General features: G+C 44.3%; 1 protein-coding gene across 1 annotated transcript; it reads left to right on the top strand.

The window, feature by feature from the left end:
* The first annotated feature begins 31,332 nt into the window (after positions 1–31,332).
* Positions 31,333–46,830, top strand: TBC1D24 (TBC1 domain family member 24). Its single transcript, XM_033167032.1, has 7 exons — positions 31,333–32,329; positions 36,207–36,224; positions 39,304–39,462; positions 40,724–40,787; positions 41,485–41,580; positions 43,589–43,823; positions 44,885–46,830. The coding sequence occupies exons 1-7, from the start codon at positions 31,371–31,373 to the stop codon at positions 45,037–45,039; spliced, it is 1,686 nt and encodes a 561-aa protein (XP_033022923.1). The 5' UTR covers positions 31,333–31,370; the 3' UTR covers positions 45,040–46,830.
* The last annotated feature ends 25,259 nt before the right edge of the window (positions 46,831–72,089 follow it).

Consider the following 72,089-nt stretch of genomic DNA (forward strand, 5'->3'; position numbering starts at 1 on the left):
CAACAACCTTTCAGGGCCCATTTGCACACAAGAGAAATTGTTGTGGGCACAACACACAAACAGCAACTTATTCTACTGGTTGCAGTGCAATCCTTCTTTCAAGCCTAATTTCAGTTGGGGTGGGTGGATGGAAGGGACCTTGTTGACACCAGGGAAAGTCTCCATGGGCACCACATTGGTGACCCTGTCCCAATGCCTGCAGATTGAGCTGCTGTTAGAGCCACAAACAACATGAACTGAATAAAAAGATGGAAACTTGATTGGGCCACGTACAAGTCTGCAATTCTGCCACTGCACCAGGCCAGATTATAGGACTTGAGAGCCCCCCACCCTTCCCCTTGGTTGCATGATCTGACAATGATAGACAGGCTGCTCCCTTGGCCTGTGAACTTACATAGTGAACCAGAGCAAGATGGAGCTATCTCAGAGAAGTTGGAGCAAACCTGGATTCAAATTGCAAGAAAGGAGATTCCAACTAAACATTAGGAAGAACTTTCTGCTGGTAAGAGCTGGTGGACTCTCCTTCATTGGAGGTTTTTAAACAGAGGTTGGATGGCCATCAGTCATGGATGCTTTAGCTAAGATTTCTGTGTTGCAGGGGATTGGACTACATGACCCTTGGCCTCCCTTCCAATCCCTTCCAATTATTCTTTCTAAAGATTTATACAATTCTGAAAGACTTTTGGCCCAACAGCTTCTCAAGTTTTCCTCTATCCCATCCCACCCTAAGTAAAATAAATATAAAAATTCAGCAAAGTGTTAGGATCTGATCTGCTGCTGGATCCCATGCAGCAAGGCGGGTCAGGACCACGGACAGCTCCAGGGGAGCAACTTGCTCCAACAAAGTTTCAGAGCAGACTGAGCCCTTTTAAGCACCTGCCCTCCTCCTTCCGACTGCCTCTCTGAGGCTCCACCCCCCCCCCCTTGTGGATAACCTCCTTTTCATAAAGGGCCAACCCTCTGGTCTGTACATAGGTACTGCTCCTCTGTTCCATAGCCTCTCGCCCGGTGTGCTCCCTGAACCATTTGACCAGTGAGGCATTTGGTTCCTGAGATTCAGGGAGAGGTGCAATGAGGGTCCAGGCTCTGGCCCCACAAGCCACAGTGGTACGAGATGTTCTTCTCTGTGCTCCTGTCCATCAGCCTCAAGCTCGGTCTCTCAATTTGCAGAGCCTGGGGCCTGGTCTGGCTCCATTGCCAGAGATTCCACAGCCTCTGACCCCAAAGCCAGACTCTGGGGTCATGACACAAAGTTGAGTGAGGAACCTCTTTTCATTCAGTTGCAGGGAGAAAAGATTGCTTCTTTTGTTGTGCAGATGGTAGTGGCACAAGAGCCCTACTGGGATGGATGGGGAGTGGAGTTAGCAACTCAACGGCATGCATGATCGTCAGGTTTTTTTTACATCTGGCTGAGCAGGGAAATAAGCATCAAGAGAGGTGTGGAATGGCTTCATGTGATGAACCTGATAGCCAAGAGCAAGAGGTCAAGCCAGGATTTGCGTATAAATTTAGGATGGCAAATTTCCAACTGGCCATGACTCTGAGGACCTAAACAAGTGATAACCTTTACTCCTGTGTTATGAAAAGCTTTGCCTGTTCATTTCTGCACAGCAGGCAACCTATAAGGACTCTGCCCCATTTTCATTTTGGTCGTTTGGCAAACCCTAACTCGCTTCTGCAGTACCATAAGCTGCAATGGGGAAGTTTGCCCTCTCTTTAAGAGGGTCCATCTTAAAACTCAGGCTTTTATCCTTCTAAGTTCTACTTTGACTGGACATGTTGGAATTAATAGGCCTAAATTAGTCATGTCCATTCATTTCAACGGTTTTCCTCATAGTCTGACTTATCACAACACACACCAGCTTACAGCTACTTCTGATATTCCTGTATTAGGCTTTAGGAAGAGAAAGGGCGCCCTCTGCTGTTTACTGATAAAAGGAAGCTTTTGAACAGGACAGAGTCTCCAACCTGGAACAATGGAAAATGGTATCGAAATGGAATGTTTGAATCTGCCAAAAGCTAGGCCAGATACCATTTGGAAGTCCCACCTGGAAATTCTGAGACAACAGGAGTCAGCGATCTGATTCAGTCATCATATAGAAATTACAGGCAAGAAGCACATGAGCCAAAGATTCTATATCCACCCCCCACCCCAAGGACGGAGACATTCACTGTAAAGGGACCAAGCTGTTGATATTTCCAAATTGTTGAAGCAAGCAATTGGGTGGTGCCCTGCTCCTTCTAGTCCTCCACTCTTAGCCCATTGCTTCCTTCCTCAGCCACTGCAAACGAACAACATAGAGTGCTATTGCACTCAGGTGATGCTTGTGGGCTTCCCATAGGCATCTGGTTGACCACTGGGAAAGCAGGACGCCGGACTAGATGGGCCTTCAGCCAGGCTGTTCTTATGACTTCATGATCTACTCACTCGGTTTCTGGTGGGTATTACAAGAAAGATTCAAGAAAAAGACAATAATGTAGATCAAGTCCCCTGCCTTAATTTCCCTGCTCCCACTCTGGTGCTCCCAATGGGAACCGAGTATAGTAAAGATTTTATATTGTGATTTTATGTTTTAACTGCCCTGAAACCTATGGGTATAGGGTGGCATAATAATAATAATAATAACCCAGCATCATGCAAAAACTTAGCACTGGCAACTCTGTTGTTCACGCCAATAGGCATTAAAAAGGTAAAGGTAAAGGGACCCCCTAACCATTAGGTCCAGTCGTGTCCGACTCTGGGGTTGCGGCGCTCATCTCATGTTACTGGCCAAGGGAGCCGGTGTACAGCTTCCAGGTCACATGGCCAGCATGACTAAGCCGCTTCTGGCGAACCAGAGCAGCACACGGAAACTATTTATCCCGCCTATTTATCTATTTGCACTTTGACGTGCTTTCGAGCTGCTAGGTGGACAGGAGCTGGGACCGAGCAACGGGAGCTCACCCCATCACGGGGATTCGAACCGCTGACCTTCTGATCAGCAAGCCCTAGTCTCTGTGGTTTAACCCACAGCGCCACCCACGTTACTGCTTCTCAAATAATCAATGATGGAAGAGAGGAGGGGTGTTGTTTTTTAAAAAAGAAGTTAAAGTGAGAGAATCCACTTCATGGTACAAGTGGTGTGCTCTATGGGTTTCCCTGAAATCAAGTCTCTCTGTCAAGGTCTATCCATTCAGAGTAAGTTTCCACAGATCCACCCACTGGTTTACTAGTAGCCAGGAGTGCCCCCAGTTCTCTGGCAAGCGGAACAACTGGTACCAGAAACTGCAGTGGAAATTAGACTTCTGGGCTAGCAATCTGCACGGTCCGTGCAGATTGCTAGCCCAGAAGTCTAATTTCCACTGCAGTTTCTAAGCAGGTAAAAAGCTGCAATACAGTAGTCTGTTCCAAGCAGCAGGAGAGACTCCTGCTGTTCCTTTCTACACCCCTGCATAAATGAGATAGGATTCTGTCTGTTTCCCATGCCACAGGATAAAGGGGAAAGGTCTGGTGGCAAGCACAAATAAGGACTGGCTGGTAAACCAGGCTAGTATCTGCAGACTCCTGATTAAGAAGTTAACTGACATATGCTCCATCGCTTATCCTGCATTGAGGTGAGAGAGAAATTCAATGACATAAGAAAAGGAGGGGAGAATCCTGGCTTGGCAGCAGTACATGTAAAAAAGATCTAGGTGTATTTGGCCATATCCATCCGAAACATTTAAAGTGTATATTGGTGAAAATGACCCAAAAAAATGCTTCATATCATAGAAGCATAAGAAACTGCTTGCAAAAATGTGTGTTATTTGACAAAATTTGTCCGGAAGGGAAATGTGAAGACTGACACCCTCCCATTCAGAAAGTCTCGCCTTCATTGTCATCACCTGATGGGATCAGAAATACTTATCTTCCCCGCCACCCTGGAACACAGGAGCGCTGACTTCGGCCCCAGATTATAGGTACCCAATGGCACCTGTGATGTAACATGGTGTCATGAAGTCATGCCAGGGCCACCTATAGTTGGTGCCAGTGCTGGAACAGGTTTCCGTCTCCCATCCTCTCAGTGCAGTAATATATTTCATAGCTGGGAAAACCAAAGGATATTTCTGCACAATTAGAGTCCGAACTCTAATTTCTGCACAATTAGAGTCCAAAGAACTATAAAGATCCATTCATTGCTAGGGATGGACAAAACTGTTCCTTTTTGGTTTCTCATTTTCCCAATATCCACATGTTCCAGATCAGTTTGCATATTTTTAAGCTCTCCTGAAAATTCATTTACTTTACTTTACTTTACTTTACTTTACTTTACTTTACTTTACTTTACTTTACTTTACTTTACTTTACGTGGGATGGGATAGGTGATTTATCCAGTCATTTTTCCCATTCCTGGCAGTTTCCCATTCGGACACTAATCAGCTTCAGCAGTGGACAACCATTAGGTACCTCTGCCCCATTCTCTATGAACCAAGATGGAGTCAGAAGCAGCTGCAATATCTTATAAGAACTGCTTTCCTCCGTGAAACCTTTTTCTCCATCTCCCTCTAAATACCCTGCAGGTATTGAAGTAGGTTATAAATGTGGGGGGTTTGCCATGGCACTTTCCCAAACATACCCCATAAATTGCAGTCCCATGCCGATCATAAGCCAGGTAATAAGGCCACTTTTTTTTTTTTTTGTCCCGCCAAAAGCACAGAGGTGGCAGCAGGGAGGGGGTGAAGGCTTATTAGCGTTAAGGTGAATTTTATGTGCAATGGAAAATGTTTACTCAGCTGAAAGCAAGAAGGGTTTTGAACCCAAGAATGCATGCTAATGAAAACAAGAGCATGCAGAGGAGAAGTGAGTTTTGGCACAAAGTGGCAATTCACTTGCGTGCACAGGTGTAATCACACGGGAAGAGCCCAAAGCCTCCAGGTCAGAGCGCTCACAGTGCCCTCATTTGCTTCACACTTTTGCAAAAACTAATTGCAGGTGCTGCTTCATATTGCAGCAGAATGCCATGGGTAGACATCATTCCTTCATTCTTTTCTGTAACCATAGGCCATCATTAAGTCAAATCTGGCAGCGATACAACAGTGGAGCCCAAAGGGAACGTACTCAGTGACATAGCTGCTTTGAAGTGCTTGCATGGTCCTAAACAGCTTAGGGATTGGATATTAAGAAGGATATTGACACGCTGGAAGGTGTGCAAAGGAGGTCAACCAAGATAATAAAGGGCCTGGAAATCAAGCCTTATGAGGAGCACTCAGTCTGGTTCAGAGCAGCAGTTGTAGCCTCCTCCATCACCTTGGTCATGGAGATGCCAAGGAGGGAGAGACCATGAACAAAAGTATGCAGGAACCTTTGAAGACTTTTGACATTGCCCAACACCCTTAACCAAAGACCAACCCAAAATCATCATACATACATCATAGGAGACGGTCTACAGCAGAAATCCTGTCTGCCAGGATACCTGATAATGGTCGCTGATTGCATTACCTGGGCAGCCTGGCCATTATTTTGTGATGGCTAATATTTTAGTTCCTGAATCCAGGTTACAGGCTCACCCTATTAATACACAAATACACTCTTAAGACGGGATTTATAAGCGAAAAGAGAACGGGAAGGCTTTCCCCATTTGCTTCCCTTACTGCAGAAGAATATTTGAAGACATTGGGAGGGTCAAAATGGCTTCAGGATTGCTCTTCTGTACTGTTTCAGACACATGGTTTATATATTTAGATATGTGTGCATTTTTGAATATTTATTCTATATTTGAGACCTTAAAATTCTTATAGCAATCCCTTGTTTGGAGCTATAATTTTATCTAAAATTGTTGCGCCACCAAACAACCTGATGTCCACCCTTCCCAGATGTTATAACTGGATGTGTTTATGTAAACCCAAAGAGACTTGCTACATATTCGCAAATGTAGCAGTGCACATAGCTGGACATAGGATTCTGTATCATATAAAATAACACATCGGTATCTGAAGAAGTGTGCATGCACACGAAAGCTCATACCAAGAACAAACTCAGTTGGTCTCTTAGGTGCTACTGGAAAGAATTTCCTATTTTGTTACATCTTGTTTTGTTCTATAGTTAAATTACTTGTGGCATTCTAACACTTTGGGAGAAGACTTCTCTCCCTTTTCCCATTAAAAATGAAGGTCTATGCTTTACACTCAGCAGGAAGTTCCATTTAAAATGGAAATATGTAGTTGTTTAGCTTCTGCTTTTTTGTGTTCTCAGGTGTCAAAGTTATCCTCCTGGCCTTGCTCCTCCAATATACCACAGCAACATCCCTCAGTAGGAATCCCTGGTTGGGCTTTCATTGACCATAAGCAATATCCCATGTAGCTAGGTGGCAACACTCCCTGGAGAGAAATGGCCAGTCTTGCCCATCTTTGGGGTTTTACTATGGCGTTGGTCTTGCGCTTAAGGGGTGAGTTGCTCTTCTTAGAGGTTCACCTATCCTGTTTGAAGGGAAAGATTTGTTTCCTGTGAAAATCTCTGTAAGGGTCTGCTTCCTTTGGGCTTTGCAAAGGAATAGCAAAGCAGATCTCTGTAAACTTGCAACAAAGCAGCTTGGCTTGGCATACACGAGAAACGTCTGTGCATGGAAGGAAAATGTGTACATTGGCAAATGCATAGCCAAGGACTAGAAATTAGCAAAGATTAGCATTAAAAATGGCTTTCCCAAGGCTTGAAAACTCTTCTGTGGATGAAAAGGAATTTCCTGTTCACAGGCCAAGGGATCCAGGAAAACCTGGAATTTTACTTTTTAAAGGGAAAGATCAGCTACTCCTAGCTGTGCCCATTTCATACCTATCTGAAAAATGTCATTCCCCAATGGCTGAAATGTTCTGATAGCTCAAGCTCTGATTACATATTGCTTTGGTGGAGTCTTTGGCATGTAGTAGTAACATGCTGACTGGGGAGTTCTGAAACATTATTATTTGCTATTTAAAGTTGTATTTGTTTATTTTAAGCCTTTTAAAAAGAGGAGTTACAGGTGGGTAGCCGTGTTGGTCTGCCATAGTCAAAACAAAATCAAAAATTCTTTCCAGTAGCACCTTAGAGACCAACTGAGTTTGTTCCTGGTATGAGCTTTCGTGTGCATGCACACTTCTTAAAAAGAGGAGTGTTGCCTGATTAAGAAATCTTACACTGAAGCCTAATGCATATTTATCTGGGAGCAAAGCCCATTGAACTCAAGGGAGCTTTGTTATGCATAGACATTTATAGGAGTGCATGGTCCAGCAAACACACTGGCTTTGTAATTCCCCCCATTTACTGAGGGATCTTGCTTGCTAGCAGAAGCTGCCAGCTGCTTTGCTGTCCTACTATCTACCATGGCTGTGTTGGTTTGAGGCTGATGGGAGTCCAAAACATCTGAAGGGCAACAGGTTCGCAAAGGATGCTCTAGAACAAAGCTATGTCACAACACAACTTAGGTTTGCAAGGGACTCAGAGGCTGGGTGACATAACCACTAGCATTTTAAAGCAGCCAACAGTGGGGAATGCCATTTCCTCACTTCCCAGAATATCCCTTGGGGGTGGGGAAGCTATGTTGTGATGCAGCAGTATTCTGGGACATGCTGGGGCTTTAAATACAGCAGTTGGCAGCATGAAGGAGTTGGGAGAAGCATGGGTGAATTTTGCACACCTTGTGCCCCACCCTCCGGAAGCTGTACACCGGCTCCCTCAGCCAGTAACGCGAGATGAGCGCCGCAACCCCAGAGTCAGACATGACTGGACCTAATGGTCAGGGGTCCCTTTACCTTTACCTAATTCACACTTTTGGAAACAACCAAAACGCAGCCACCCTACAAAATTTAGACTTCTCCAACCAAATCAATGCATATATTAAAGTGTGCATATAAAGACGGTGTGACTCCTCGTTGCTTGAAAGTGTGTGCAGCACAATTGGCTCCGATCCTCACACAGATATTTAATCGTTCTTTGGAGTTGTGTAGAGTCCCTTCATGCTTTAAACATTCTGTCATCATTCCTGTACCTAAGAAGCCTTCCATCAGTGTGATGAACGATTATAGACCAGTTGCTTTAACATCTGTGGTAATGAAAGTATTTGAGAGACTAGTGCTGGCCTACTTGAAAGACGTTACTGATCCCTTGCTGGATCCTCTGCAATTTGCTTATCGAGCTAATAGGTCAGTAGATGATACAATCAACATGGCATTGCACTACATCCTGCAACACCTGGATTCCTTGCGGACCTATGTACGAGTTCTGTTTGTGGACTTTAGCTCAGCTTTTAATACTATTGTTCCATCTAAATTGTTTTCTAAATTAATTCATCTCAATTTACCTGCCCCTGTTTGCCGATGGATATACAGCTTTTTAACGGACAGGAGGCAGCAGGTGAGGTTGGGGAAAATTATATCGAGCAACAATACCATCAATATCGGTGCTCCCCAGGGGTGTGTCCTTTCCCCACTTCTTTTCTCTCTATACACAAATGAATGTACCTCAACTGATCCATCGGTTAAGATCTTGAAATTTGCTGATGACACAACAGTTATTGGGCTTATCCAGGAGGACGATGAATCTGTGTATAGGCGGGAATTAGACCATCTTGTTTCGTGGTGCACCGAAAATAATTTGGTACTAAATATCCAAAAGACAGTAGAAATGGTAATTGATTTCAGAAGGCACTCTTCTGTTCTGCCACCACTTTCCATTCTTGGTAACATGGTTGTAATAGTAGAGTCCTTTAAGTTCCTGGGCTCCATAATTTCTTATAACTTAAATTGGTCAAGCAACATCAATAGTATTATTTTTTATATATATATATATAAGAATTTATTGGTTTTACAACAAACAACAAACAAATACAACACCCACATTAACCCAACACCAACTGATGATAAACAAATACACAAACACCAATAATTCTTCTTCTTATGCTGTAAAAAAAAAAAATTTCTTGGTCGAATCTTGGTACAGACTTCCCCTGCCTTTTCGCCTTCGGTTCCAATCCCAATTATTACTTTAATAACATCTTATGCCATCATAATCTTAAAAAATCAGAAATCTAAAAGTTAAAATCTAAAACTTCTTTCTAACAAATCTTGTTTCATAATAAACAATATTTCCCCATTCTTAACTTAACATAAATCAAATCATGTTATAGCTTCATGTTAATTCCACACAAGATTCTAGTTCTTATCCACTTGTTTTCAACATAAATCGTAACAAATATCTTCCATTAACTACAACTGCTGTTAATAACATAAATTTAAAATACCTCTTTTCTTTCTCTAAAACTTAAAGTCTTGACACACCAGTTTCAGGTTACCATAATACATCCCTTTTCCTTTATACCTTAATACTGTTCACCCTATCCCCCTTTTGTCCATTTTCTTTGGTCGTCCTGCTCCAGAGCTGCTCCTCGAAGTGTCCTTTTTCTTTGCATGCCCACAGATCCAGACTAAATCCACAGTAATCCTTGCATAGAACGTCAGGGTACGCACCTTTTCTCCCAGCCTCTCCGGTTCATCATCACATTCTTCTTTTATTTCTAAACATAAACGTAAAGTTCTCACCTTCACTCCCAAGCTCTCACCTCGGGAGTTAGATATAACAATTTTCTCCGTCCTGGGTCTGCCACCCCCAAGGGACGGTCCATTAATCCGGAGTCGCCATATCTTTTCATCCTGTTGTTCAATCAGTCCCTTCAGTTCAGTGCCAAGGTTCTCCTCCAATACAGCCATTTCCTGTACAGTCTCCTCTGTGGGGTATAACTTTTCTGACATATGACAGTTCAATATTTCCAATTTTCGGTTGAGCAGTTCCAGTCTCAGTAAAATAATCCTTTCTTCATGGGTCATTTCGCAGTTCGTAACCAAGTCAAAAACAAAGCCAAGCATGGCAGAAGCGGGCATAGGTGTCAAATTGCAGTTTCGGTTCTCAGACTTCTCCATCTTAATGCCAGTAACTTTCCATTCAGTCAAAGTCCTTCACGGCCATTTTCCCTGAATCCAGGGCGCAAGAACCAAAAATTTTAAAAAGAGATACTGTCCACCAGTTTGTTCCCCGAAGGGAAATCCAAAAGTCTCACTTATCAAATTTTAAATACTTTGTAGCCATCGCTGTAACAGCAGTCTCTTAAGCTAGTTATTTTCTATCCCCCGAGGGGAAAGAGGCAGGCTCCCTTTCCAAGTGTCTCCCAGGTCGTCATCAAAGCGCAAAAACAAATCAAATCCAATACTCACGACACCGGGATTCTTTATCTCGAACTTTGACAGGTAGAACATTAACGCTCATCGCGGGGGCAACCGCCGCTCCACGTCCCGGTTGGGGCATGTCCCCTAAAGCCCGGCTCCGTTTTCCCTTCACCCCCACTCCCCCTTTACAGGGGGAGCGAGGGAAGGGCACGGAGCCACAGTGGGCATAGCCGGGGAGCCCAGGGTGCGGGACGCTCTTCCCACACCCCATCGGAGCCCCGCTTTGCGGTAGCGGGGCTCCAACCCCCGGGACGGACTGGGTCGCCTCGCAGCCGAGGCAACCCACGACCGCTCCGCAATGGCGTCGCCGCCGGAAGTCGCCAACATCAATAGTATTATTAAAAAGGTCCACCAGAGGCTGTATTTCCTGCGTCAACTAAGGAAATTTAAATTGTCCCAGGAAGTGTTGATTCAATTCTACAGAGGCATCATTGAAACTGTTCTCTGTAATTCTATAACAGCTTGGTACGGTACAGCCTCTAAGAGAGACAAGAAAAAGCTCCAACGAGCTGTAAGAATTGCAGAAAGGGTAATTGGTGTTAGCTTGCCTTCAATAGAGACAATTTATGCTACCCGAGTAAGGAAGAGAGCAGAGAGAATTGTAGCAGATCCTTTACATCCCGGTCATCATCTGCTTGATTTACTTCCATCTGGACGTCGCTACAGGACTTCATATACAAAATCGGCCAGGCACAAGAATAGTTTTTTCCCTTGTGCCATTAAATTGTTAAATTCGTAGTTGTATAGCTTAAGGGGAGGTAAAATATGGGTGGGGTTTCTTTACTTCTTTGTATTGTGAGAGGAACAGTGTCTGTATGTTTACATTGCAATGTAGCCGAAACAAATTCCAAGTATGTTGGAAAATGTACTTGGCCAATAATAAATTATTCCTATTCCTATTCCTATTCCTAAAGGCATATATTTGAACAAATAATAAAAATGGATTATATTGGGGAAATTGCTTTGCAAAAACGTGTATATTAGACAAAATTGCATTTAAAAACTTGTATAGAATATGTAAAGGAAGAGGAAATCACTAAAAATTGTGGGTGAATTTTCTTGGGAACTTAAAAAATATATACTGCAAAAGAATGGGGAAATGTGGAGAACTGAGTTAGACTGGAAAAATGAGAAACTGAAATTGACATATTTGCCCACCCCTCCTCTTGTCCTGCCTTGGACAACAGATTGTGAAAGAAATTGCTGATCAGGACACAACCCAATGGAGGTTTGCTGGTGTCAAAGTAACCTAAGCCTTTGCGTGTCTGAAGAGGAAGGATTGTGGTCTGTGGGCCAGAGAAATACAACCCACTAGAACACAGTTCAGTGCAGACATTTACACCCACCCAGAAACAGTTGGCAGGATAACAAATGTTTGAGAAGTCTAGTCGAAATATCTCAATTCATGGAAATGTGTTGCGCCACAATCTCTACGCAAGGCAGGGACCTTCAGCCACCTGCCAACTGAGAAAAGTGGAACATTAAACCCCTATGGTCAGGTGGGCAGAACTCAAATTCTGCCATGACCTCAATCCATTAAGAGTGCCGGTTTGCTTTCCAAATCACAAGGGACTTCTTACTCGGAGCAAACTGTGGAATATGTGCACGGGGAAAAAGAGCCTTGATTTAGGAGAGGTCGCTGTTCATACACCTGATAAAAATCAAAACACAGGATTGACTTTCCTCTCGGCTCGCTTCGCTTTTTTGGCACACTTCACCTTCAGCTGGCAGAGCGGGCGAAAATCCATTCTCCTTTGGGTCATTAAACAAGCCATTTCCCCTCTAAAGGGAAGGGGGGCACTCTGTACATCTGCGGCTCTGCTGGCCCTACCAAGGCCTGCTCTCCCTCTCTCCTCCCCCCCCCCCCCACCTTGCCCATCTCCAAGGCTTTCTGGAACATCAGGCACATGGATTGGAGGTTTGCATTAGTATGAAAGCAGCGCACACATCTGGAAGTCCCTTCAGTTAATTGGGCAATTATTCATACCACACTTTCTGGAAGGAGCCCCTCTCAGCAATTGTATAGCGAGAGCTGAAGGGGAGGGGTCAAGGAGAGGAGAGGGCGTTGGGCAGCGGCAAGGGTGGAGGAGGAATGTATTACAGTCGTACTTCGGGTTGTGTACTTTTCGGGTTACGAACTCCGCTAACCCGGAAGTGCAACCCGAAGCATGTGCAATTCACGCATGCGCAGAAGTGTTTTCACGGTCTGCGCATGCGCAGAAGCGGTTTTTGCAGAATTTTTTAGGTTACGTACTTTTCGGGTTACGTACAGCGAACCGGAACCAATTAAGTACGTAACCCAAGGTACCACTGTAGTGTATTCAATCCACAGGACGCACCAGCATTTGGAAATCCTTTTTCTTTCCAGCCTGTAACGAAAAGTCTATATGATGATGATGGTGATGATGAGCTGTATAGCTCAGTGGTCTGCTTTATGCACAAAAGTTTTCAGGTTCAGTCCCCAGCATCTCCAGGCCATGCTGTGAAAATCTGAAATGCTAAAGAGCTGTTGTTGGTCTGCATAGAGAATGCTGAGCTTGATGGGCCAGTGGTCTAACTTGGTATAAGGCATTTTCCTATAGTGATTGTGCCTGTAACGTACCAGACAGGTTGGCCTAGGCAGTCACATCTGACCCCTGGCCCTCAGGTTCCACACCAGCCTTTCTCAACCTTGGGTCCCCAGATGTTTTTGGCCTACAACTCCCATTATCACTGACCACTGGTCCTGCTACCAGATGTGACTGCCTAGGCCAACCTGTCTGGCCCTGCTCAGCTCTCCTTGGGTCACACCCCTCACTGCCCCAAATGTTTTTGCCTGGCCCGAATGATGAAGATAATAATCTTCCACTTGATATTGTGAAGTGTATTGTGAAGTGTGTCTTTGAAGGTGAAGCAGTGACTGTGATAGCTGTAGAGACCGATACGGGAGAGACATGTTTCATTGCAGCTCAAGCAGATGAAGGCATCTGGTTTGCTGTTGCAGATGCACCATGGCGTTTATTCCCCCTGTGCTCCTTCCAGCGATCATTCCTCCCCTGGTCACTGCTATGGATATAAGACCTGACTGTCTGTCTCCAGGCACTGCGGTTGTCTGGAAGGAATTTCCACACAGCAGGGTTGACGTTGCCAGGCTTCATGTCACATTTGCATGAACACAAGAGTTGGTCTGCCAATGGGCCTGGTGCCTGAATCTAGCTCCCCATAGAGCATGTCCTTAAGGGTCCTGCTATCTTCCATTCTGTGGGCATGACCAAGCCAGCGTAGACGTCGCTGAGACAGGAGTGTGAACATGCTTTGATTAAAACTCTGTCCTTCCCTGTTCAGCATGAACCAATCTCTGGTCTTTTCTAATGCATCACTGATGTTACCACTGAAGTTTTCAGGCTTTCCATAGCAAGAAACAATAGCAATGAACAGCTACCCTTTTCCCACATACCCATGTCAACTTCCCAGAGAAGGCAATGTGCTTACAGGAAAATGTCAGAAAGGAGAAGGTGTGCTAGGATCCAAACCAGGTCCCTGCCTCTTTAAAATCTTATTTAAGAAATTCCATTCCTTAAAGAAGAGACAGACTCTAGGAGGAGTAAATTGGCCCTGGGTGCTTAAAAACCTTCAAAGTCCACTTCGTCACAGCAGGTTGTTAACTTGGATCTGTAATTAACTTTGATCATGTATACTACATCCCCATCATTTTAATAACCACTTCATTGTGACAGGTGGATCAGTTTTGTTTTCTCCTTAAGTATAGGCTTAGGCTATTGCTATTTTAAACACTATTAAGATATGTATGCCATCGTTCTCCAGGCACTAGTAGGTAGTTCCTTCGTATCTCCACAAGGGGTCTCACATTCTCAGTGTTTGTCTGACCTCGAATTACTGAGGCTACAATCCTTACCTGGAAATAAGTCCTGCTACCTGCACTACAAACTGCGGGAGGCAGTGGAAGACAGGAGTGCCTGGCGTGCTCTGGTCCATGGGGTCTCGAAGAGTCGGACACGACTAAACGACTAAATAACAACAACAACAACAACAACAACAACCTGCACTACACATTTAAAGCAGTATCATATTACTTTAAACAGCCATGGTCTCCACTAAAGAATCCTGGGAACTGTAGTATGTTCAGAGCGCTGAGCATTGTTAGGAAAACCCCAGCCAGAGCTACAGTTTCAGGAGTCCCCTGCAAGCAGGACTGATTGTAAAACCACTCTGAAAATTCTAGTTCTGTAAGGGGAATGAGTGCCTTCTTACAACTCTCAGCACCCTGAACAAGCTACAGCTCCCAGGATTCTTTGAGGGGAGCAATGACTACTTAAAGTGGTATGGTGCTGCTTTAAATGGATTGTGTAGATATGCCTCCAGTCCATTCTTAGGATTGCACTGTGAATGTTGTTATGTATACCACATTCAAATGAGAAGCCATTTTTGCAAGCTTTCTGCTAGCTTAGTGTTTAAAATACTGTACAACTATCCATAGTCATTGCAAAGTACTCTGGAATGCAGCAGGAATGAAACATCCTCAGCACAACATCAGCAGTGTAGCATGGGTTGCCAGTGCCCGGGGCAGGCAAACCGCCAACACTGTTGGATGCCCCCCCCCCCACTAGAACCAAGTGGGGCTGTGCTGTGCTGCCTGCCCGCCCGCCCGCCCGCCCGCCCATGCAGGGTGAAGCCCAGCCGACTGACGCGGCTCTTGCTGGGCAACCCCCCCCCCTCGACTGCCCATGGTCTAAGATGGGCAATGGGATAAACTAGAGGGACGGGAGGGGAAAACCAGGGAATAGATTAATTTGTTGTAATGGTCACAATTTGGGATTAAGGGTTGCCATGCAGCCATTTCCACCTGGTTGTGTCTGAGTGGGAAGACATTCAGCAACAGACCAACTGCCATTTTGGCTCCTCTGTGGCCATTCCAGCTGGTTATGATACAGTCATATTTAAATTTAAGAATGAGGAATATGAGTGATTACTGTCACTAGAGCCTAAAATATTACTTTTGGGCTAAAACATAATTTTACATGATTTAGTAGTGGCAAATTTCACTGCTAGTAAAATGGGCACTGAATATATGGGATATAGCACACCATCTGTTTCAGATTGGATTGACAAAATGATGTTTACCTTTACATATTGTTGTTGTTCAGTCGTTTCCGACTCTTCGTGACCCCATGGACCAGAGCACGCCAGGCACGCCTATCCCTCACTGCCTCTCGCAGTTTGGCCAAACTCATGTTAGTAGCTTCGAGAACACTGTCCAACCATCTCATCCTCTGTCGTCCCCTTCTCCTTGTGCCCTCCATCTTTCCCAACATCAGGGTCTTTTCTAGGGAGTCTTCTCTTCTCATGAGGTGGCCAAAGTACTGGAGCCTCAACTTCAGGATCTGTCCTTCTAGTGAGCACTCAGGGCTGATTACATATTATAGAAGGCCATGTAATGAGCAACCAATTACATGTTTAGAAATATGGACTTCACTGTTATTTGTGTTTTGGAATCATAAATTTCCAGATATATGCTTTCACAAATCTTTTTTGATATTATATATAGTTGTTTTCCACATGTCAACATGTATACTGTAATCAAGTTTGTTTTTTATTATTATTAAGATACACCGCCTTTTAGGTATAGGCCCTATAAAGAGGCATAGGAACTAAATAAGAACCAACTAAGATACACCTGAGGAGAAAAAAATAACAGAGTAAACACAGCTAACTCTGCAGGGATATTTTCAACGGCCTTCACCGCGCCCTCAGAACAACAGCTGTAAGCTATGGAGCTCCTTAAACATGTATAAGCCACGCCCCCCTCCTGGCCGTCGCCGTGCATGAGGAAAGGGAAAAGGCGGGAAAAAGGAAAATACAGACAGAATAACGCCACAGCCAGCGAGCGTGCGATGCAGCGGCGTAACGGAGCGTGCACGCACGCACGCACGCCACGGGAGCACGCGCCAAGGTTTTTCTTCCTGCGCCGAAAAGTCTCGTGCGCGGCCGTAAGCTCCGCGATGACCTTACTACGCATGCGCCTCGAGCCGCTATTTATAATCTGCTCCGTTTGTGGCCGCCGCAAGGGCTCCCGGAGGAGGTGTGTACATGGATGAGCTGTGAGGGTTGATGAGTAAAGAAAACGCGCGGGGGGAGGGGGAGGTGGGGCGAGCGAGTGAGAGGAAGGAGAGGGAGATAGAATGGTATAAAAGTGCGCCTGCGCGGGCTGGGTCTTACGAGCTGATACCTGAAGTGGGGCCAGAGGTAAGAGGGGCCGGACGCGGAGGGAGCGCGCGAGGGCGCACTCAGCCTGCGGGGGGCGCCTCCGACCCACACCTCTTGCCGGGAGAGGGGGCTGGGAGCAAAGGCAAGGTGGAGACGGCCGTTTTAGCGTTTGGTGGAGGGCGAGGTATTTTTGTGGAGAGCAGCTACTGTGGGAGAAATGCAGCAATACCCTGGAAGGGCGGGCTGAGCGGGGTGTCTCCTCACTTGCAGGGTTTCGTTTCAGCCGAAGTCCTCTTCTGTTTTTCATCCTCTTCCCCCGTCCCAGTTTCCAGGGATGATGGATTTGTGGAGAGTGTGTAGAATAGCTTACACAAAAGGGGGCAGTGTCGTTGAGCATGAGCAGAGTGCCACAGCCAAGGAGCCCACTGTGCGTCTATATTTGGGCTCTGTGTGTGGCGTGCAGTGAATACGGTGTCAGGGTAAAATTCGGGAGTTCCTGGTCCGATTGACCCCACTCAGCCCCATAGCATACATACTAGGTGACCTTGGGGTCAGTGACAGATTCTCAGCCTTAACCTGCTGCAGGGGGTGGTTGTTAGGATAAAAGGGGTGTGGGGAGAGAACAGTGTGTGTTGCTTTGAACTCCGTGGAGGAATAAGGTGGGTTATTAAGTGTAAGTGATCTTTTTTTAAATATAGAAAAGCTCCCCAAAATATGTGAATCCCAGCAGCTTTTCTTCTAGACGTTGGGTCACTTGTAATTGTGTGGAAGAAAGACCCTTAAAGCAGAAGTATTCATCCCTTTCACACTGCAGACCCACCATCTTAGCCCCAACCTGCAGCACTGGATAAGACTTGTTTTTTAAAAAAAATGAATAGTATCGTTACCCTTGAGTTGGAAGTGGCTCTAGGGATCATCTAGTCCAACCCCTTGCAATGCAGGAATCTCTAGTACATGGCCATCCAAGCTCTGCTTAAAAACCTCCAAGGAAGGAGAGTCCATCATAGGAGTGTTTCACTGTTGAATAGCTTACTGTTAGAAAGCTCTTCCTGGTGTAGTAATGTCCTGTTCTCTGTTTTCATCTATACTAACATCCTTTCTCCTTCACCACCTCCACATTTCTGCTGCACCCCTTTGCCTTTTCTTTTAAAAATGAAATAAAATCCAAAGACACAAGAAAAGTGGTTCAACTGGGGCACCTGCTTGAGGTTGGGCTACAACGCCGTGTTGCATCCTAGCCCATTACATGAAGGCCAGGGTATGAAGAAATCTGATAATGATGAGATAATTAAAAAAAAAACACCATTGAAACAGTTACCGGGTATGTACAAGGATTGGGTGATGTTCAACTAAGTTTTACTCAGGGTAGTGCCACTGAAATTAATAAACATTACTAAGTTAAGGCCTTTAATTTCAGTGGGTCTGTTCTGAGTAAAACTCAGCTGAATGCCACCCATAGGCGATTGAGGTCTGAATTAGAGGCCCATATTGCATGTATAAAGAAGGCTGATCGCCGTAGAATTGATGCTTTTGAATTATGGTGCTGGAGGAGACTCTTGAGAGTCCCATGGACTGCAAGAAGAGCAAACCTATCCATTCTCAAAGAAATCAGCCCTGAGTACTCACTAGAAGGACAGATCATGAAGTTGAGGCTCCAGTACTTTGGCCACCTCATGAGAAGAGAAGAATCCCTAGAAAAGACCCTGATGTTGGGAAAGATGGAGGGCACAAGGAGAAGGGGACGACAGAGGATGAGATGGTTGGACAGTGTTCTCGAAGCTACTAACATGAGTTTGGCCAAACTGCGAGAGGCAGTGAAGGATAGGCGTGCCTGGCGTGCTCTGGTCCATGGGGTCACGAAGAGTCGGACACGACTGAACGACTGAACAACAACAACAATTGCATGTATGGTGGTTGTAGGGATGTTCCTGTTGTGCATTCCTACAGATGGAAAAACAAAATCTTGATTCCTAAAGATTGACATGGGAGATTTAAAACACTGAATTTGCAGGCGAATGCAAAAAAGAGGTTCTGCAGCATGAGGGGAAGGGTGTCCTCCTGGAAATAAGCCCCACTGATATGGTGGGACTCCCCAAATACATAACTATATAGAGAATCTGTTTACACAACTCCACCCACATAATTGGCATCCTTGCTATATCCTCTACCTTCTCTTTTGACTAGCCCTGTGTTTTCCACAGTGAGCACTGAAATTTCTACCCACCCTCTGCCGTAAAATATGCTTGGTGACATTAGGGGTGTAATGGTGCTTGTCTGGTGTATGTGGAGTTGCTGGTTTGGGAAATATGTAACTGGAATCAGATGCTGAAGACCTAAAGTGAAGCAGTTGCTACCTCTAGAATGGATGTTGATACTGCAAGCAGCCTGAATTGTTCGTAGTTACAGAGTGGTTGTTGTATAAACACAATCAACTAGGTTTAAAGGCATGTTTAAGTGCCTGTTTATGTTTTTCTTAATCACATGATGCATGAATCTCATGGACTAAACTGTTCAACTTGAAATTGCCAATATCCTGTAGGTTAAATAAACAAAAAACTTGCCCTTTTAATACTCTTTGCACTGTGGATTATATAAAAAGCCTGTATCTCTCAGGCCTAAGATTTTGAAATGACTTAAGGTGTTTGCTGTATCGCTTCAGAATGCATGTTCCTCTGAAAATGTTTTCCGAAGCATTCATGAATTTGTAATTAATTAGACTGATTCCAACCATGAGTTATCAATTAGGCCATTTTTTCTCATGATTCCTGAATGAAAGCCGTGCCTATATCTGTAGAGTGGGGAAAATGATTTTTTTCCAGCCCTGAACTGAATTGGTAATTGAGCAACCTTAGCCGCATTCCCACACTGGGAACCGGGGGGGGGGGGGGTTACAGCAAATAAAGATGTATTGGTGGGTGGGTGTTTTTTAAGATCTTGCATTGTATTTCATAAGATCACAAGTTTTGAATCCTGAAACACTTGGCAGCCTTATTGTTGGCGCTGCTGGGCTCTTGGAACTGATGCTGATAACTAAAGTGAGGGTGAAACCCACCTTCTAAACAACCCCAGAAAAAACTGATTGTGACTGTGATTGTGATTTTAGCAATGCATCAGTGTTGAAAACCTGCGCCACACAGTCATCATTTACATATCTAAGCAAATTGTATTTCATTTCAGTGAGAACATGCTTGAATTAGCTTCTGTCCATTTTGTAAAGGGTAGACACACTGGCAGCCTTACATAATGTATGTGTAAAGGTATGTGTAAAGGTAAAGGGACCCCTGACCATTAGGTCCAGTCGTGTCCGACTCTGGGGTTGCGGCGCTTATCTCGCGTTAATGGCCGAGGGAGCTGGCATACAGCTTCCGGGTCATGTGGCCAGCATGACAAAGCCGCTTCTGGCGAACCAGAGCAGCGCACGGATATGCTGTTTATCTTCCCACCGGGGCAGTACCTATTTATCTACTTGCACTTTGACGTGCTTTCGAACTGCTAGGTGGGCAGGAGCTTTGACCAAGCAACAGGAGTTCACCCCGGGCCGTCGCAGGGATTTGAACCGCTGACCTGATCAGCAAGCCCCTAGGCTCTGTGGTTTAACACACAGCGCCACCCACGTCCCTAGCAATGTATGTGTAGTAAGCTCCAAATCATCACTTTAATAGGGGGTTTTGTTGTGTTTTTGGTATGGTAAAAATCGGTGTGTTTGTGCACAACCTAAATAAACTGGACATTGTTTTTACTGCACATGCAGGAACTAATCACATATATCTCTTTAGAATCACAGAGGCAAGAAGGAGGTTACAGTGTTTACTAACCCCAAATGATACCTGAACTTGTGGGTGTGGGCTGGCCCAGTATGGTGGGCGACTGTTGACTCATCAGCAACTGTCCACTTTTAACATTTATATTTTTATAAGCTGGAGGTACAGCCAAGAGAACAGAATCATTTTAAAACATATTAGCTAGAAGGGGGTACACAGGTGACAACTTAAGTGAGAGAAACAGGGAGGGAGGAAATTGGTTTGGGACTCTTATGGGGAAATAGATAAAATTAGAAGGGAATCTGGGAGGCAAAAAGGAACCTGTAAAAAATCATTTTCAGGACATGAGGGGCAAGGAGTGGTAATAGCTTTGGTTATGACAGAAGACAATAAATATGTCCTTGTTACTAAGCAGAATTTCCTCATCCGTTTTCAAATTGCTTTGATCATATAATTTCATCAGATTGAGGAAAATATGCTCGGTGCTAACTGCCAAGCATGTTTTCTTTTTTAGGGCTTGCACAAAACTACATATTTTTGTAGGCATTGCTGAGCAGGCCTGCTGTATATTATTCTGTAGTGTTATTTTGGGGACATTTCTGCATGCATTGTCTCTTACTGCTTAACATTTGTGTAGAATGGATCAGAAGCCCACAAAAATAATAGTAATAGCATACTACCAACATCCAACTCCTAGTAGTCTTCCCCTTCATACAGCCCCTATTATTTCTTTTCTTTGGGGGATTTTAAGAACAAATTCAGACAGATTGCGCCTTTACATTTAGACTGTTTTTATGTTATCAGAGGCACTTACTTCTTGCATCCTTTTCCACATCTCTGTATTTTCCTTTTTGCTGTTGTTGAATTCTTTGCTCTTGTCCTAGTCTTTCCACCTGTTTGTTCTTACTGGTACAGAAAAACAGTCTACAAAGCAGGTTTTTTGTGGGTGGTCGGTTGCAGTCTGTAAGAAACTCAATTTACAAGCAGTAAATGAGGTTTTTCTTCAAATTAACTGTTTATGAAAGAAGCAGATCGGTCGATCTCTGACTTATTCTGCATAGAATGCTCCAAGCCTGTGAACAATGTGAATGAAATACATCCTGTTGTTTTTTTTAAAAGGAGTAAACCAGAGTTACTTAGGTGAAGATTTACCAGAGTTACTTAGGTGAACTATTTGTGTGGATGCAGGGTGGCTTCCATTCAGTTCTGAAGTACAAAGTTAACTAGGTGTGATGGAGGAACACAGATGAAAATGCCACTCCAGGTAACTGGGGGTCACCAGGGGCAGGGGGAAGATTTACCGGTACTCTTCATTCCAGTGTGGTACTAAAAAAATCCCCTCAGATGTAAAGCACTTTGTGTGTGTTCTGATTCCCTTGCCCCATAGTCCCCCAATTTACTGTACAGCCTGCCAGGAGATATGCTAGTATCAGCACAGGTACCACATATGTAGAATAAACTAAGCAAATAGTGAAAATGTATTTAAAAGGGTCTAATTTATGCTGGAAGTGCCACAAGGTAGAGGGAATCCTGATTCATATGTGGTGGTTGTATAAATACACTAGAGATTATTGGAAAATGATCCACACAGAATTAAAAAAAGATTCTAAAACTCACATTTCCCAAAAGAGCAGAGGCCTTTCAATCAGGAATAATAGGTGATGACATTCCAAAAAAGGCACTCAATATCTTTCTGTATGTGACTGCTGCAGCTAAAATAGTATATGCAAAAAAATGGAAAGAAGAGATACCCATGAAGGAAATTTGCCAGAACAAATTGATAGAATACATAGTTTCGCAGTCATGGTTACTAATTCTAAGGAATAAGGATGAGTTAAAGAGAAGAGAAGAGTAGAGGTATTTTGGAGATTATTTTAGAGGTTACAATACACAATTTAACCTACAAGTGGGAGTTAGCATATGAGCAGTGTTGTTGTTGTTGAATCGTTCAGTCGTGTCCGACTCTTCGTGACCCCATGGACCAGAGCACGCCAGGCACGCCTATCCTTCACTGCCTCTCGCAGTTTGGCCAAACTCATGTTAGTAGCTTCGAGAACACTGTCCAACCATCTCATCCTCTGTCGTCCCCTTCTCCTTGTGCCCTCCATCTTTCCCAACATCAGGGTCTTTTCTAGGGAGTCTTCTCTTCTCATGAGGTGGCCAAAGTACTGGAGCCTCAACTTCAGGATCTGTCCTTCTAGTGAGCACTCAGGGCTGATTTCTTTGAGAATGGATAGGTTTGATCTTCTTGCAGTCCATGGGACTCTCAAGAGTCTCCTCCAGCACCATAATTCAAAAGCATCAATTCTTCGGCGATCAGCCTTCTTTATGGTCCAGCTCTCACTTCTGTACATTACTACTGGGAAAACCATATACGGACCTTTGTCGGCAAGGTGATGTCTTTGCTTTTTAAGATGCTGTCTAGGTTTGTCAATGCTTTCCTCCCAAGAAGCAGGCGTCTTCTAATTTCGTGACTGCTGTCACCATCTGCAGTGATCATGGAACCCAAGAAAGTGAAATCTCTCACTGCCTCCATTTCTTCCCCTTCTATTTGCCAGGAGGTGATGGGACCAGTGGCCATGATCTTAGTTTTTTTGATGTTGAGCTTCAGACCATATTTTGCGCTCTCCTCTATCACCCTCATTAAAAGGTTCTTTAATTCCTCCTCACTTTCTGCCATCAAGGTAGTATCATCAGCATATCTGAGGTTGTTGATATTTTTTCTGGCAATCTTAATTCCGGTTTGGGATTCATCCAGTCCAGCCTTTCGCATGATGAATTCTGCATATAAGTTAAATAAGCAGGGAGACAATATACAGCCTTGTCATACTCCTTTCCCAATTTTGAACCAATCAGTTGTTCCATATCCAGTTCTAACTGTAGCTTCTTGTCCCACATAGAGATTTCTCAGGAGACAAATGAGGTGATCCGGCACTCCCATTTCTTTAAGAACTTGCCATAGTTTGCTGTGGTCGACACAGTCAAATGCTTTTGTGTAGTCAATGAAGCAGAAGTAGATGTTTTTCTGGAACTCTCTAGCTTTCTCCATAATCCAGCGCATGTTTGCAATTTGCAATTTGGCATGTTTGCAATATGAGCAGTAGATAACATCAAAAAAGGCAGACTTGAAATGATCTTGGGTGAAACATCAGGATATGCAGCAGATCAAGATTTCCCTAGAATGCCACAGAAATATGGATAGGGAAGTCTTAGGAAAAGAGGTGTGTGTATAAAAGCTGTTAAAATTGCATAAATAGAGGTTTAAAAAGGAGAATAAACCAAATCTGTGCATTCTTCCTCTCCCCCCTCCCACGTCCCAATACAGTGGGTGCTTGGGTTGCGAACACGATTCGTGCGGGAGGCACATTCACAGCCTGCAGCGTCCATAACCCGCAGCGCCACGTCTGCACATGCATGGGTTGCAATTCGCCACTTTTGCACATGCGCGAAGCACGATTGCCGAAACCCGGAAGTAACCCGTTCTCCGGTACTTCTGGGTTCGGCGCGTTCATATCCCACAGCAAACACAACCCGAGGTATGACTGTAGTATGATGATAGTATACAACTGTTAAAAACTATTTTCCTGCAGTATCTGATACTTTTCCTGTAGTATCTGATACACGCAACTATTATATATATATATATATATATATATATATATATATATATATATATATACACACACACACACACACACACACACACACACTAACTAGATGGACTGGTTTCTGACATATTAAATATGGTCTTGTGTGATATATTTAATCAGGTAATTAAATGGGCACAAGATAATAGTGAAGTACTGAGCTCTGTTCCAAGGTTATTGTGGCTATTATGCCATTTTTTGTTGCATTTGGAAATGTAAGCTTAACACAGGGTTCATCAGGAAGCCAAAGAAACTGCTGATGTTTTAATCCTTCTGTTTCTTAACAGCACTTCTGCTTATGATTGGATGGTATTTATATCACATCTGTGCTGCTCAAGCAATGCTGAGTGGTTTTTAGAAATGCCATTCCATCTTTCCCTTAGTCACAAAACCTTCTCTTTCCCCAATACCAATTATTTGTCTGGTTTTGCACAGCCAGCTGAAATTAAATGCATATAGTAATCTCTAACACTCATTACAAAGAGTTGAAGAATCTTAATGTGGGTTTTTAACGCCACTCTATTTGCTGCTCTTGTGTTAGCTGTGTAGTTACAAGACTTGATTCATGAACTCTTCATAGAAGGCAGAGTGAGGGGTTAGATGTGGCATGCCACATCTGCCAGTCACACAATTTTGCTTTTCTTTATTTTACTACATATAGTAGTACAGTAACATGGTTTTCAGATTGGATTTCAGGTTGCCCCTAGGGTCTGATTTCCAGGGCAGCCGAGTTCTCTCAGAATGGACCAAGACACTGAGTTCTGATAGTGCACATTGGACATGTGTGCTCCCTACCCTACCTCTAATTTTCATACCCATAACAGAAAAAAATGTAATTTCATCTGTCTTCAGAAGTAATCTCTAAGTGGAGGAGGTAGCACAAGTAGCTACTGTGCTTGGATGGTTGTTCCTCACTATGTTGTAATCTATGCTCTTGATTGTATTGATCTAGAAATGCTGGTATTTGGGCTTTGTCAAAAATGAAGTTGAAGTAATTCTTGGATTCATTTATATGGTATTGTTATCAAAGAAAGTGCTTCAGCTGCCTTTCTCCTTGCAATAACACTGGCCTGATTCACACAACACACTAAGCCAAATGTTGGCTTAGCAAGACAGTGTGAACATGTTGACTCCCAGAGAGGACCTCACACGAGCTTTGCTCTTCCTTGGTCTTTCTTGCTGCCACACTAAGCCATATGAAATGAAAGCTAGGAGCTAAATGGCACCTTAAACCTAGGTTATGGGCGCAACAACGGAATGTCTAGACGCGCTTTTTTATAACAAGAATACAAAACTGAAAATGAAAGAACTGCAGCTAAAATATTATGCTCATTTTTCACATGGTCTAGTCCCTCCCCTGCCAACCCCTGTAATAGTCTTAAGAGGGTCTCTTCTCCAGTCTTCAGAGAATAGCTGGAAGTGGGGAGGCAAAAAAGTCCTACTTTCCTTCCACTCTGCAATTGTAATCTGAAATCTTAGGTGCAGTCCTGCACCCAGAGCTCAAACTGCTTGCACTAATGAAATTCCCTGCTGCAAAATATGCCTAGAATAATGCAAGTTTTGAACACTGTATCCAAACCAGGACTCGTGGGTAAGCATTCTCCCCACTAACCATGAGTTTCAGCCAAGGTTTGTTCTTTGCAACAACTCATTATTAGTGAGCAGAAAATGTAACCACAGTTCCCAATCTGGATGACACCTTGTACTGTATTGTCTTAGTATGATACAGCAGCAAAAAGGACCACAGAGGAACAAAGTGACCATGAGGCCCTCTCCAACAGCCTATACAGTGACATCGTCTTCTTGTGTGAACCAGTTATATATACATTCAGAGTAAAAATGGATCAGGAAGCAATTGTCACCTGAAACACTGGTTAGATTAGTATGAGTTACAGTGGTACCTCGGGTTACATACACTTCAGGTTACATACTCCGCTAACCCAGGTATAACACTTCAGGTTAAGAAATTTGCTTCAGGATAAGAACAGAAATCGTGCTCTGGCAGCGCAGCAGCAGCGGGAGGCCCCATTAGCTAAAGTAGTGCTTCAGGTTAAGAACAATTTCAGGTTAAGAACGGACCTCCGGAATGAATTAAGTAAGTAACCAGAGGTACCACTGTACTGTGATCTACATTCCTGTAGTCCCAGTTTAAGTGGTGAGAGAAGCTGATGCTGATGTACACAAAGCCTGAGGCAATCCACAGGGAGATGATCGAACTACATTTAACCTCATTAAGGCAATCCATTGAACTCAGTGCATCAGTGTTGGACAATTCCACTACAGAAACAGTATTTCATTAACTCTCATAGATGAACTGGGGTAGACATTTCCTGAGGTGAGACAATTGTTTCTATTGCCAATAATGCATGTCTTATTGTTCAGTAAATCTAATGTTTCCTGTTGCTGCACTTGTCTAGACTTCTGCGTGTCTGTTTAAAGAAAACTGAAGCTTTGCAAATCCCTTGGAGCTTTTCTTTACCCCCCCCCCCCCACAATAATTTGGAACTTAGTCATCCTGGCCCCATAGTAGCCCTTCCCCATCAGTGTAAATACCATGAAATTGATACTTAACAAACCTTACCTTGTCCACTAGTAACATCCCTTGCTCAATTCAAGAATGTGACAAAAATAATTGCTGAACAAGTGCTGACCATACAAAAGTTTGTGTGTGTGTGTGTGTGTGTGTGTGTTTGTTTGTTTGTTTGTTTAGAAATCTGGAGGAGCTGATACAAACAAGAATGGAGCCCTTGGAAATAGTCCATTTGTATAAAGTGAGGTGCCATTACACTCATTCTGCTCATTGCATTAATTCAAAGATTTGGGCATCTGTGTGGTATTGTGGATCTGGTCCCATATTTGTGAATATGATATTTGTCCTTGTAGCATTAATGGTAAGAAATGTTAGGAATAAAACAGAAATTAAGGAAGAGGGGGTGTTAACCTTTTTCACTTCTACAGTATTTTTGTACTAATAAAAAATAACTGCATTCTCTAAGTTGCAAGGACTTTGCATGTCGATATCCCGATCCCTCCCGTGAAATAACGACACAAGACACCATAAAGTAAGGTTAAATGGAGAATAAAAGGCCACAACTTTATTGGTTCCGGATGTTGAGCGGTATTGGCATTAGGCATTGGATCTAACTAGACTATATCCGACTCCAGTACATCGTGCTGGCAGTCCAGGAAGGGTTAACCACTGTTGGGGTGAGCCCTTGCTGCTGCACATCAGCTAAGGACACACCCCGTGATCACCGATCCGGGGCGTGCCTTAGGCCCTCACCACCCACGGCTTCGGACACGGACACGCCCCCCGGACTCCTTTACGAAGTACCCTTCAGTGCTTGGGGGGAGGTGCTGGCCCGTCCTCCCCCCCCCCACATCCTGACCTTCCTGACCTTATCCAATGCCTAACCGCCAATCGAGCCAAAACATTTGGCTCGCCGCCAATACCCTCACCTCCGAAACCAATATCTAATTACTCTGCAACCATTGTCTTATATCTACTATGACGTCCGCTAGCCACACATCGTTTCCTGCGTCAGAAAGGTGTACACCATCATTCCTGTACAAAGCGGTCTCATTGAACTTTATAGCGGGGTGAGTGATGACCCGACCCCTCCTTGCAACCACGCGGCGGGCCACCGCCTTATCCAGCAGCTTTCTGGCTCTGTTCACCGCAACCGGGCAACTGCAATCTCGCCAAACACTCCGCTCCAGCAGCGAAGACCAGAAAATGGTCAAATTCGGATAAGCAGCCAACAGTCCATCGAGCCCAGGTGAAAGAGGGCGAGCTCTGGCTGCGTGCCCACTTAAATGCGGTGGCACGCCCTAGCCGGCTGAGCCGGTTGGCCAGCCAGCTGGGCACCGCACCCAGAGCTCGCCCAATGGCGCCAGGGGATGCAGGCATCCCCTGAGCACGTGTAGGGCTCGTGCTACACTGCAACCCCCCCTCCTTTCTAAGGGCGGAAGGGGCTTTACTGTATAAAATGTCAACACGCCTCTTGATTGAGCACTCTGGGGGAATGTAAAATGGTCTGCTCTTCTTAATTGAACCAAAAAAGGTATGTTGCCCTTCCATATAAATCCGCAAAAGTTATTAGCACCTACATTAGGTGTATATGACCCAAAATGAATTAAAGATCTGACTTTTTATAAAAACTTGGTTGACGAGTGAGAATTCTTACTCACCATAAGTTACCAGGCAAGTGACTGGGGTACAGGTAAGAGCACAAATCAGGGTTTCATCTCTCCCCTTCTTCTGTAGCTTGCTACTTTAGAAACCACAATTGGCCTCTATATCCTGAGTCAGTTGGAAACTATTAACCATAGTTCCTGTCAGCAATAGGTAAGATTAACTGAGCATTCCTGGTCTGTTTACATTAGCAGGCAAAGAGAAGAGTCAAGTGAGAGCAAAGGGTTTGTGTGCAGGTTGCTCAAAAGCTTGTGCAGATCCTGGCTTTTTATCACACCATTCTGCCATGGTGAAATCTGGGTTTAAGTCTACAGTTACTCACTTTAATAGCTAAATGATAATTCTATGTACAGAGCTCAAATATTGCTGTGTAGAAGCAGGGCTGTTTAGCTCTCTCTGGGAAGCTTACATTAGACTTCTACAGAAAAAAGAATGCTGGCTCCTGGACCTTGGTTTCATCCAACAAAATAATCTCAACTTCTTTCTCAGCAAATTTCTAGCCCTTAGTGTTGCAACGGTAGACCAAAAAGTGGTGCTGTGACTGATGCAGTCTCAAAAGCCAAGAGGAAGAGGATTTTCTGAGACTAATAAAAGAAGTTGCTCAGCTAAGCTGTATAGACAGGCCAGTTGAGGAGGATCAGATTCCCATCCATTCAGATCTGACGGCTGATAGAGACCAGAGCATCATCGTTCTTTGTGCCTGCGTGTGACTAACAAGATTAATTTACATGAAACAATCACCAGTATTATTGCATTATTTAATCGAGTTACAGCACCTGGATTTCTTCATAGAAAATAGCTTTTTGCTTTTTTTGGAAGAGGGGCTGTGGGGTTCACAGTTCTGCAAAAAGTGTTGTGAAGAGTTGCTACTTAAAAAGGCAGCAGTCTGCAGTTGGCAATCTGACCAAATCAGGGATGTGACTCAAGACAACCTTACCAGGAACACTTAATCCCTGTTGGTTAATCCATAACAGTGGACTAAAATACTAATTATTTCCCATTCCGCCTCCTAATCCCAGCCCCTTAAAAAAAACCAAAAAAAACCAGCGGCACTTCTAGTCTCAGCAAACAATGAACCTGTTGGTAACCAGCAATGCTGGAAACTGGCTTCTGCCATTAAATCCAAACTGTCTCTTGTTTGCAGGGGTTTTACTTTTTTTTTTTCTCGGTTCTGCTTTTTGGTCAAACTCTTTGTGCATACAGTATTTAAAAATGAATATATTTTGTGGAGCACAGACACTGAGATTTCAAAAGGTACAGAAGCTTATACCATAAATAAATGAACTGTCTTTAAGGTGGCTGCTATTTTCAAGCCTGATAAAAATTACCCAATGTTCGAGGGCAACAGCTGTGATTTTCACCTATGCGCTCTGCTATAAACCTGTATACTTAACTGGAATGTACAAGCAGGTTGATCTGTTAATGCTGAAGCAGGAGAAAAGGGAACTCTACCAAAGAGGAAATTTTGATTGCAATTGTATACTAATAGTAAACTCATCTTCTGTATGTTGATCCTTGCATAGCCAAAATGGCACCAACTCTGGCAAGCGGGAGATATCGGCAGGCTTGGATTTGTAGAAGTATTAATTTTTTTAAAGGAAAAAAATAATGGGGTATTTTGAAAAATACTGATTGGCTATTTGGGGTGGGAGGAATAGAATGGAGTGTTCTGGAAAAGGGCATGGCTGGCTAGAATTCTAAACAGAAGAACTCTGTGCTGCAACAGTTCGCACTTGTAGCCCTTTAACCATGTATGATAAAAGTGGAACTCATATATCATCAGCCTTGGCCAGCATGGCCAGTAATAGCAGTGTTGTAGTCCAGCAAGGCAACAGATTAGCTATCCCTGATATAGAACCTACACGTGATATTCTATGTATACCCATAACTGAATGTTGCATGTAATGTGTGATGCGGTTCTGATTCTCCGCATGTGCCTGATACAGTTTCAAACCATACCTGCATAGGGCTTCCTAAAGACATGGGTTGTATCAGAGTAGAATTGAAATTAATGTGCCTGAGTTAGGTCATAAATTTTAATAGGTCTACTTGTGAGTAGGACTAACATTGGCTATAGCCTTTGATCTGACACCATACTCATTTTGAGACTAATGTGGAATCTCAGATATCCAGATTAATATTCAACCAAGATCTAGATTTATCTGGACAAGGACTCTTGCCCTCATTGCCATGCCTATCTATTTATACGCAGTATTTATAAGTGTGTTTTCCTTAGAGTAGGCAAAAGTTCAGAATTTTAAAAGAAGTGAAAGAGACAACAACCACTCTTGGCACATGAGCCAGTATTTCATGCATTAGTGTAACCTGTTATAGAAAATATATTGACAGACACTTAATTTCTTAAAGCTATCTGGTTTTTAAGTGATGGAGGACCACTTAACTTGTCTTTTATTAAGTCCGTAATAGCACTTAATGCAACAGCCAATACTGAATTTCCAAAGCTCTGCTTACAAAAGCAAATTTGTTTTCCTATTGGAAAGCTGCTGCTTAAACTTTGGGACTAAACAATTTATTGCCATTCCACAGACAGACTAACTACGGTATGTGCATGATGAACGTACGTCCCTGGCTTTGTTGCTGGACTCCTGCTCTTCCAAGAGTTGTACAGGCCTGTGTTAACCTGACTTGTTAGGCTGTATCTTCCAAAGGATTAGCCCTGTTTGTTACAGCAAAAAGAACCAGAGTCCTGTGGCACTTGAAAGACTAATTTATTATGGCATTAATTAGTTAGGCTTTAAGGTACTACAGGATTCCTGTTTTTATATGGCCACAGCTAGTAAAATCCCTTCCTGCCTATGACCTAGTATGCTCACGAAGCCATTGCATTTCCCAAAAAGCTTGATAACGTAGTCTCCTGTGGCAAATCCTTCCTCAAAAGACAGAGGATTCTGATATGGCAGTAACATACATTTGCATCTTTATTTTCTGATGTCCTGTATAATTTCCCCCCACCTCCCTGCTTTCTGGTACCATATAAGTAAGATGTGCTGGAAAGGAATGTTTGAGGCAAATTATTCTTCAGCTCAGTTTACTACAGTTTTCAGCCACAGTTGAGGCTATTGCACACATAGAAAAGGTTAACCAACTGAGGAGGGAAATTCACCAGTTTAAAAGTAATAAGCCATTAATTACCTGAGTGAAGCCCCTTTGCAGGCAGTCTGGAACTTGCACTTCATTGCCAATAGCACAAACTTAAAGGACAAGCTAGGAACAACTTATGTGTTCTTGACACGATAGTACTGGTAACCTGTTGTGTGCTTTGTTCTTTTCCAGGAAAAAGTGAAAGTGCTCCACTTGCTTTTATGTCATTCTGCAAAGACTATCTTAATAGCTATGGGTGAATATAGCCGCTTTATAGACTGGGATAAAATGGATTCTACAATCCAGGACCAGGATGCAAAAGAACTGACCAGTACAGAATTTCAGGACCTGAAGCAACTGGCTCGCCAGGGATATTGGGCCAAAAACCACTCTTTAAGAGCCAAAGTGTACCACAAACTGATTAATGATATCCCTTGCCGCACAGTGACTCCAGATGCCCATGTCTACCGGGACATTGTGGTGAAAATTGCTGGCAAACGTAACAGCTGCAGTGTTGCACTTCCAGAATTTGTGGACGACAGCCTTGTTCCCACTTACTGCCTGAATGCAGAAGGCATTGTGGCAGTCAGGAAGATAATTTCATGCATTGCAAGCCAGTTCCCGGACATATCATTCTGCCCAGCTCTTCCTTCAGTGGTAGCACTTCTCCTCCATTACAGTAGGGATGAAGCAGAGTGCTTTGAGAAGGTCTGCCGCATCCTTGCCTGCAACGATTCCTCCAAGCACTTCATTGATCAGACATTCTTGGCTTTTGAGTCATCTTGCATGACTTTTGGCGATCTGGTTAACAAATACTGTCAGGCGGCCCACAAGCTGATGGTAGCAGTTTCCAAGGATGTGCTAGAAGTATATTCAGACTGGCAACGGTGGCTTTTTGGAGAACTGCCTCTGATTTATGTTGCACGGGTCTTTGACGTATTCTTGGTAGAGGGCTACAAGGTTTTGTACCGTGTTGCACTAGCTCTTCTCAAATTCTTTCATAAAGTCCGGGTTGGGCAGACTATGGAGTCAGACAACGTTCAGCAGGACATCCGAGCTTTTGTTAGGGATATTGCAAAGTCAGTGTCTCCTGAGAAACTGCTAGAGAAAGCTTTTGCGATTCGGCTGTTTTCGCGGAAGGAGATCCAGCTTTTGCAGATGGCCAATGAGAAGGCTCTTCAGCAGAAAGGCATAACCGTCAAACAGAAGAGGTAAAAGGGATTCATACATACTCCAGAGAGGCTTTCCCCCTTCTCTAGTAATGCTCTTGACTTACATGGCATGTGGATATTGTTGCAAAAGCAGAATAATGTGGGTGCTCAGTGGAAAATTATAGAGACTGTACCAACTTAACCGAATAATTACATGCGTATGTTTGCTTTTTCAGCTTCTGATTATTGGGCTTTTAAAGAACTTTTAATTTTTCACAAGGACCATAGTGGTGGAGCTCTTTCAAGGCTTAATTAAGAGCACCAGTCATGTTTTTTAAAACTCTAAATAATGTCTAAAAATAATCTAAGAGACTGTGACTTCCCATAGGAACCTGCCCCCTTCATTAAGATCTGAAGAGGGTCTTCTCTGCATTTGCAAAGCCTCAACTAATGGGAGAAGTAGGAGAGCCTTTTCTGTTGCCCCACCTAGTTTATAGAATCTAGATTATAGAATCAAGGTGTGATTATGTGCTTGTTTTGTGCTGCTCCCCCTGTGGCATTCCAACATTTTGATAAAAGGCATTCTTCTTTCAATATGTTTTTTACCTGCTCAGTTGTGAGTTACTTTTCTCCTCTTTAATTTTCTTTTTGTTGTTGATGAAATTGTGATGGCTTGCTTTTAAAATGTTGGAAGCTGCCTTGAGCATCTTAAAAATAATATAAAAGTGAGGTGCATTTTTTATACTGAATAGAAGCTCAGAAGACAAGTAAAGGCAAAGGTACCCAGAGCTGTTAGGTTTTGAGAGAGATGCTTAACTTCTGTTTCAGAATCAGACCTACAGAAGGTATGCTGGATGCAGCAAAACACAATTGTTTCTGATTTTCAATAAAAAAAGCCTTAGGAGATTGCAATTTTGAGTGCTGGAAGTTGCCTTATCATTCCTCTTCTGCCCCCTCTTTTACTTGCTGTTTGCTCAAAACTGCCTTCTGCTGCTTTCTTTCCCACATGGTTCCAGATGTTTACTTAGTAGCTGAGATGGATGATTTTGAACATAAAACAGCTAGAGAGAAAAGGGTAACACACCCTGTTCCCTTCTGCCAGTCTTAAATAGTCTCCTAAGGCTACTTTTCATTAAAAAATAAAATGATTTTATGACATGTGTTGGTGTGTAACACATGATTTTCCTTGGGACACAAAACAAGACTTCACAGAATCTAAGGTGCTGAGTAAAACAAGAAATAAAATTAATCCCACAGTAGTATAGCCTTCTGCCAACCTAGCAGTTCGAAAGCACGAAGTGCAAGTAGATAAATAGGTACCGCTCTGGCGGGAAGGTAAACGGCATTTCCGTTTGCTGCTCTGGTTTGCCAGAAGTGGCTTAGTCATGCTGGCCACATGACCCGGAAGCTGTACGCCAGCTCCCTCGGTCAGTTAAGCGAGATGAGCGCCGCAACCCCAGAGTCGTCCGCGACTGGACCTAATGGTAAGGGGTTCCTTTACCTTTAGTACAGCCTTGCTAGAGAGGTGGGTTAACTGGGCTCTGATGGGAATAAAGGACTTTGAGGGAAATGCCTTTTATAAGCTGAACCATAGTAATGACAACTTGGGCAAAAAACCCTTGGTGGTTGCTTCTGTAAGTTTGTCACACTACCCTTGGAACAGTGATTTTGATCCATCTATAGCAAGACCATGAGTAGATGCTTGTGAATTAGAAGCTGCATTTCCTCTCTACTGCTAGGGAAACTCAGTGGCTGCATAGAAAATGCAATGAAGTCTGTTTCAGCTGTACAGTAGTTTGAATCCAGGTGCATGCAAACCTGTCCACAGAAGTTAAGAAGCCCACGGAAATGTTTCTCAGTTCCTCTGTTGTAACGATGAATAATATTTGCCTCAAAAATTTGGCACTGCATCGTAAGTAGCAGAATAAGACTTGCTGCAAGTTTTCATTCCAAGAAAGCAAAAACACAAGGAACGGAATCTCTGCTGGTCTTTGTGGAACCCTGAAAAGTGGGAAAGGGGCAAAGGTCTTTTCCAGCACACAAAAAGGTCTGACTGGTGAGGAGAGTCTTGCTTGCCATAGGCTATTAACAAACATGCTTTTGGTGTTCATAAAATAAAACTCTTAACATCATTTACAAATGACATACAGATGTTGCTACTGTCTAAAACCTCTTTTGCAAAAGAATCCCTATCCAAGGTGACACAAATTATCAAGGTAAGCAGTGTACTTTATTGCACAAGCGGTGTGGATATTGGGTAGAGTGAAGAACAACCTGCTGTGAGATGTAACAATTGTAATATTTATAGAAACCGCTAGTCATTAAACAAGATAAATTAAGCAGGCACAGAACCTCTAGCTTACAACAGTGTTAGAAACTCAGATAGAGAAGGTAGACGCCAAATGGCACCTTAAACCTGGCTTGCAGTCACCACAGAGAGAGGCTATTCATCCCAGGGGGTTGGACTAGATGACCCTCAGGTCCCTTCTAACACTACAATTCTGTGATTCTACAATTCTGTGACCTCAACTACATTGCCTGACTGTAGATTGCTCTTACAGAAATTCACTTGTCCAATGTGCAAGAAAGAGAAACACACAGTGGAAATGGAACTGGTATTAACTATGAACTAAGGCAGAGGTTTTAAAACTGTGATCTGTGAGTTGCATTTGGGTGGCCTGTGGAAAGGCTGCATCACGGCCCTGTACTTACTTTCCTTGATGGAGGATTAAGATGCCCAGCAAAGGGGTTAATCATCCACACAGCAGTGCAGAAGCAAAAGGAGTGTGTCTTTTGCTGTGCACGAGTCAGCTGGCTTGATGGAGATGTCAGTTGCCACCCTGGCGCCTGGAAATCTCCATGTAGTTGCAATTGGACCTGCGCCAGTAGCAAAAGGTGCTGGGCACCCAGTTCATTTCGAACACTGGCTTACAATCTATAAAGACAAACTTAAGAAATGGGGGAAAGGGCTGCAGCTAAAAGTACTAAAATTGGGCAGAGTTAAGTGCACGAGGCATCTTTGATGAAAGATCCCTTTAAGATGTTCCGCTGGGGCTTATTCAGCTGACAAGTGTTTGTGAAAGCCTTAAAGTTTCTACATTCTTGTCGGAAGCATTGACATTTCAGAGATTTGGGTCAGTGTTCTAAATATTCCATTTATCGTTAGTGGAAATAGCACAAGACCAGTGGCTGACAGGCATGAGAACGTTGTGCTTTTGTATAAGCTGAAGAACAGCTGGTATTCTGTAATCACAGAAACTTGACTGGAGGAAATGTGTTCTGGTTGTTTGACCCAAAACGTAAAGCTTCAAAGGGCTTGGTTAACAGCCTCACAAATAATTTCTTAGCATTTCAAACATGCAAATGGTTTGGTTTTTGAAATTATGTAATCTGCACCTGTCCAATTTTCCAAGGGGAGGGGATTCCATTTTTATATGTTAACTCTGTATTTTTGTAATATCTTGTTTAAGTTGTCTGTTGTTGCTTCATTTTTTGTACACCACTTAGATATATTTTTAATACATTAATTGATATGTAAATTATCCAGATCAAATCAAGTCAAAGGGTAAGTACCACAGCACTAAAGACCCAATTTCTACATTGTGCGAAACAGGAAAACCTCAGCAACAGAGCACAGTCACGTATAAGGAGTGAGAGTAGAAGGGAAGGTTGAAGGGCAAGTGCAGAAGTCATAAGCAGTTAGGTGAAGAGACATTGTATAGAAAAATAAATGTGATAAGAGAATTGAGGAGGAGGAACTGAGTGATAACAATGGTTGGGTGTCCATCTGTTCTTTAATCTTGTTCATTTGACTTCAGATCTTAACTCCTGAGTTTTTCTCTAGGCTCTAATTTACTGAACTTTTCTTGATTTCTCTCTCTCTCTCTTTTGTCTCATTCTGTCATTTCCCTGTCTGCTGCACCCCTCCTCTTTGCAGCATTGCATCCCCAAAAAGGTAGGTTCCAAGATTTGAATACGCCACCCTGTGCTTTTCTCTTCTGCCTTGGCTTGACTTCCTAATGGCTGTTATCGCGGCTTATGCTTGGCTGGTTATGGCAGTACTTGCTGCAGTATCAGGTGGTGGTGGAGTGGGGGTGGCAATTCACAAATGTCTTTCCAAAGTTTTCAGCAGTCCTGCTGTCAAGTATGCTGTACAAGGTCTGCATTCTAGTCTAGCCTTATTTCTCTGCGCTGCCGTGAGGATTTCACTGGTGAAACATAAGCCTATTCTAACATAATACTGTAGGTGCTACTAGTCTTTCATTGTTAAAAGAACTTCTGAGCCATATAGCGATAGGAAGGATGTTAAACATGAAGTTTCTCTTTGTGTGAATAGATAAAGATTGTTAATAACCCTAGTAGTACAGCGCAATATATTTTTGTGCCTAGGGAGGTGTTCAGATGGTCTGGTATCTAAATTCCACGTAACTATAGGAAGGGTATATTGGCTGCAATTCTTCAGATAGCATTATAGGCATAAAGTATCTTACTCTTACTGACAGGGTTATATGTTGCCACTTATATGTCTGGGGGTGTTGTGAGGACTAAGGCTGGGTTGCTATATGGGAGTCATCCTCCCTGCCATTCAGATAAGCACATGGTGGGTGTAAAGTCCCTCCATATACTGCCTATATATTTACTTGTTCCTTGTATCTTGTTCCATCTCCTTGCTTCTGACCACCTATGCTGTGCTCTCATTGATTCATACATATGCTGGTCTGTCTGTCTCTCACATATGTGTGTGTGTGTGCGCGCACACAAACACACACACACACACACACATATACCAGCACTCCTTTTGTCTGCTTGCTGCTTTTATCATTTCATGACTGTGTCCTTCTTTATTTGCCTTCTTTTCCTTTTTCCAGAGAGCCTTTCGAAATAAATGATGGAAAAGTTCCTAGGGCCATATTGCTCTGGGACTTGTCAAGCTTCCTTCACAGCCAGATCTCCTGCCATTATGTTCCTAAGCTTGCTCTCAGTGAGCCCTGACCCATGAATCTCCCTAATTTTTTCTTCCTTCAATCTTCCAGTCAGATGGCTGCACATCCCGATTCCCTACCTGATCCCTCCTGTTACCTCTAGGGTCTTCTTTGTTGCTCTGACTTCACCTTAGTACTGCACTGGATAGCAGCATGTTTGTTAATCACTCTGCCACAGGTACACAGTCCATGTGCTTTGGTAACAAGGCATGAGATTCATGTTAGCTTGAGCTGCCTAAGCCTTGATGGTTTTAAGGCTTAGAGATTAGTGATAAATTGTAGCATGCACACTGAACAGTGCAGCCTTCACAAGTTGTAGATCATGCTGGGAAGGAGACTAATCAACAACCTGATAATCCTCTGCTGATATCATGCTGGCCATTCTGATGCAAGCTCCTATCTGCAGTGCTTCAGAAGTACATATAACTGGCTCTGTGGCTTATCTGTGCTGAAGGGAACACATCCTGTCCTTAGCATATACAGTCAACTATGCATTTTGATTAAGTTCTGGTTTAAGGACAAAACATGAGTTGCTTCAGAAAGGGAGCCCCACCATTTCTGAAACTGTCACTACACTTCAGTTAAATTTTGAAACTACCACAAATGAGCATCCCATTTCCCTCACTTAATTAGAGATGTGCAGGCAATTTGACTAAACATTAGGATGAACTTTCTGGTGGCAGGAGATGTTCAATAATGGAACTGGCTACCTAGGAGGGTGATGGAGTTGATGGGAGATTTTTAAAAAGAGGTTAGGTGGTCATCTGCCAGGGATTCGTTAGCTGAAATTCCTGCATTGGAGGGGATTGGACTAGATGACTGGGTCCCATCCAACTCCACAATTCTATCATTCTATTAGCCACTAGTTTTCTGCAAGGTTTACAGTATGCAGATGTGTCCATAATAAAATGAACGGGTGCCCCCCCTTTTTTAAGGATGCCTTTGCACTATAAGTCACCTGCATTTTAACCCTTCTTCCTAGCATGTATAATAACTCCAAAGTTTGGTTTGCTTCTTGCATATCACTGGCATAAGCTGTGAAACGTGCATTTAACTCTAGCTTGGCTGTCAGAAAGATTTGGCTATATTTCCTTGTGTGTTATCATCCTGTTTTATGTATTGACTTCCAGTGCTTTGGAGCAACTGAGCCTTCTGTGGATTCTTTAACTCCATGGATATAGCCACATTCAATTCTGTTTTCGTACTTGGGCAACAGTTGGAAGAGAATTTCCATGAGTGGCACGTAGCTCTGAATATATTTATGGTTGTACAGTTTCCTCTAATGGTACCACCTGGGTCCCCTGCTGGTTTTGAACTGCAGCAGTCATGGCTGGGGAAGGGTGTTTACATCAGAACCTTCCAAGTGATTTTCAATGGCTATAGCTTTGATTGGTGAATTGGGCTAGCTTGTAAATATGTCTACCAAATCAGTGGGAAAACTATGAAAGGGTAAAGCCAATCAGTTGCAAGGAAACAACTTATGGTATAGTAGGTTTTAAAATTTCCCAGAATTCCCACCATTTGAAAATCTGCATTCTTCCTTGGGGACACAAAAAAATGTACCACTATCGATTATTCACATGAAAATCAAATACAGAAAGTAACTTCCTGATATCCATGTAAAAATTCTGATTTGTATTAAATAACATTATTTTGACCAAACTACTTAGGGCTGCTGAGATCTGCGCCTTGTACAGAGCTAAACACCACAGCATTAATATGGATATCAAGCCCTCCTAATTTCAAGCTGTGGGCAACTGAAAACCCCTTAGTTGTTTTGCCCTTTTATTGTTTTTCGTGTGGTGCGGTCTTGCCCTCTTTCTGCTCGTAGAGTTACTAGCCCTTCTGCTAGTTTCTATGTTAGTTATTTACAGTGCATCTACAAATGGAAAAGGAAAGAAATGTTTTAATTTGCAATGCTTCTTTGCCTTCTGAATATCAGGAAGGGACTCTTTCTTGCCATAGGCAACAAGTTGCCTGAATTGGGCAGTAGTAGCTTTGGACAAATGCCCTTGACTCCAACCTTAACACCACTTTTCTGTTATTCCATAGGCAGAATGTCCACTTGGCAGTTCATGCTGACAACTTCAAGTCTGAAATAGTTGATGTAAAAAAGATGAGAGACATCTGGTCGTGGATTCCTGAGCGCTTTGCACTTTGCCAGCCACTGCTGCTGTTCACCACCTCAGAACATGGCTGCAGCTTAAGCAGGTAAAATGTAGTCAGCACTATTTTAAAAGGAATCTTTGGTACTGTACGCCACAAGATGATGTAGACAATCATAGGCCAATTCTCTTGGCAAGGGTGCTTTGCTTATGATGTATGTTGCTAGAGTTGTCTTGCCTTGCCTCCACACAGAGTTTGTAGGCTGGCTTTACATTGAATGTATGTTGGTGTGCTATCAACCCATATAGACCTTTTTTCTAAGTCAAATCATGGCTTAATGTGAAAGCATGTGGTACCAGAAAGGCGATTGCAGCTGCTTTCCGCATCCCTGGCCGCCCTGATGCTGTTGTGAACTAAACCATGGTTTGTCTTAGCATGTCATCTGAACATGGACTTGTGGTTTGTCTCACTCCAGACAAACTACAATCTGTAACCAAGGTTCATTCTTGGTTTACAGTTGAAGGAGATGGACCACAAACCCAGGTTTGGATGGTGTGCTAAGTCAAACCATGGCTTGGCTCATAGTAATGCAGCAACAGCAGGACCAGAAATCAAGCAGCCACAACCTTCTTTCTGAGAACGTGCACATTTGTGATGTACTGTGGTTTTGCTTAGCATTATGAACAAACTGAGCCATAAACTTTACTGTGCTATAGAACTTGGTTTTTGCTCGCTCTTCCTTAGCTGAGAGGCCTAACTGTATGCTAAAGCAAGGAATGTTGTAGCATTAAAAAACCTAAGACATTTATTATGGTATAAGGTTTTGTGAACTAGAGTCTGGTCTTTTAGCACATCACCTAAACAGTTTTTTTGTTGATTAAAGAGGCAGGCGCGGGTGGCGCTGTGGGTTAAACCACAGAGCCTAGGGCTTGCTGATCAGAAGGTCGGTGGTTTGAATCCCCACAACGGGGTGAGCTCCCGTTGCTTGGTCCCAGCTCCTGCCCACCTAGCAGTTCGAAAGCACGTCAAAAGTGCAAGTAGATAAATAGGCACCGCTCCGGCAGTACCTTGAACTGCTCTGGTTCGCCAGAAGCGGCTTTCTCATGCTGGCCACATGACCCAGAAGCTGTACGCCGGCTCCCTCGGCCGGTAACACGAGATGAGCGCCACAACCCCAGAGTCGGACATGACTGGACCTAATGGTCAGGGGTCCCTTTACCTTTACCTAAAGAGGCAGAAAGTGAACTGGGACTTGATTGGCAGTGTGGTGTGGATGCAAAAAGTGTGTGGAGAGTGTGTACAGTTACAAAGACCAGCAGTGAGATGTTTCACTAAAGGAGCGTCTTTTTACATGTGTCTTTATCAGGTTCTATTCGCATTGCGAGGGACATGAACCAACTCTCCTTCTGATTAAGACAACGGCCCAAGAGGTAAGTTAGCAGGACAAGTAGCAGCTTTATAAAAGACACTTTATAAATTTCATAGGATTCACTAAACTGCTGTCCATCAATTATCGTAGTTGCCATAGACAAAAAATAAAATAACTCCTTAGAACTCTCCCTGGTGTTCCACTAACTCATTTGTGCCTTGCTTGCTTAATAAAGCACAATTCAGCTGCTTTCTTGGGAAATTTGAAGTTCAGCCTGTTTTCCAGATTGACGTGTTATGCCACAGACTCCCTACCCCTACCACCACAGAGGGGTGACTTCATCACAGTGCAGACACTGCAGTATCTGTCTCCTGCACATCTGCAGAGCTATTCAAAAAGACCCATATACATTCTATCTCTTTCTCTCTCCAGGCCCCTGTTGACACTGATAGGAGCAGTCATAAAATGTGGTCTTGGTTGACCGCCATAGACTAACTAAAGATATAACTTACTACTCTCACACCAGGGCCACTTCAGAGGCAAACCTTGGTTTGCTAAATTCAATTGTGAGTTGCTGCTGTTGACAAATTTACATGTTTGATTTGCATTTCACACCTAAGGTGTGTGCTAGGTGTGCACCTACAAATGTTATAAGAAGTGCCCCTTTATCTACCAGCTTTGAGACCTTTCAGCATTACATCTTCAAGTGTTCGAACTTCTTTGTTGTTTCTCTAAAATGGTGGCTATTACCATCCTAGGTCTGTGGGGCTTATTTATCAACCGACTGGAATGAACGCAAACGAGGAGGAAACAAGCTGAGCTTCTTTGGAACCGGGGAATGTTTTGTGTTCAGGGTAAGAAGCAATCATGTTTACTCCTACCACAACCACCCCTTGCCTTTGGGAAACAACCTACTGATCAGTTTATAAGACTAAACCTTGCTGCTGTAGCAGCAGCAGCAGTTTAACCCACATCAGAGCAAACTTTTTTCCAAGTTCATCAAAAGTCTTCCTTAGGCTGAATGTTATGATATTCTACTGCAATAAGAGTCTTGATTATTGTTGGGTGTCACACTTTCTCTGCCATGGTGTATGATGCAGTGTTGCCAAACTAGGAAGTGTAGAAATTTTGAATTGTTGTTACTGTTAATTGAATTTATATACCGCCCTATACCCGGAGGTCTCAGGGCGGTTCACAAAAAAAGATCACAATATATAAAATGAAAATAAAAACAATAACCCAATAACACCCCTCCAAAAAAGATTCCAAGCAATCGTCAAAGTGGAAAACACATCTTCATCCAGAAGAGCACTGATTATACAGATAAGTAGGTCACGCTGCAGCTGCCGGTTGCATGTAAAACTTGGGGCAAGGGACCAAGGCACACAGTGTAGTATCAATGCACATGGATTGTTGATGAGCTACCAAAATAAATGTGTCACTCTGAAGTTGGTAGGCAACTGAATTCAGTCTGCGTTTAAAGGTGAACCTACCAAATTTGCACTTTCTGAAACAACAACAACAACAACAACAATAATAATAATAATAATAATAATAATAATAAATTTGTATTTGTATCCCACCCTCCCCGGCCAAAGCCAGGCTCAGAGTAGCTAACTGGTAAAAATAGCACAGTGTACATAAAATCGCACAATTAATTAAAATACATTCTAGAATCAAAGAAGCAAACCAAAACACAGCCAAGCTTCAGAATTGACATTTCTCTGAATTCTGCCATGCAGTTCTTCAGCCAAGTAATGTATACAAGAACGTATATGCTAGTGTGCATATAAATATGTAACAGTGAAAATAACATAGAAGAATGCATTATATTATGGGATATTGCATAGAAAAATGTGTATATTAGGAGAAATTCACACTAAAATGCTGATAAATTTTCACAAGGCCTTTTTTAAAAAATAGCGAAGTGTTGTGGAAATGGGGTGAACAGAACTTAAGAGTGGGGAGAAACAAGAAACCAAAAGTGATATATTCCCCCATCCGTAGTTGTAAGTACCTTTTCAAGATTCAATTAACACGAGTCTTTACCATTAAAGTAGCAATCAAGAGGGTCACCAACCAAATGATTTTGCAAGATTCCTGATGCAATGTCAGGGAGAGGTTGTGTAATATCACCTATAATAAAGTGCAAGTGTCTCTGCGTCCAGTCCCTGTGTCTGTGGGATTGCGCTACTATGCATGTGCCCCACGGAGCGCAGAGACTTCGGGTGGCCAGGCGAAACTGTTGAAGCGGGCACGTGGCGGGTGCGCGCTCGCGTGGACTTACTTCTAAGCGGCAGCGGCCGTTACAAGTGGCGGCGGGCGAGCGATGTCAAGCAAGAGCTGCTCGGTTGTTAGGAAAAAAACGAGATAAGCGAGAGCCGCTCAGTCAGCTCTGCGCATGTCCCCGACGTTGCTAGGGCAACAGTTTGACCACATATGTTCTAGCGCCCGTTAATTTAACAGGGTTAATGTACTAGTAACTGTCATAATGTCCTAACGCCTTTCTCATGCAAGTCCTGCCTAGAAAGGTGGGCCAAAAGTACTCTATATATTGGCTGCTAAGCAATCTGAAAGCCCCCCCCCCCGTGCTCTACAAATATCAAACTTGATTAATGCCTAGCAAGGAGACCAGTGAGAGCTGCTCTGAGCTTTTCTGAAGGAGCAGCAGGTTATAAATATAACTTCACTTTTTAGTGTCTTCCACTTCTGCTACCTACAACATTCATAGTGCAAATTTATTCTGAAAATCTTTCTTGGGATGCAAGTCAAGTTCTGGCCATTTGGGGGAGGGGAGACCCCAAGCGCAGTCCATTTTCTCTGAAGAATTCCTTCATAACTCCATCTCTCTCATCTCTCTAGCTGGTGCCTGAAGTGGAACGCTATGAGTGGGTAATAATCAAGCACCCAGAGCTAGCCATGACAGGACCTGAACAAGGGAACAATTCCTCCCATATTTCTGACCCTCCATCCACAACCAGCCTCCCCTCGGACCCCTCAGACCGCCTTTCCCCCTTCCTTTCTGCCCGGCACTTCAACCTGCCTTCCAAAGCTGCATCCATGTTTATGGCTGGTGGAATTGAATGCATCATTATAGGTAAGCCTGTGCTCTTCTGTTGCTGCCTCTTGCAACAGCACTTTGTAGTTCTATGTAGGGGCACATAGGAGTTTGCACTTTTTAAGACTTTTATTCCTAAATCATCTTTGAATCTGGGTTAAAATGAAAGATGGAGTAGGAGAATGGTTTTCATCTGATATCGAACTGCAGTTATGCCTGCAATGTTGACAGGGGTTTTTTTTGGGGGGGGGGGGAACTATAATAATTTATTATTTACACCCCGCCCATCTGTCTGGTTTTCCCCAGCCACTCTGGGCGGCTCCAAACAGAATGATGATGATGTGGTAAAACATCAAACATTAAAAACTTCCCTAAACAGGGCTGCCTTCAGATGTCTTCTAAAAGTTAGATAGTTGTTTATTTCCTTGACATCTGATGGGAGGGCGTTCCACAGCTCAGGCACCACTACCGAGAAAGCCTTCTGCCTGGTTCCCTGTAACCTCACTTCTCGCAGGGAGAGAACCGCCAGAAGGCCCTCGGAACTGGACCTCAGTGTCTGGGCTGAACGATGGGGGTGAAGATGCTCCTACAGGTATACTGGGCCAAGGCCAATTAGGGCTTTAAAGGTCAGCACCAACACTTTGAATTGTGCTCGGAAACGTACTGGGAGCCAATGTAGGTCTTTCAGGACCGGTGTTATATGGTCTTGGCAAATAGATCCAGCGTGCAATATTTTATCTATTCTGCATTAGACTCTTGACCATAAGCTCTACTGAAAGCTAAAATATCCATAATTGATTGCTCTGCATATGCTAGCCTTCACCAACATGGTGCCCTCCAGATGTTGTTGCCCAAAACATCTGGAGGGTGGCAGCTTGGCAAAGACTGGTATACACGGATTCTGAGAGATCCATGAACTCTTAACTATAGAGCAATTTGATGGGGGTGATAATGTCTTCTCATAATATATATTCACATGTTGGGGCAGCTGAAAGCTGTTATTCTGTGTCTCCAGAAGTAGTGGAACTGAACATGGGATTGGAGCCACTGCAAAGCATCTTGATGCAAGGACAGTGTAACTGTGGTCTTTTCCCCCACAGGCGGAGGCGACGGTCAAGCTCTCTACATTGACGCGGACCTGAACCATGGAAGAACTGGCCACTGCAACACTTTCAACAACCAACCATTGTGCTCTGAAAGTTTCCAGATAGCTATCATAGAGGTTTGGGGTTTCAAGGACACTATGAGCAACTGAGGAGATAGAGCCTACTTTCAAAAACAGATAGCTAGTGGAGCATCTTATGATTCTGACCACAACTCCAGTTGCAAGAGTCGAGGTTATTTCTGAATCCACAAAATCAGTAGGCTCCTTTTTTTGTGATTTAGAAAGCTAATTTGCAGGACTCACTTAGATGCAGGGGCCTCATTGTTCAGCCATTGTATTCTTCATATGCTATTTGTATTTGGCTAAGTGATTTATCCTTGACTTCCTGTTCTTACCTCTGGAAACCTTTATGCATATCCTGATATTTTTGGTAGCAAGAAGGTGGCCTCACTTCAGTATCCAAGTTGACTTTTATCCGTGTCAGAGCCTTCATGAGGCCAGATAACATTTCTGATGTCAGCAAGTGCTTGTTGGTGGCTGGATTTATCCAGCAGTGTAATTTTTCTTCTTTTGCAGAAGCTTCCAATCCCTGCTAACGTTAGCTTGGATACAGAGTGACTCCCATGCAATCCAAACTGATTATGTTGCCGATTTTTCTCTCCTCCCAACTGCAGTCTTGATTACTGTGTGCCACGCCAACTTAGAGACTTCCCCAGGTCCTCATGTGCAGAACACACTGCAAATGGATTGTTTGATCCAAGCCATTATTTTCTATAACCTATTAGATTAGAGAAATCTGTTAAAAGCACCATTTTGTGTGTGTGCGCGTGCACGCACACACACACTCATTTACACACCTTAAAGCTGGCTGTTGCCCTAATAGCCAGTCTTCGTTTGACATTCCGCTGTGTGTGAAGTGAGGCTGACTGAGTAATTTGGGAGTACCAGTACTTTTCTCCCTTTGGTCTTCAGTGCCACTGCTCTGTTGAAGGCATTTTGTCTGACATGCTGCCATCTTGCTTTTCTGTTTACATTCCTGATACTGCATATCAGTGATACCATGATTTTTAAAGGGGTACATTCAGGCAGCTAACTGCCCTTATGGGATATACAACACACTAAACTACTTCCTCCTGAGTCATTGCTATTTGTGTTGAAAAGAAGCTGGGAGGAACTTGAAGCAGTATTAGCTAATTGACCTCAAACTTTGGCACAGTCTTTTAAAGTGAAGCTATTGCAACAAGCTTGAGAAATGGCCAATTGTTGTTGTTTTTTTTACTATTAATGGACTGTTTCTTCTGGGGACTCAAGGGGGTGCTGCATCCTCATTAACCTGACAGATACCTGGTCACTGGAAACTTTCTTGCATGCAGCCTTTGGCTGTGTGGTTAGTAGTGACATCTCTTCAGTTCAGGTTGCCAAGTGGTAAGCAAAGTCTGCCCCTAGACTAACACAGAAGCGTTAAGCACATCTTGTTGGTTTTCCACTTCCTTTTTTTGTCTCTGAATGGGCTGTGAGATCTGCTCACTCCTAGCTTAGCAAATGAAGGAGGGAGCTTTGCCATATCTGATATCCGCACAACTGCAGTAAAGTGACCAGCTTAGAAGATTTTCCTTCAGAGCTGGTTATTGACTGGAGTGTTTTCATTTGATTATGCCCTGTCTTGGAAACGACACATCCTTTGGCCAAAAATGGGGAAAGAGACAGCTTGTTACAGAACTTGCTCAGTTGAGGCGGTGCAAAACTCAGCATGCTTTAGCCTTTGGGGAGGTTACATGTGCTTGAAGCTAGGAGGTACTTAAGAAAATAGCTCAAGAACATATCATATAACCTGGCTTGTTTTAAGCTTGTTTTGGCCCTTTCTCTTACAATTTCTAGTAATGTGGACAAAATTCTACCTGCCTAATTTGATGAACGTTGTTTGGTAGTGGAGTACCGGTAATACAGACACAAAAAGAAGCCATTGCATGGTGTCCCCCAGTCGAAGCTGTTTGCTTGTGATGTCTGGGGAGCTTTAACTGCAATGGGACTGCCCTCCTCTGAATGAAAACTAGTGACATTTCTGGCCGTCTTTCCATAGCCCAGCCCAGTCCACTCCCTGTCACTTCTCTGTTGGAGTAGAATGCAGCACATGTGAACAACACCAAAACATCCAACTGTTTAGAATGTGGAAGTCTCAGCAAACCAAGTTGAGAATGTTTCCATATCTATCCAGACATTTCTCAGTGGATGTTGACATTGTGAAAAATAAATAGGTGTTAACAGTCATCTATGAAACAGAGCTGTGAAAGTGGGGTTTGGGGTAATACTTGCAGTCTTGAGAAGGGTGCAACTCAGGTTTGGCAAAAATAAAAAATACATCTCCCTATTATGTTTCCCAACCTGTTTTAAGTGGGGGGTTTTAGCATAAGCAGTTTTGGATTATATGTCTTGAAGTCGATACCTTATTTGTGATTTCATTAAGCATGCTGATAGTAAGTTTTATCAGGTTTGTGTCTTCAATTTTTGAGATCTTGATGATGACTGAAAAGGAGCCATTCTAAAAGTGGTTTCCTGGGAGATAAGTCCCTTCCTTATAATAATAGGTCGGACAGCAACACTTGCTGGGTTGAGGAAGGGAGAGAAGTCTTGGTGGTAGCAAGAAGTGACATGAATGTAACTAGAAATAGCTTCCAACCTAATTCTTTGGGGTGCAGGCAAATTTCTACCCACCTACAGTAGACTGCTGCAGTGCTAGAATTTTCTTGTGAATGTTTCAGTAATTAACCATGTACTTGTTGACAACCAAGACTCCTTATTTCTCACTGAGATTACATTTAGCTTTTATTGCATATGAAGCAGGAACAGGAGAGAGAGTCAATATTACCCTTAAAGAGTTAAAAACACCTCATACTAGAAATACTTTCAGCTTTAGCAAACCATAAAAACTGCTTCAGTCATTAAATCAGTTGTTAATCCCAGAATTGATGTTAAGCACAGAGGTGTTTACTACTTCATGTCTCTTGAAATAAGTGTTCTAGTTTTCCTCCAAAATCTGAATATGTATATTTTTGCTTTGCCATCGTAATGTGTTAATATCACAAGCAAGCAAGGCCTTTGTCCTCATCTACACACAGTTTGGGCAGAGGAACTCTGGTATTGCAGATACATATCTAGAAGATGAACCAACGGCCAGATCTCAGCTGCTGTCTCCTCTCTCTCTCTCCCTCCAGGTTGCTGTGTGTCCCTTTGTGTGTTTTGAGATGAGCATTTTACCTGGTTGTAACGATACATGTGAATGTGCCTATTGCTCCTGACAGTGTGGTGATGTTTATTTCCCTGGAGGCAATTGTAGCTTTTGTGCAATGTGACTTTCTTCCCTTAACATATAGCTTCCCTTCCACAATTGATGTCATTGATGGCAGTTGTCTGTTTTGTGTGTGTGTGTGTGTGTGTGCGTGTGTGCGTGTATCTGTGGCCACACAGAAATCAAATTGACTTTTAACAGAAAAATAAACTCTGGATATGACTTGACTCTTCAATGCAGCCACATGGCTATTGGTGCTTCCTATCTTAACTTTTCTGTAAGTACTGGTAGTTGGTCCTGCAGCCAGCAGCTTGTTTAGCTGGCCATGTACTGGGATACTGAGATCTTGGGTGTGACCACCTGCCACCAAAAACACCAGCACCCTACTTAGGTAAAGGTAAAGGGACCCCTGACCGTTGGGTCCAATCGCGGACAACTCGGGTTGTGGCGCTCATCTCGCTTTACTGGCTGAGGGAGCTGGTGTACAGCTTCCAGGCCAGCATAACTAAGCCGCTTCTGGCTAACCAGAGCAGTGCATGGAAACGCCATTTACGTTCCCGCCAGAGTGGTACCTATTTATCTACTTGCACTTTGACATGCTTTCAAACTGCTAGGTTGGCAGGAGCAGGGACCGAGCAACGGGAGCTCACCCCATCATGGGGATTTAGACCACTGACCTTCTGATTGGCAAGCCCTAGGCTCTGTGGCTTAGACCACAGCGCCACCCGCATCCCTACTTAGGTAGCATGATCATAATGCCCCCTCCATTATTGCTGTTCTCCTAAGCACCAAAGCAGTCCCTCTCTTTAACAAGCAGGGGGACCAGCTTCTTGGATGCATCTTCCAAGGTAATTGGCATCATCCGCAGAAATCAACCAGGAAAGTTTTTGGCAGGGGCTCAGATAGTACAGTGGTACCTCAAGTTAAGAACTTAATTCGTTCTGGAGCTCTGCTCTTAACCTGAAACTGTTCTTAACCTGAAGTGCCACTTTAGCTAATGGGGCCTCCCGCTGCCACACAATTTCTGTTCTCATCCTGAAGCAAAGTTCTTAACCCAAGGTACTATTTCTGGGTTAGCAGAGTCTGTAACCTGAAGCGTCTGTAACCCGAGGTACCACTGTACTTCAGTTTTATTGCACAGGACCCCTGAAAACTTGAATGTGCTGCATGCTGTTGAGTCCAAGAAACAAAACCTCTTGGACCATCACAATTCTGCGTAAACTGGATATAAACCTGGACAGCATGAGAAAGCTAATTACCACCTGATTTGAATATAATAAGCTATGTAAACACGAGGCAGTTCATCCCTTTGGACAAGTGGGATCTTCTGGCAGTTGCTCATATTGTATTAACTAATATGCAGCATGTAGGCCATTAGAGCTTGGCCTGTTTGTGGTCTCCTGGACCACAAGGTGTAGAAATAAATTGCCAAGATGGTCACAAAGGCTGTGTACACCACCATGCATTTGAAGCATATGGCTTCCTGCAAAGAGTCCTGAAGACTGGGATTCCCCAGGATTTATTTATTTATTTATTTATTTGGGGGGGGGGGTCATAATCATAATTTATTATTTATACTCCGCCCATCTGGCTGGGTTTCCACAGCCACTCTGGGCAGCTTCCAACAAAATATTAAAATACAATGGTCTGTTAAACATTAAAAGCTTCTCTAAACAGGGCTGCCTTCAGACGTCTTCTAAAAGTCTGGTAATTGTTCTTCTCTTTGACGTCTGGTGGGAGGGCGTTCCACAGGGCGGGTGCCACTACCAAGAAGGACCTCTACCTGGTTCCCTGTAACTTGGCTTCTGGCAGTGACGCAACCGCCAGAAGGCCCTCGGCGCTGAACCTTAATATCCGGGTAGAACAGTGGGGGTGGAGACAGTCCCTCAGGTATACTGGACCGAGGCCGTTTAGGGCAGGGGTAGGCAACCTAAGGCCCATGGGCCAGATGCGGCCCAGCCGCCTTCTCAATCCGGCCCATGGACAGTCCGGGAATCAGCATGTTTTTACATTGGTAGAATGTGTCCTTTTATTTAAAATGCATCTCTGGGTTATTTGTGGGGCATAGGAATTTGTTCATTATTTTTTTTTCCAAAATATAGTCCAGCCTACCACATGGTCTGAGGGACGGTGGACCGGCCCATGGCTGAAAACGGTTGCTGACCCCTGGTTTAGGGCTTTAAAGGTCAGCACCAACACTTTGAATTGTGCTCGGAAATGTACTGGGAGCCAATGTAGATCTTTTGAGACTGGTGTTATGTGGTTTTGGCAGCCGCTCCCAGTCACCAGTCTAGCTGCCACATTCTGGATTAGTTGTAGTTTCCGGGTCACCTTCAAAGGTAGCCCCACATAGCAGTAATCCAAGTGAGAGATAATTAGAGCATGCACCACTCTGGCGAGACAGTATGCAGGCAGATAGGGTCTCAGCCTGCGTACCAGATGGAGCTGGTAAACAGCTGCCCTGGACACAGAATTGACCTGTGCCTCCATGGACAGCTGTGAGTCCAAAATGACTCCCAGGCTGCGCACCTGGTCCTTCAGGGGCATAGTTACCCCATTCAGGACCAGGGAGTCCTCCACACCTGCCCACCTCCTGTCCCCCCTAAACAGTACTTCTGTCTTGTCGGGATTCAACCTCAATCTGTTAGCTGCCATCCATCCTCCAACCACCTCCAGACACTCACACAGGACCTTCACCGCCTTCACTGGTTCTGATTTGAAAGAGAGGTAGAGCTGGGTATCATCCACATACTGATGAACACCCAGCCCAAACCCCCTGATGATCTCTCCCAGCGGCTGCATGTGGATGTTGAAAAGCATGGGGGAGAGGACAGAACCCTGAGGCACCCCACAAGTGAGAGCCTAGGGGTCTGAACACTCATCCCCCACCACCACTTTGTGAACACGGCCCAGGAGGAAGGAGCGGAACCACTGTATAACAGTGCCCCCAGCTCCTCTAGACAGTCCAGAAGGATGTTATGGTCGATGGTAGTATCGAAGGCCGCTGAGAGATCCAGCAGAACTAGGAAACAGCTCTCACCTTTGTCCCTAGCCCGCCGGAGATCATCGACCAGTGCGACCAAGGCATCATGTGTTTTAAATGTATGGTGTGTCCACCGCCTAAGGCAAAGTTAGACTTTGATGTAGCTATAGCCACTCTTGCTTTTGGCACCACCCACCACAGGCATTTGGCCCTGCAAGGCTGCCTGTGGAGGAATGCGACCCTCAGGCTGAATTCCCCCATCCTTGCTATACAGTGGTACCTCGGGTTACATACGCTTCAGGTTACATACTCCGCTAACCTAGAAATAACGCTTCAGGTTAAGAACTTTGCTTCAGGATAAGAACAGAAGTCATGCTCTGGCGGCACGGTAGCAGCGGGAGGCTCCATTAGCTAAAGTGGTGCTTCAGGTTAAGAACAGTTTCAGGTTAAGAACGGACCTCCGGAATGAATTAAGTATGTAACCAGAGGTACCACTGTACTGTATAAGCATTGTACATTACTATATAATAGAGCAGTACTTCATTCTGGCCTCTAGAGGTCCCTGTTCAGCTGATTTCAAAAGCAGTAGCAACCACTATAGACCTATTTGCAGAAGGCCTTACTGTGGATTCAAAGCTGCTCTTTGCACGGGGAGGAAATGAAGCAGGAGACGGGAGTCTCTTTCATGAGCTGCACCACCACAGCGGTAGCGCCTAACCTGACCTGGTGCTATGCACTGGTACATAGTAAGTAGTAAGTAACCTGACCTGGTGCTATGCACTGGTACATAGTAAGTAACACAGGTCTAGATTTTACTATCACTGCCTTGCAGTGCATACAGACAGGCATGGGCATTTTGCTCATTGCCGTTTCGTCCATTAAATCTCTCGTCAGCTGGGAGCTGTGGCACATTCTTGGCTTGACAGCATAAGTCTGGCAGGGCCCTACAGCCGTCTTAACCCTCCGGGGCATGTATCAAGTGTACCTGGTTGCCCTTGCCCCCACCCTACACTGGCCTGCAAACATCTTCAGAGAAGCAGTTTTCATCAGGAGCACAAGTGGTTTCCACAGGCATTTTCTAAAACACTTTAAATCAGCGGTCCCCAAACTAAGGCCCGGGGGCCAGATGCAGTCCAGTCGCCTTCTAAATGCGGCCTGCGGACAGTCCGGGAATCAGCGTGTTTTTACATGAGTAGAATGTGTGCTTTTATTTAAAATGCATCTCTGGGTTATTTGTGGGGCATAGGAATTCGCTCATTTTTTTTTCAAAATATAGTCCGGCCCACCACAAGGTCTGAGGGACAGTGGACCAGCCCCCTGCTGAAAAAGTTTGCTGACCCCTGCTTTAAATGTACAGACCAATTTAATGTTGTTTCTAGTTTACCCCCCGCCCCCGGAGTGTAGGGTGTCCTCAGTTAGAGGGGGAGACATCTGTCTGAATCCCTCCTTGGTAATAGCACTGGAGTGAACAAGCAGCAGCATGTCAGACTGATCTGCAAAAGCACACACTGCTTCCTTGCAGTTGGAGGCGCAGTTGCACCAGGCACATGGAGCAATGCTGAAGTATCAAGGTTGGTGCTGCATACAATGAAATATTCTAGCGACTGCTGAAATTCTTTGGGGAGGCAGCGGCCCTTCACTCTGGATAAGCTGGTGCCCACCGTGCACAGCTCCTCCAGGGACTGTTCCTTGAGCTTTGCTGGGCATTTCAAAAGTGGTGCTAACTGTGAGTCACTATGGAGGCAGCACCAGGCATCCTGGAATCTCCTTTCCTGACCAGCAGCTTGAAGAGGCCTGTGGATTATCCTTGCAGCTAGTGCTGTGCCGCTATTTCCATCCAAAGGAGAGAATGTATGTGGTTACAAATTGTCAGTAAAATGGAGACCTCTCACGCTGGCTTCCCGCATCTCTCAGCCCTTGGGCCAGGATAAAAGAAGAAATGCTGTGGCTGATGGAGAAAACAACTGCAGGGTGTGCAGCAATGCAAGTGTAGTTTAAAATGTGGGTTTCCACTTCGCCTGCACATGATTTTTCACCTTCAGCCTTATGGTGCTTTGGTAATATAGGAACATAGGAAGCCTTATGTTGAGTCAGACCCATTGGTCCATTTAGTTCAGTATTGTCTGTACTGACAGACAAGCGGCTCTCCAGAGTTTCAGACAGGAGACATTCCCAGTCTTAGGCAGCGGTACCTTGAACTGAACCAGGGTTCTTCCACTGCACTGTGCCCTTAAAAAATGAATTAAATTTTTAGTGCTCATGATCTAGTCATCAGCATCATAAACTTTTACTGCACTAGCCAAAGGCCATGACATCTTCCAAAAACAGATCTATTTGGAGGGACTTGGATTGTTACGGAAGAATATTCAGCCATGCAACATAGAAAGCAGTCTTACACACCATTGATCTATTGTCTACACTGACCAGCAGCAGCTCTTTGAGGTTTCAGACATTGAGCCTTCCCCAGCCCTGCCTGAAAATGGCAGAGATTGAACCTGGGACCTTGGGCATACAAGGCAGATGCTCTACTACTGAGTGATAGCACTTCCCCATCACTTGCTTCAGGTAAGCTTGAACTCATAAACTCAGTACTGCTGTAACACCAAACACTAAATCCTAAGTGCCATGCACTAACTGATTGCATCGCTAGAGCTGCAAAATGCTTACCTTTCGGAGTGGAACACAAATTTTTGTATTTATATCCTGATTTTGTAAGAAAGTGCAAGGTGGTTAATGGATTTTTTTAAAAAAAAAAGAGTAATACTTTCCCAGGAGTTCTTCCCCGTTATCCTTTGCTGGTGATGTCATTCATCTGCCTGCAGGTCATTCCTTCCATCAGTTTCATACACTAAACAAGTAATAATTCTATTCCAGAGACATCAGGCAGTTGAGACTGGTTTCCACATATTTTTAAAAAGTTGTAAATTATTTAAAAGGTTCAGGCCAATACTGTATTTGTCTTCATTTCTAAATAAACCACTTCCTGTGATAACCACAAAACCAACCAGGTATAATCTATTTGTGGTCCACCAACTCCAAATAAAATGAAGTTACAGAATATAAAATGCATAAGATTGTTAAAAGGTGGGAAGGGGGTTCAAAAAGTGATCTTAGATTGTCTAGTGGCCTCCGATGTTGGACAGAGGCAGAAGGCAGAGAGGATTAGACAAATTTGTAATCCAGTATCTGTTGAGGGGTGGTGTTCCTGAAACTACTGAGATTGTTTCAGGATATTGAGCCGAGATTTTTATAGTCAAATTTAAAACTACTTAATTTTACTTAATGGTGGCTATTGTGTCTTTTTTATGTGTTTTAATATGTTGGGGTTACCGATATTTTATGGGTGGCTTTTATACGTTTTATTGTCTAATTATGCCAATAAAGGCTGAATGAATGAATGACGAATTCATGAAGAGTAAGACTGTCTCTAGCTTCTAGTCATGATGGCTGAGGCGGCAATGCTTCTGAAAATCAGTTGCTGGAAACCACAGGAGGGGATATTGCTGTTGTGTTCAGGTTCTGCTTGCGGACTTCCCTTAACTATCTGGTTGACCACTGTGAGAACAGGATGCTGGACTAGCTGGGCCCACTGGGCTGATCCAGCAGGCCCCTGTTATGTTCTTGTGTTCTTAACAGATGCTCAAGAATGAAGGAAACTTCAACAGCCAAGCCAGGCCTTTCACTTTCAAGTTCCATTTTCTGTAAATGGACATTTATTTTCTTACGAAACAGACTCCCCTGTATATTAACTGACTGGCTGTTTCCTGTTCCACCCCTCCTCCATCTCCCTATTTAAAAACTACACTTCCCTTAAATTTCCCAACTTCTCTCTCTCTGTATGTCTGGCAGCCAGCCCATGAAACCCATGAGAAATGTAACAGCTTCTATTTCTTGCTGCTTCTAGGGGGTAAGCCAGGCTACAAGACCTGTTGTCAGTGATAACAAATCCTTTTGTTAAGCATATTGAGAACGAATAACATTTGCTTTTCAGTTTCTTTCCAGATTTTGCAAAAGACGGTTTGTTTGTTTGTATACAATAGCAAACAGAATAGGAGGGCATCATGGCCTGAAAAAACTAGAGTTGAAGGAGGGGCAAATGAGCCCTCTGACAGATGAGTGATATTACACATTTTGTTTTCACTGATTTGTGTGTGTGTGTTTCATCCAAGGAGCTCCAGACAAGATGCAGATGCCGTTATCCCCTTTTTATCTTCACATACCTGAGAGCTAGGCGGAGGAACAATACTATACTTAGCATTTGCTTAGTTATTTACTTACTTGAGCGATTTAAATACACCCTTGGAAAAAACCAAACCATCTCCAAGGTGGCTTACAAAAGGGTAGAGCACCCATTTTGCTCAGTGTTGTCTACACTGACTGGCAGTGCTCTCTGAGGTTTCAGACTGGGGTCTCTCCCACCTAGGGAAGTGGACAAATCTGTTGATTTAGGTTTTGCTCAGTTTCTCATTTCTCCAATCTTAAATTTCAGTTCTCCACATTTCCCAATGAGTTTGCAATTTTTTAAAAAAAAAGTCTGTGTGAATATTCATCATTTTGCTGCAAGTTTCTCCCGATATACATTCTTGAATGCAATTTTGAGTACTATCATGCATCGGTGTGTGTTTATTTTCAGTAATGCATGCATTTTGGGCAACAGACAAATTTAATAAATAAATACATAAAAATTGCATGCATTACTTGGCTGGAGAACTGCACTACAAAATATGGAGAGGTGTGAATTTCAAAGGATGGCTGTATTTTATGTATTGGTTTGGAAAGTGGAAATCAGGTAGGTTTGCCTTTAAATGCTAACTGAATCAAATTTATTCCCCATCCTCCCAAACCTCCTTGGGGATGCTGGGCATTAAATCCTGAGTCCTTCTGCATGTAAAGGGCCTTTTCTGTCCCTCTCTCATTCTCCCTGCCCAGGAAGCTCCAGCAGGCAGATCCCTTTTTTGCCAGACAGCTGAACTGACTGCTTCTTTCCTCCTACTTCTGTCACTGAATCCATGCTGAATCCCTTTTTCCCTTTGCCCATCCCCGTCTGGGTTGCCCACCGCCATAAAATTAGGCTGAGGGCTTCAGGTCTCCCTAACGCCAGGTTTAAGCTAATTTCAGCAACAGCGTAATCAACAGGCTGGTGTTAAGAGGTGATCTTTATGTGACAGCTGAAGAGTCATAGGAAGCTGCCTTCTCCCGAGTTAGACTATTTGTCCATGTAGTTCAGTTCTGTCTACATAAGGAGTAACCAATGTGGTGCCCTCCAGATGTTAAGACTACAACTTCCATCCTCCCTGACCTTTGGCTGTGCTGCCATAACTGAGATCCTTATTACTCCTCCATAAATAAATCCTCCATTGCTGCAGCTGGTGGGTGAACCCCCCCCCCCCCCGTTCTGGCTTCCCTTCCCAGGAAGAGCTGAGCAACTGACTCAGTTCATGTCGGCTCTTTGGCATGCAGGAAGAAGAGAGAGAGAAAGAGCTGACTCCATTCTTCCATCGCAGGTGCTCCAAGATTGTGTGCACTGTAAACAAAGCAGAACCTGAGCTTAGCAGCATCCATGCTCCTCCAGGCTGGCTTGTGCTGGTCGTGTTTTGTTTGGCGTAGCAGCAGGAGCTGGCTGGAGGCAGCGCATCCCTGCTTCCCCGCAGCCACAGTACGGTGTGATACTTTCCTGCGTCAGCAGCCTCCCCTCTCTTAATGCCCTTGCTGGCAAAAGAGCTATTTTGGTCTCCTTACCTGTTAACCCCATGTGTGCCGCAGCCTGCAAGGATGCATCAGGCGCTGTTGAGTCTTCATTCAACAAGATATTCAAGGATCCCTTTTCACTCAATGAATGCATTTGCATACTGCCTTTAGGGGAGGTAGGTGCTCAAAGCCGGGATTGATCCTGCCCAGCTCCCAGGTGTGGCACGGCAGCCTGGACCATGCATACGACACACATAATACATTTTACATCTTCCTTTTGAAAATTTCTACTCTGCCTTTTAATCAAATGCTTCAAACAGAGACGAATTACATTTTAAAAAAAGCAAAAGCAGCCCTTATTCCTCTGGCTGGAGGCAAAAAGCCTAAAGCAGCCTACTTCTATCTTGCTATTGCTGAGGGATGATGGGAGTTGTAGTCCCAACAACATCTGTGACAGCCAACGTTGAAGGCCTAGAGCAGGCTTCCTCAACCTCGGCCCTCCAGATGTTTTTGGCCTACAACTCTCATGATCCCTAGCTAGCAGGAACAGTGGTCAGGGATGATAGGAATTGTAGTCTCAAAACATCTGGAGGGCTGAGGTTGAGGAAGCCTGGCCTAGAGGGTCCTTCCCTCACATTTCCAGGCCCATATATACACACCATACATGCTGGTACAGCACACAGTCTCTTTCCCCCCCCCCCTCTCTCTCTCTCACACACACACACACACCCCACCCCACATCACACTCATTTCTATCAGCACTGGGCTTAAGAGGAAGCTGTCAGGGTCGAGTCAGATGAGGAAGAGTGGTGGCAAGCCCCCCCCCCCTGACAAGGCATCACCCACAGAGGAATCTGAGGAATTCGTACCTGGGGAAGACTGGTGGCGGCATTCCTCAGAAGAGGAGGAATCTGACAGGGAGGAGGAGGGAAGACCAGAGCTAGAGGAAGAAGTGGGGCCAGGAGCAGGTCCCAGTCACGAGGGGAATCAGCCGATCCCCTCTCCTCCTCCCTTCTCAGCTGTAGAACGCCGAGCTGAGAAGCGAAGGCGGCAATTAGAGACAGCTGTAGCTCATAGGAAACGTGGGAGTGAACCATCTTCTTAAGAAAGCTAGCTGCCCTATTCCACAGCATCTGCAACGATTGTGCTGGGCGCGTGGTTGCTTTTGCTCATCTTGTTCCGGTGTTCCTGGTTCGTACCTGACTGACTTGGCTTGTTCTGACTTGGACTGTCTCTGACTTCGGCTTCTCTTGACCCCAATACTGATACCTGACTTCAGCTGGCTTCTGACCTGGACTGTTGACCTTGGCTTATCTCATCCTGACTGCTGCGCTGCAGCACACCAACTTGTTGGCGCCCTAACAGAAGCCTCTCTTCACAGCACTGCAGTGGAAGAAACAATCGCTATTTGAAAAAGCACCTAACCAAAGACTCTTGACTAAACTTTCATATTTCATGGAAATATGAAACTGCTGATCATGTAACCAAAATATGTAGCTTCTCCTTCAGATAAGACTCCATGCCTGCACACTGGAACTTGTAACTTCTAGGACCAGGATGGGTCCTAGAAGTTTCAAGTTAGCTTAATGCCTTTCCCAGGGAAACTGGTGTAAAGCATTATTAAAGACAGAATTACCCAGCAAGATACAGGAGCAAGAAGTCTTGCTGGAGCAGAGGAATCTCTCATCCCAGCCCAGTACAGTGGTACCTTGGATTACCGACACGTCAAACCTGGAAGTGCACGTCCCGGTTTGCAACCTTTTTTTGGATTACAACACTTTCTTGGGGGGGGGGAGGATTATGAACAATTTTTTTGGAGGCCTCTTTGGCAAAAGCGTGCCTTGGGTTACAACATGTTTTGGTTTACAAACGGACCTCCAGAACGGATTATGGTTGTAAACCAAGGTACCACTGTACTGAAAAGGAGAAGACAGGGGCTGGCCACTTCAAAAAGGTTCCAGGGCCTGATCTGACCCATGGTTTCTCCACCCTTGAGCTTAACTTCCAGCTCTCCTTTAAGGAACACCTCTCTCCCTCCAACCCCAGTTGAACAAAACAAGACAAGCAGTTTGGAGATATTGGGACAGGAAATTCTTCCTCTTCCCCACTGATTTAAGTATTTGATCAGTAATGCAGCAAGCAAGCATAAGAAGGAGCTCTCTTGCAACCACTTATCTACTGAGCAGTTGATAAAGGGCCCAAAAAGGTTGAGTGAGCCCCTTTCCGGCTATGTCCAGCATGTAATATGATTACTATGCTTTGCAGTATGGCTCTGAATGTCAGTTGCTAGAAACGACAGGAGGGGGGAATGCTGTTTTGTTCAGGTTTCCCACATTCATCTGGTTGGCCACTGTGAGAAAAGGATGCTGCACTAGAACTTCTATTGGCTGATCCAGCAGGGCTGCTCTTAAGTTCACGTTCAAGTAGATGACCTGGCCTGGGGGCCAGATCCAGTTCACAGTCCCAACCCATGCAGGTCAACTATGACAGGTGGTTGGGGACGCTCACCTGTCAATTCACCTGACATTGCAGTGGCATCAGTTGACCCATTTTCCAAATTAAGCTTTGCGGGCAAAGGCATAAGGTGCCAACTATCAGCTGATCCTAGGATCTTGTGAAGCGCTAGGTATGGTGCTCTGCAGGGTCCAATGATCATTGGAAGTTTCTAAAGCCCATGCATAGCACTTCACAGGGCCCTGACAGCCCAGGGTGCAGTGCAGCAGAGGACTTTGCAGGTGCCCTTTCAGATGACCCATCTGGTGTCATATACGATTTAAAGTGTGTGTGGCTTGGCCAAAATTGTCTCAAGAGCCAAATGGGGAAGGTTAGGCACACAGGCTGGAGGTGCCCCACCACTACTGTAGGGTGTCAGGCCAGACACACAGAAAGTTACCAGGGCATGTATGTAATTCTTAGTGATCCACTCCAGTTTCAACTTCTGTTTTCTCCATAAACTTTCCCACCCCCGTGGTTAATAAAAACAAAATGAAATGAAACTCGCCAGTAGCCCTTGGTTGTCTAGCTATGCACAGCTGAACTGCAAGCCTTGACTTCCAGCTATTTAAAGCCTCAATTTCAAAATGCAACTGCATTTGGAAAATTGCATTATGCAAATGTGTGGGACACTTATTGCATATTTACAAGGACCATGAGTCTGCTGAGACATTTTCCCGTGTTCTCGTAGCAGACCTTCTTGCAGAGAAAGGAGTTGCAATTAAACACTTTGCACAACATTGAAGCCCTTGGTCCTCTCAGCTGATGGTCAAGAGGGGGCCTCAGGGGCTGGATGAAATCCGGCAGCCACATCCAGTCTGTAGGTTGACAAATTTATTTATTATTGAATTTATATACCACCCTATACCCAGAGGTCTCAGGGTGGTTCACAAAATAAAATCAAAATATAAAACCACAAAATACATAATCAGAATAAAAACAACCCAATAACCCCCCCCCCCAAAAAAACCCCACATTTTAAAAGGGCATAGGATGTCAATCAAATCAACCAAATGCCTGATTAAAAAGGAACATTTTCCCCCTAAAAGTGTATAATGAAGGCGCCAGATGAACTTCTCTGGGGAGAGCATTCCACCGATGGGGAATCATTGCAGAGAAAGCCCTTCTCGTGTTGTCACCATCTGGACCTCTCGAGGAGGAGGCACACGAAGGAGGACCTCAGAAGATGATCTCAGCCTCTGGGTAGGTTCATATGGAAAGAGGTGGTCCTTGAGGTATTGCAGTCCTGAGCCATTTAAGGCTTTATAGGTCAAAAGCAGCACTTTGAATTGGGCCCAGAAACGAATTGGTAGCCAGTGCAGTCGGACCAGAATTGGTATAATATGCTCAAACCGATTTGCTCCACTGAGCAACCTGGCTGCTGAATTCTGCACTAGCTGAAGTTTCCGAACCGTCTTCAGAGGCAGCCCTACATATAACACACTGCAGTAATCTAACCTTGAGGTTACCAGAGCATAGACAACAGTAGTTAAGCTATCCCTGTCCAGATAGGGGCGTAGCTGGGCCACCAGCTGAAGCTGAAGGCACCCCGGGCCACTGAGGCCACCTGAGCCTCGAGCAACAGCAAAGGATCCAGGGCTACCACCAAGCTACGAACCTGCTCCTTCAGAGGAAGTGTAACCCCATCAAGAGCAGGCAATCTCCTACTCATCTGGTTTAGGACTCAAGGGTTGACAAAGCCTCTCTCCTATGGTTTTATGACAGGGTCCTGGAACACTGCTTGGGTCACCAGTCTTAGCAAAGTGTTAGCAAAGCCATTTAAATAACAAAAATTGGTGAGAAAAGTCCTGATAAAACTTTGCGGAGCAAACTGGACAAAAATAGTGTAAAATCTGAGGAGAAAGGAAGAGAGAGATACTTTGACTTGCTTAATTTAGGCCTTGTACATAGCAGCATAGCTGTCAACTTTCGGATCTGAAAATAAGGGATCAGCAGCCTCACCTGACAGTCACATGGCAGTGGTGGGCGGAGCCAGAAGCAAAAGTGGGCGGAGCAGCTAGAACGCGCCTCGGCCGTCGCTTTTGTGTGGCGGGCTGGCGCTCCAGCGTTGGTGCTGCACCCATCCCGTCTGCTCGCCGCTCCCTCACCCGGCTGGCTCAGCGGAATGCTCCAAGCGCCGCCCGCCCGCCCCGTTGCGCCCTGCACTGGGCTGGGCTTGTGGCGGCCGCCACGGGCAGGCAGGCAGGCAAGCAAGCAGTCCCTCCGGCGAGCAGAGGAGGGCGAAGCAGGCCAGCCTGCCCAACCGCCGGGCGAGAGGCGCGCCCGGCCCCTGGAAGCGCTGCCGGTTCCGGCGCAGCAGCCAGCCAGGGAGGAGAGAGAGATAGCGCGCTTGGCCGGGCTGCCGACGGAGCGCTCCCCCTAGCGGCTTCCCGCTCACTCTCCTGGCTCTCCTGCTCCACTTGCAGCCGAGGGAAGCGCCGACGGCTTGTCTCTCCTCCCCCCGGGCATTCCCGGCCCTCCTCCACCTCCACACAACCGGGGAATATATGGGTTTTTGAGGCATCCGGGAGAGGAGCGGGAAACACGTGTAAAAACGGGGGAATCCCGGCCAATACGGAATACTTGACAGATATGCATAGCAGGAGACGTACAGAGGAAAATGCCCTTAGAACTACATGGCCAATCAGAGTACATGCTACTTCAATGAAGATCATGCCACTTTGCCTGGTTGCAAAGCAACACCTTCACCCTCTGCCTTGGCTAGTTGACTTTAACACTAACAGAACTAACCCTTAAGTTACAAATTGAACAATCAATACAACACCTTTATTGGCATAAATAAAACAATAAGCGTAAAACCATCTATATATACTGAGATTCTAAAACATACAATGTATAAGAAGGAAAGAAGGGGGGAGGGATCTTTGGTAACCGCTATTGTACAGACCAGAGCACCCCAGATTTTATTTCAAAAATCCTGGTCAAAAATTGGGGCATAGTTCTAGTGACTTCAGGAGAATCATCCCTCAGCAAAAATTGGACTATGAGAAAGAGGACATCAAAGGATCTTCACGAAAGGTATTAAAAAGAGGGCAGTCCAGAACGATGTGGTCTATAGAATCAGGTACATTCTGACCACAGATGCAGAGTCTGTTCTGGAAGGGGGTGCCTCTAAACCTTCCAGATAGCACAGTGGACGGAAAGGCATTCAAACGCGCCAACATAAATACTCTGCGGTGTAATGGAGTAACCAAATCATAAAGGTAGTTAGGCATCCTTCTGTAATGGGGTTGCAGTCCCAGATAGCAAACTGAACAATCTCTGCTGCTGCACTTCCAGCAATCAGAAGTGTTTTCCTCCTTAGTGTGCTTTACTCCTACGCTTACACTCCAGTTGTTGCAACAGCCCCTTCTTGGAAAATATCTTGACATGTACAAATTCTGAAGACAAAAAATAAAGAAAAATGCAGAAGTGAAACCCACAAGAGGAAAGATTTATTGGGGAAATAGTGAATGCATGCTGTGAGTCATGGAAATGGGATGGTGCTAGCTGCTTTTTAAGGGAGGACTCAAGAGTGACTAGCATTGTCCTCTGACACATGTGAAAGGGATGCTACCAGATGAGAGAAGGAATCTTTTAAGGTCTGGACCTACTTCAGTTAATTCTTTCACCCTAGTCCAGTTGATTTATAAATATATATTGTTTTCGCCATTAAGCATTACAATTTAACAAATGCAGTGACTTTTGCCCACTTCTGTTGTGCGCTAAAGTGACCCTCCATACAGTAATAATGCAGTAGCTCTGAGTAAGCATTGCAGAACAGCTAATTAAGCAGAATGGTGTGTGGATTGTCCAGTATAAACCCACCACTTAATGTGCTATTATATCAATGGCATGTTGCAGAGTTACAGCTGCATTAAAAACTCCAGTCTTGGAAGATCTGTACTTAATCAGTTTTGAGGCTGCAATCATGTGTACAACCTCCTTTTCCTTAGAGTAAGACCTTGAATACAATGGGATTGACTTACCAGTAAATGTAAACATGGATTGGTTGCACTTTAGGTCCTGGTGGCTTCAGGAAGAGACATGCCTTGAAAATTACATTGTTGGGAAAATGAATACTAAAACTGAATAGATAACAAGCACATGCTTAACATTCTCCCTTTCAAGGGCTTAGCTTTGGTTGGAATGTGCCCCCTTTGTTGACATACCCACAGCAATATTATGTCTCGCTGCAATGGCACAAAATCTGTGTTGTTTTAGGGAAATTAATGTGTGAGCTTGCAGTCCCAAGAGGAAGAAGTGCAGATATGCACCAGTTCAGGGAGTGGGTAAGAATTGCAGAAAAACGCAGAAGAGGACAAGAGACGAACCCAAATGCAATGCCACAGAGGAGCAATCCTGCTGATCTATAGTTGGCCATTTTCCAAACCGTCTCTCCCCACAATTTCCACTCCTCCATCCAGATTGGCCTGCCCGGTTCTTTGCAGTACTGTAGCTTCCTTTTTAGCAGCTCTTGTGGCTGGGGGAGCCCAGGGTTAAAGCTAAATTAATACCAGCAGAATAGTCTGAATATTCAGAACGAGTGGTGGGAAAAGGGGGTAGGTAATGTGCCAGCTCTGGTCTGAAAGCCCCACACAGTAACCAGGACTAGCCTGTAACAACCGGGCCTGTGCTTTCTATGTCCACAAAGCAAGACGAACCAAAAACAACCAGCTCCCATTCTGACATATTCCTCTGTCATTGGGCAACCGGTCAGGAACCTAAAGACTGTAGATTTCATTGGTGTCCCTGCCCCTAGAAGAGCATGAGCTGCTTATGAAAGGAAATCAATGAAACATTAAATTGCCTCCAAGTACACCACCAGAGCAGGATGGCTTTACAGAGGCACCATAAACAAGCTTGTGTGTTTCTCTGACCTAAAAGGGCCAAGGGAGGCATAGCAGATTTTGAGGTAATAATATAAGAGCAGGAACAGGGCTTCTCATCTACTCCTGTTTCCCATAGTGGCAAATCAGATGCCCTCCAGCCATGGGTGTAGCCAGGATTTTTGTGGAGGGAGGTCATAACTGATTTGATTGGTCAGTTACATATTTCTACTGTTTTACTTGATGGGGGGGCAGCTGCTCCCCCTGCCATGCCCATGCATCCAGCAAACCCATAAAAAGGGCAACAGCCCTCTTCCACTCGTGATCTCCAGCAACTGATACTCAGGGGCATGCTCACCAGGACTGCTTTAGAATCACCTTGTTCATTTCAAGAATGGTTATGTTAGAGAACCTTAACCTGGGTGGTGTCCCATGCTAGGCTCTTGCTCAGTTCCAGCCCTATTCAAAAGGAGCTGCATGAGAACTTCCAGGTAGATTGCCTCTCATATTCATTAGTGCAAAAGGGGGGAAATTCAGAATTCTGCTCTATACCCAATACTGTCTTGGCTGGCCCTATGAGCTTCTGAGAAGGAATCCAGGAGGCTGCCTTATACCAAATCAAGCCAGTGGCGCACCTAGCCCAGTACTGCAGACACTAAGTGGCAACAGCTACTTCCCAGCCCTGTTTTGAATGGAAGGGAAGGCACTGCCTTGTCCTTTGTATCCTGGCAGCATAGGAACGCAGGAAGTTGCCTTATACAGAATCAAAGCATTGGCCAATCCAGCTCAGTATTGTCTATGCTGACTGGCAGAACTCTCCAGGGTTTCGGACAGGAGTTTCTCCCAGCCCTACTCAAGGATTGAACCTGGGACCTTCTGCATGCAAAGCAGATGTTCTACTCCTGAGCCATTGCCCTTGGGTAGCGAAAGCTAGGTGGCAGGGAGCCTGGAGCAAGTGGTGTTGTGGTCTGGAGTCACAGAGAGTTGAAGACCCATTACTGTTTCTGCAGCAAGGTCCCTACAGGGGCACTGTCTCCAAGCATCCTAAAGGTAAAGGTAAAGGGACCCCTGGCCGTTAGGTCCAGTTGTAGACGACTCGGGGGTTGCGGTGCTCATCTCGCTTTATTGGCCAAGGGAGCTGGCGCACAGCTTCCGGGTCATGTCGCCAGCATGACTAAGCTGCTTCTGGTGAACCAGAGCAGCGCACGGAAACGCCGTTTACCTTCCTGCTGGAGCGGTACCTATTTACTGTATCTACTTGCACTTTTAGACACACAAGGTGCTTCGGTTTTCAGGGGAATGGTGTGCAAGTTCTGTTATGTGCAATGGAACTTTGTGGTAAATATAACTTAAGTCACTTCAAAAGAGGATCCTGGAGCACTCCAATTCATTTCCCCATGTATCGTGCACAGAAAATACTACACCTAGCTGAAAGTCAACACATGGAGATCTGCATCAATCATTGAAGTGCATCCCTAATAATTATTATTGTAAAATTATAACCTTATTGCAGAATTGTTGGCTGTTGTACTATCCTATAAGCAGCACGGCTGTAGCTATCATGAAGGGACCTTGCACTTCAGAATTCACTACTAGTCTGGAGCAGAGGAATCATTACCTTCCAATCCCTCTTGAGTTACTGTTAACTGAAGATGAGCCATTTCCTGCTGCTCTGGGTCTCTCCATGTGATACTGACTTAGTCAGGGGAAGGAGGATGGAAGAACTGTGAATCTGTCTGCCCCCATCACAGTCCTCTTTTACAGCCCATCTCCTAGGTTCAGTTCCCCAGAACTGAACGGAGCAGCAAATTAGGATACAATCTTGCAAAAGTTAGTCATCAGAGCTGTTGTATCATTAAAAGGAAAAAAGGGAAAAAATAATAAGAGGAAATCAGCAATTAAAGCCGCCTCCCAATACAAAGAAAACTGGCATTGGGGTAATTTTAGAATGGCTATTCATATTCATTACTAATTGCCCCACTAGGGTCAACAGGAAGAAATAAAATCCACTAAAACTTTGAATTTCAGTTAGCATTAAAAAAAAGATCTCTGCTGAATGTAACTTACTTGTGAGGAGACAACTGGAACGTTTGTGTTATAAAAAGCCAGTGTTGTTTTTTTCTTTAAAAAAAAAATGTTTAGTGGTACTCTCATTTTCCTACTCATATTGAATTGCTGCCCCTCAATGAGGCCAAACTTAGATTCACAAAATGTTTAGGGGTATGCGTCCCCACAGAAAAAAATGACTGTAAAAAGCTATAAAAAGTTATAGGATTTCAGAAGGAAGTTACAGGATATGCACTGATCGGATATGATGTGGTGTATCTGCCCCAAAACTTTTGCATGTGCAAATAGTATTGAAAACAGGTTTAAGTATGACTGACATGGTAGCGTCAGTACGAATCATCACAAATGTGCAATAAAAAGGATAATAATAATAATAATAATAATAATAATAATAATAATAATTTTATTTGTATCCCACACTCCCCAGCCAAAGTCGGACTCAGAGTGGCTAACATCATATAAATAAGACGATATGCATAATACAAGCGATCAATCAAGATACATCCCACGATTAATTCAAGCAAGTGGCAATCTTCAGGTTAAAATTAAAAGTGGTTAATACTCACCAAGCCCAACTGCTTCCACTGCTATTATAAGGACCTATGAGTGGGCTGGGAAGCAGCCCCATTTCTGGAAAGTTATGCTTCATTCAAGGGCTCCAATGTGGATGTACCCTTTATGGAAGATGTATGGTTACCCCCCCGACTATGGCATTGTTCACACATCACACAGTAAATTACAGCTAGTGATGCCAATAAACCATGGTTTGCTGTGAATGTGGTTGAGCCAGGAGACAGAAATCCCAAGACTTAGTGTAACATGATGTGCCAACCAGCACTCATGGTTTGTTTCTCACAAACCATGAATAGTAATCCACAGACAAATCAGGGCATCCATCTGTCCCTGATTTACAACTTTAAAGGCCAGACCCAAAACCTTAGAATTCTGCCCAGAAACAAGTAGGCAGACAATGGAACTGGCAAAGAATCATGTGATGTGATCTACCTGCAGCCTTCTGTACCAGTTGCAGTTTCCGAACCATCTTCAAGATTCGGAAACATAAAAGTGCATTATAATAATCTATGAGAAAGGGTTATCATAGCATTTTCAAAGCCCTGGGGACTAAGTCAAGTAAGGGAGACTTCTGCCCTATTTAACTGTGCAGCTTGCCACATCTGAACACATGGCTCCCAATCTAGACTGGCCCACTCTAAGTGCTAAGCAGGAAAGGTGAGTTGGGGGGTGGGGAGGAAACATGCATTTAAATTCTGGATCTAAAATCCCGAGCCTCCTCACCAAGACATTGCCCTGAAATGTGCTTTCTGTGCCTTAGAACCTTAATCAAGATTACATCCTCTGAAATGAGGAGGCAGGGCAAGCGAGGCCAAAGAATGTGACTAGCAGCAGAAGAGCTGGCAGCGAGCTTCGCACACCCTCTGTTTTTAACAGGCAAGGATTTGGTTGAAGCTGTATCAGGCCTGGAGCTCAGTTTGCTTCCTTTACACCAGGCGCTGTACCCATGAAGGTTGCCGACACCATCATTTTCCACATTTGTTTTTTGCATGAATCTGCACTGAACTTCTCGTTGACAGTTCCTTTTCCAGACTTGCATGCTAAACGTGCAGAGGAGGTCTGTTGCAAGAATGAAACTTCTCGGGTTTGTAGGCCAGGTTTCCGCACCCACCCCAATCCTGCTTGCTTGTTGTTGACATCTGAGATTTATATTTTTAAGACTCGCTTTCTATGGTTGTGATTTGTTTTAAACAGCTTTGAATATTGCGTTTAACTGCCATAACCTGCCCTGGGACCTTTGAGTGAAGATCATCCTCCATCATCATCACCCCAGGGTACATCAGGGGTAACCAATGAGGTGCCCTCCAGAGGTTTCGTTGGACTACAACTCCCATCATCCCTGCCCATTGGCTATGCTGGCTGGGGCTGATGGGAGTTGGAGTCCAGAAATAACTGGAGGTTACTGGATTTGTTACCCTTGGCGTATATATAAGCACTTGCCACTTGCTACTCTGCCACTGCCATGCCCCCTGAATGACCACCTATGTAAAGAATTTCCCTCTGTGAAACTTTGTTGGTGATGCAGTGGTGATGCAGCCGCCAGCCGACTAGCTTGCAGTCCTACCCTCTATGTTCTTTCTGCAGCTCTAATAAGATCAGCCGAGACCATGCATAAAACCCCAGAAATCAACAGTTCCATCCAGTGTCGTACCTTTCTAGCTGTTTGGTTTGTCAACAGGTGTTATTCTGGGTGAACTGAATCTGAAACAGGGCCCCACCAGACTTATCTTAGCAAGTAACCATGGCAACAAAGGACAGCTTGTGGAACAGGGTGCCATTCTGAAGCCATCTGCAGAGAATCCCTGCAAAACATTCGCAAAACCCATTCCAGCCTGTTCTTTCCATGCTTATCGCAAAGGCCATTTCACGATGCTCGGCTGATGACTCAGCTCCATCTCCTAATTTGCAGCACAGGTGAGAGAGCCACTGGGGAAGAAGGGCCTTAATAGGACTAAGGGTCTGGCTCCCCTCCAGTCCCATGATGGATTTTAAGGGGGTGGGTAGTAATGACATGGCCTGATCTTGTGCCTCTTTGATTGACAGAAATCATGGAAGTCTATAGCTCATTTAAAGACCTGGATATTCACCCAGGCTTCCATTGGGAGCCTTAACACCTGAGTGGATTGTTGTGCATTATTTTAAAGTGGCAATTTAATCAATGTTATATGTTCTGAGTAGCTAGAGCATTGCTGAAGCAAATAATAATAAAAAGCAATGCCTGATACCATTCTCTGTGCCCACATCTAATTTCTATCCCAGCCTAAGACCTGAATAACTCAAGAACCACCAACTCCTATATGACCCTGCTCAAGCTTTAATATCAGTTTCCAAGCATCTACTTTTTACTGTGTCTTCATGCAATACAAGATGGGCAGGTGCAAGAGACTAGGCCTTTCTGGTGGTGGCCCGAAACTGTAAAATATCCTCCCTGCAGAAATTACCTGGGCTAAACTGGTCTATTCCCATTTTAATAAGTTTTTTACCCCAAAGATGGCTTTTAAAGCTTATAAACTACCTTCTGCTTCAAGGCCTGCCTTGTTTCAATGCTGCCACTTAACGGTCTATATTATGGTTTTGTATTGTTCTAATGTAGAAAATGTTTTATTAATTGCTGGGTTTTATGTGTGTAAGCACGAATGTGATTTTACAGCAATAATAACACCCCCAGCCACTTCTGCACCAGATTGCGGCTTCGGAACCCTCTTCAAAGGCAGCCCCACGTACAGCATATTACAGTAGTCCAGGCTGGATGTGACCAAGGCAGTGGTTGCTGCTGCTTCTAACCATTTGCTTTAATGAGTGGGCACAGCCAGTATTTATCCTGTCAACTCTCCTTCATTCCTTAGAAAGGATTTGCTATAATCAGTGCCTTACGCTGGTGACCTTACCAGCAATTGCAGAATGTTTTGGTCCCACCCAGATCCTTTCTAATGGAATGTGCTGGCCTGTGTTTCTACTGCAAACCTCCATGCTTTCGGTGTCGCGCTGGCTCACCCACAAAAAAGCTTCCACAAACACCCAGACCAAGGCTTGGTGTTTTCCCAGCAGAAAACAGATCTTGACCAGCAACAAAAGAAACGTAAACAAAGGTTGAAAAGGAGGCGAGAGAGGAAAGAAAGATATGAAACTGTTCTTCCTGTTTGATGTGTTCCAAAAGGAACATTAAAACACAAACACAAACAAACACACACAATGTCCTGATTATATACAGGCTAACCAAGAAAGTCACTGGTGACTTATTCTGAAAGACAAGTAGCTCAGCTGACCCCACAAAACTACAAACACCATTAATCTTGTTAAGGCAATCAAGGCCAACTTTTCTCTATATGTTCGCTTTGCTGTTAACCTCATTCGGAGCTGATGGCAGTAAGATGGGAAAACATAGGAAACTGCCTTATACCAAGGCAGACCATTGGTCTATCAAGGTCAGTACTGTCTACACTGACTGGCAGCAGCACTCCAGGGTTTCAGACAGGATTGTATCCCAGCCATACCTGGAGATGCCACAAATTGAACCTGGGACTTTCTGCATACAAAGCAGATGGTCTGCCACTGAGCTATGGTCCTTTTAGTAAGATGGTTGTTTAAATGAGCCTTAGTGGCTTTTGATGGCTAGTAACTGTGGAACACTAGTAGTTCTTGACATGCAGTGGTTGACTCCCTCTAACTTTAACTAAACCAATAAAAACAAAACAGGACAATCCCTGCCCAAAGGTCGATATGACACAAAAGGAAAAGAGAATAAGGAGGGAGGAGGAAAGCAAGCACATTTAGCTACCAATTCTTAAAGTTATATCATTGTTCCTATAATGAGACCAGTGACGAGTGAGGAGGCAGTTCTAGGAGAGGAGGAACCAAAATTTGACCCAGCTGGCCAAATCAATTGGGTGTTGCTCTCTATTTTCTCCCTCTGAAGAAGCCAGTGTTAAAACGGTTCTTGGAAAGAAAGCAAACAGCAGCTCAAGCCAAGTCAAAGGAGTAGCCTCTGGGTCTCACTCAAATCTGCATCTTAGAAACCCAGTTTCTATTTATTTATTTCTTAATTAATTGTGTATTTTCCTTTATAATCTGTGCTTGCTAGCAAAGTGACTTATAATTAACCATTTGCAATCATCGTGGGTAATATTTCACTTACTTCAGAAAGTGTTAAGGCAGCTGTCCTGCATTTGAGGTCCCTAATGTTCATTAATTAATTAACAAAAGTAATATACAGCTGGATTGTAACAAAACCTTTAAGCTGTTTCCACAAAATACTGAAATAATCAATAAAAAAGGTTAAAATAGGTATTTAAAAGCATTCAAAGGCTGCTTAAAATTAACAGTAGCTAAAAAGAGACAAATCACATGTAACTTCTACCTATCTGGATAGCCTTGCCTATACAAAAATGTTTGAAGCAGATGCTGAAAATAATAGTGATTCCTGACATCAATAGGCAGGGAGTTCCAAAGTGTAGGTGCTGCCACACAAAAAGAATATCTGACAAGTGTGGAATGAATATTGTGCGGCATCTGTTAACAACACCGGTTCTGTAGACTGAAGCAGTCAAGTGGGTACATACAGGGAGATCCCACAAGTAAACTGATCCCAATCCGTTAAGGGCTTGGTATACTAATAGTAACACCTTGCACTTGGCTAGGTAACCAAATTGCAAGCACTGCAGGTCTCTGAACAGAGGTGTCATCACTCCTGTCAGCAACTATGCTGCAGCATTCTGCACTAGCTACTGCAGGGGCTGGCAATTTCTTTTAGCTGCGGGCCGGTCCACTGTCCCTCAGACCTTGTGGCAGACTGGAGAAGTGGCACCGGGGGGGGGGAAGCTGGAAGAAGAGGCAAGGGGAACAAGTAGTCCTCCTCAACGCCCCTCAGCCCCAGCCACTGCGTTTACCTTCCCGGGGGCTGCCGCTGCCACCACCACCGCCGCTGCTGCTGCTTCTCATGGGTGGCGGCAGTGATGGTGGAGGGAAGATGAGTGGCGCGAAAGGGCTGGCTCCGGAGAGGGGCTGCTTAAAATGGCGCTCAGCCAGCCCCCTTCCTCCTCTAGGCAGGGCGGAGAGAAGCCAAGAGAAGGGAGGGAGGAGGCACCACTGCAGTGTGTGTGAGGGAGTGGGGGGGGGAGGAATGGCACAGGGAAAAAATGGCGCGGCCCAAACTAAAAGAATCCCCACACCGATCCACGGACAGTCTGTGGGCCGGATCCTGAAGGTAATTGGGCCTGATCCAGCCCATGGACCTTAGTTTGTCGACCCCTGAGCTACCGGGTTTTTTTTTCCAGATCAGGCC

Source organism: Lacerta agilis, chromosome 13 (genome assembly GCF_009819535.1).
Source record: "Lacerta agilis isolate rLacAgi1 chromosome 13, rLacAgi1.pri, whole genome shotgun sequence".
NCBI lineage: Eukaryota > Metazoa > Chordata > Lepidosauria > Squamata > Lacertidae > Lacerta > Lacerta agilis.

Excerpts from the sequence above, each read along its gene's own strand:
- TBC1D24 (XM_033167032.1), top strand. The coding sequence starts at position 31,371 with ATGGGTGAATATAGCCGCTTTATAGACTGGGATAAAATGGATTCTACA. Across the intron at positions 39,463-40,723 it reads CATGGCTGCAGCTTAAGCAG|GTTCTATTCGCATTGCGAGG; the intron begins GTAAAATGTAGT and ends TGTCTTTATCAG. Across the intron at positions 41,581-43,588 it reads GGGAATGTTTTGTGTTCAGG|CTGGTGCCTGAAGTGGAACG; the intron begins GTAAGAAGCAAT and ends TCATCTCTCTAG.